At 41.5% G+C, this 72089-nt stretch overlaps 1 protein-coding gene across 7 annotated transcripts; it reads right to left on the bottom strand.

The window, feature by feature from the left end:
- Positions 1-41099: 41099 nt before the first annotated feature.
- On the bottom strand, positions 41100-68899 carry esrp2 (epithelial splicing regulatory protein 2). 7 transcript variants are annotated; one of them, XM_048546825.2, is made up of 17 exons: positions 68705-68899; positions 67836-67979; positions 67437-67565; positions 62897-63010; positions 58708-58816; positions 57549-57647; positions 57410-57464; positions 57077-57187; positions 55333-55465; positions 55191-55233; positions 53304-53605; positions 51349-51567; positions 47559-47757; positions 46708-46897; positions 46311-46491; positions 43271-43387; positions 41100-41952 (listed from the first exon to the last, which is right to left on the bottom strand). In XM_048546825.2, the coding sequence occupies exons 2-16, from the start codon at positions 67965-67967 to the stop codon at positions 43298-43300; spliced, it is 2106 nt and encodes a 701-aa protein (XP_048402782.1). In that variant the 5' UTR covers positions 67968-67979; positions 68705-68899; the 3' UTR covers positions 41100-41952; positions 43271-43297. The 7 variants fall into 7 exon arrangements, with proteins under 7 accessions (XP_048402782.1, XP_048402778.1, XP_048402779.1 ...); XM_048546821.2 differs by lacking the exon at positions 68705-68899 and adding an exon at positions 68273-68348; XM_048546822.2 differs by lacking the exon at positions 68705-68899 and adding an exon at positions 68273-68348 and having other exon boundaries at positions 47571-47757.
- Positions 68900-72089: the final 3190 nt, after the last annotated feature.

Below are 72089 nucleotides of genomic sequence, written 5' to 3'. Positions count from 1 at the left end.
ATTCCTGACATGCCTGGATATTGTACGGGTCTTTCTGCACTGGGACACGGACTGCTTCAGTATCTGTACACTGTGGCTTTAATATCTATATGAAAATGACTTGTTTTACTAGAGACTCTGTGCTGGGCTGTTTGAGCAGTCTTTGGCTTGAAGTTTGTTGTTGTCTTCTTTTGGGGAAAATGCCTATGAGGAAGAGGCTGCCCAGAGAATCTCACCTATTTCTGAAGAAATAAAAAAAAATTCTTGTGAGTTTAGGGCAAAATCTATTCACTCCTGTGGAAGAGTGTCTGAATAGACTTCTTAATATCTTATTTCTTGAGGAAGCTGTGTCTGTCAAGACTTCAGAGACAACAGTACATGTTTGATAATCTGTTTACAATTACTAGACTGCTGGATTAGAAGATGGCATGAACTTTCCATATCTTAACATTGCCTGCTTTGAAGATGAAAATCTATTGGTCAGACATATTCCTCTAAATATCAGAAAGCCAGTCTCTAGAGAGAAATCTGTTTGTTGTTCTTTACCTGGTGGGTTGCATTTGTATGTATCTGTCTTGGATTAAGAGAACCTTGCAAATTACAGACCGTGGTTTAGTCAGTTTTGCATCTTCATTCAATAAGTTTGATCATTATTAACCCTGCAGGTTGCTTTTGCTTTTGTTTTATTTTTTATCCTGATAGAGAAAACATGTTTAATCTGTCACCTCGGCAAAAGGGAAACTTTTATTACTTTCTATTATAACCTGTGGATTTGTGGGACTAGGCCAACAATGCACCCCTCCAGCCTCAGTCATATCCTTGGTCATTGCAATACTTATAGCTCTAGCTTCCAGCATATTCTGTATTTCCTTTTCATTGAGGCAACAAGCCAGCTTAATCTGTCAAGCACAGTGAGCATCAATAGTAAGAATCACGTAAGGCCATACACAATGACTGAATACCAGAGTGCAGATATACCATTTGTCTCTGGCTCTCAAAGACACAGAGGGAATATAATATCTAGAGTCGATTCTCCTCCAACTAATTTCTAGTGAAAGTGTAATGTATACATCGGCTAGAATGAAATGGAATGTGACTAGCACTGAATTTCGAAGATAATTTTCATACCCTATCACTCAACAGTGATTACACTTTAAAAGGGTCTTCTCATTACTCTAAGTCACCTCCTCCTGAATATGTAGCACTCCATTCTCCCAGATCCACTCTTGACATTTGTCATTAAACCAGTTGACGAGGTCAGAATTATTCAACAAACACAGAGGGAAGCTAATATTTTGACATCCCCTCCTGGACAATGACCTCACCAAACATCAAGCCGTCATTTTGCAAACTGTCACTGATCTTGTCTCCAATGTCCTAATCCCCAAGCACTCACAGTCTGCTGAAGTTACTGAAAGACATGGAAAAACCTGTGGCTGCTGGAGATCTGAAACATACAAAAACATAAGTTGCTGGAGAGTCTCAGCAAGTCTGGCAGCATCTGTGGAGAGAGAAACAGGGTTAATATCATGAGACCAGTGACCCTTCTTGAGAACTGTTCTTACTGTTTTTCCTTATTGTTTCATGGGATATGGGCATCATCAGCACGACAAGCGGTTGTTGTCCAGACCAAATTGCCCTTGAACTGAGTGTCTCAGCAGTTCAGATCAGAGGGCAGCTCAGGGTCAAACACATTGCTGTATCAGTAATTATATGTGAGCCAGTCAAGGACAGCAGATTTCCTTCCATAAAGAGCATTAGTGAGCCATTAGTTTTGTTCTCTAGATTTATTAACTCAATTCAAATTCCACTAGTTGCTGGAGCTCAAAAGACATTAGCCTGGACCTCTGAATCACTAGACAAGTGACATTACCCCAATGCCCCCAACCTCCTGATTGCATTCAATGATAATTTAATTTGAGTAACTTGCATATGTAGAGAACTCATTGGCTTGAGGGTGAACAAATCCTGACTGAAATAAATGAGTATTTTATCCCAATTAATCTTCATGAAAAAATCTAAACTGTGTTGAAACTGTGTCAGCTGTGGAAAAAAAATCTGTTTCTCTCTGTGAATCAGAATCTGTTGACAGATCCTGTGTCTGTCAGTAAGTTCAAGGTTTGAGTACTAGATTCAAGGTGAGCGCCAGAAAAGCATATGGATGAATAATTTGGGTCCAGAGTTATTTGACACTTACACGGTGTATGGATGGCTGCTCATATTATTTTCAGCTGATGACATTGCCTGGGGTGTGACTGCGTAATTCCAGCTAATTGGAAAAGTTACCAATCACAGTTTGACAGTTTAATATGTGGGGAGTGGGTGTGGGATATTGCGGCTCCGACACTAACACATGCTGGCAGCTTTTCGGCCCTAATTCTCCACATAACAACTTCCAGCTCTCCGCCATATCACTGTCTTTGAAAGGCTAGTACTTTCCCATTGGGAAGGATGAAAATGCCTGTCTGAGGGGAATGCCAGGCTATTCTTGTATCCCTTGCAGCAGCTAGTTTGGGGCCAATGCTGTTGAAAACCCAGGGGTAGATCATCTGGGTGTTCTCTTGGTCAGTTCTGAGAGAAAACAAGACAGGACATCACACAATATGGACAAAGCCTGGTACTGTATACGAAGAACACAAGCTGACATACCATTCACTGTTCATATAAATCAAGCAGAAACAAGTGTTCTACTTTTCAGTGTAGTGAGCTCCCTAATATTGAAGAGCTAAATATTGATAGTAATGCAAATATCAATATTTATGTAAAACAATTAAAGGTGCGTAAGATTAACCTTAGGGCTGGAAAGGCAACATTTGTCATTCTACTCTTCCTCAGTCCCTAATATTGCATATGAATGGGTGCTGAGGCTTATTGAGCACCTAATGTTTGATACTAGAGAAATGTTTGCACTTGTGCAAGTGGCACAACTGGGCGGCACGGTGGCTCAGTGGTTAGCACTGCAGTCTCACAGCACCGGGGACCCAGGTTCGATTCCAGCCTCAGACGACTGTCTGTGAGGAGTTTGCACATTCTCCCCGTGTCTGCGTGGGTTTCCTCTGGGTGCTCCGGTTTCCTCCCACAGTCCAAAGATGCTCAGGCTACGTGGATTGGCCATGCTAAATTGCCCATAGTGTTCAGGGGTGTGTGGGTTATAAGGGGATGGGTCTGGGTTGGATTCTCCAAGGGGCAGTGTGGACTTGTTGGGGTGAAGGGCCTGTTTCCACACTGTAGGGAATCTAATCTTGTGTATTGAGCTCCTACAGTCCTGAAAACAATTTAAGTTAGGACTGAGCCACATTGCACAACCCACAATGAGTGGTTATGCAATTAACACAGATACTACCACAGAGTCTCCTGACATGAAATTGGGCCTCTGCTTTAAAAGTGATCGGTCATTAGTATCTACTGGGTGTGTCAACCTCGTCTTTTTAGCTTTGCTGCTTTGCACACATGAATTTATTAGTGCTGTCTGTTTCTCCAGAGAAGTTTCATAGTTTGCTGCCTGCACAAATATCTTTCTGGATTCACAGGTTTTTGAGAAAGAGGTTTGGGGTTAGAAAGGCTTGTGTGAGCCACAGATACTCAGCTTGCACAGGATCAGATGGTTGTATGTGAATATGTACAAAATCACCAGGGGCAGGAGACTGGGATCTAATATTGACAGGCTTGTGTTTTCTGAGTTTGGAAGAGCATAGGGAGGCATACAGCTTTGGTGGTGATCTGGAGTGTTAAATATTTTATATGTTTCCTAACCTAATAGATAAATATGTTTCCCAGTTTTGCTGTGTATCCCAGTTTCAGAATTGTCTCGTCTCCTTAACAACGCTGCTGGAGTCTATTGTCGTTTTTATGGAAAAGCTTTTTTAATAATGGCAAGATTTTTCTATTTGTTCCCTTCACACTTGTTGGAGTTTTTGCTCCTTTTCATATTACTCTACCATCTCATGTGACTCTACCATCATCACTCCATCATCCTGCTTGCTTCTGGTGTTAACCCCATTACTCTGTCACTCCCCCTCAAGCCTTTGTTCCTATCATGTTTGCATTCTATACATATCCTTCAAAGGATCAGAGTGCTTTGACCAATCTCCCATTGAACCCAAGAATATTCTAGAATGTCTGTTTGTGTGAATGTTCTTCTCCTGGCTGGTTGTAGACCTTTTATCTTCTTCTTCTGAATGGTTAACCCAAGTTTCTATTCGCATTTTATTCAATGGTATTAATGCTTTGCAGTGTCTTCCTATACTACAGTGGTCTGGCTCAAATAATGCAATCTTGTTTGTGTAATTGGTGTAATTATTTTTTCTAATAATTATGTCTTCTGTCTGTTGGTCCCTATCTCAGACTTTCTCCTCAGCCTGCAGCTCTGGTAATTCTTGTGCTCTGTGTCAATGATTGGAGTTTCTAGCCAGTTTGTCTCTTCCTCTTAAAGTTTCTTTCTCTTACAGTTGTTCTTTGCAATATTAAGTTTTAAAGAGTATACCATATACAGGAGATGGGGGAGATACTAAACAAGTACTTTGCAGCCCTGTTTACTACAGAGAGGGATATGGAAGACAGACAACATGGGGAAATAAATAGCAACATCTCGAAAAATGTCCATATTACAGTGGAGGAGCTGCTGAACATCTTTAAATGCATAACAGTGGATAAATCCCTAGGACCTGATTGGGCGTAGCCGAGAACTCAGTGGGAAGCGAGGTGAATGATTGTTGGGCTTTGCTGAGATATTTGTATCGTTGATAGGCACAGGTGCGATGCTAGAAGACTGGAGGTTGGATAACGTTGTACTGCTATTTAAGAAAGGTGGTGAGGAAAAGCCAGGGAACTGTAGGCGGTGAGCCCGAAATCGGTGTTGGGCAAGTTGTTGGAGGGAATACTGAGGGACAGGACTTACATGTATTTGGGAAGGCAAGGACTGATTAGGAATAGTCAACATGGCATTGTGCGTGGGAAATCGTGTCTCATTAACTTGATTGAGTTTTTGAAGAAGTAACAAAGGCAATTGATGAGGGCAGAGCGGTGGGTGTGATCTATATGGACTTCAGTAAGGCATTCAACAAGGTTCTTCATGGTAGGCTGGTTAGCAAGGTTAGATCACAGAGAATACAGGCAGAACTAACCATTTGGATATGGAACTGGTTCAAAGACAGAGGGTAGTGGTGGAGGGTTGCTTTTCAGACTGTGGGTTTATGCCACAAGGATCGATGCTGGTCCCCCTCCTTTTTGTCTTTTATATAAATTATTGAATGTGAACATGTGAGGTATGGTTAGTAAGTTTGGAAATGACACTAAAATTGGAGATGTAGTGGATAGCACAGAAGGTTACCTCAGAATACAACGGGATCATGATCAGATGGGCGAATGGGCCGAGGAATGGCAGATGGAGTTTAATTTAGATAATTATGAGGTGCTGCATTTTGGAAAGGGAAATCAGGAAAAGACCTATATATTTAACGGTAATGTCCTGGGGAGTGTTACTGAACAAAGAGACCTTGAAGTGCAGATTCATAGTTCCTTGAAAGTGGAGTCACAGGTAAATATGATAGTGATGAAGATGTTTAAGTATGCTTGCCTTTATTGGTAAGTGCATTGAGTATAGGAGTTGGAAGGTCATGGTGTGGGTAATATTGATTTGGCCACTTTTGGAGTTTTGCGTGTAATTCTGGTCTCCTTCCTATTGGAAGGATGTTGTGAAACTAGAAAGGATTCAGAAAAGATTTAGGAGGACGTTGCTAGAGTCAGAGGATTTGAGCTATAGGGAGACACTGAATAGGCTAGGGCTATTTTCCCTGAAGTGTTGGAAGGGAAGGGGTGACCTTATAGCGATTTATAAAATCATGTGGGATATGGATAAGATAAATAAGCGAGTGCTAATAAACCCCCACAGCCTCTTGCCACAGTGAGGGGGTCCAAAACTACATGGAATAGGTTTAAGATGAGAGGGGAAAGCTATAAAAGGGACCTCAGGGGCAACATTTTCACACAGAGGGTAGTGCGTGTATGGAATGAGCTGCCAGAGAAAGTGGTGGAGGTGGGTACAATGACAACATTTAAAAGGCATCTGGATAGATATATGAATAAGAAGGTTCTAGAGAGTTGTGAGTCAAATGCTGGCAAATGGGATTAGATTTATATAAGATATCTGGTTGGCATGGACTGAAGGGTCTGTTTCTGTGTTGTATTTCTCTATGACTGTAAATGGAAAATGTGGTTTCAGTTTCCTACCCATCAGTATCTCACCATAAGAGTGACGAGCATCAATAACCCAATAGACCAAGATTGACGTTATTGATTTTCTTCAATAAAGATTTAATTGGATGTACCCCCTCTCTCAACTTCAATATTTGTTTGAGGATGATGAGATGTACTAATAAAATAAATGGAGTGAGTCTGCTATTGTCTCATATTTTCATTGCACTTGTTCAAGTATTTCAGTCATGCCTCACAAAAAAATGAATTTGAATCATGTTCAGAATAGTGGTCAGTAATGTAAAATCAGTTGTGATTGTGAACGTTAATCCAATTACATAATCTTGATTTTTTTTCACATTGTAAAGATTGCATCTTTTTATTTTTCTGTAGTTTTGAACACAGACTGGAAGGGAAAGATGATTGTTTAAAAATCAGGTATTGTGGAAGGGATTGCTGCAATTTTTAAAAGCCAGCTACCAGCACTCATTCTTGGTACTGTTTACATTGTTGTTTGTTCAAGTTTAATTGCAGACAGCCTGGTGCCCCCATTTGGTTGTGAACAAAACAGAATTTGGCTGGTAACAAGTAGCTCATTAGTCTGTGGAGTAATGGGAAGTTGTTAATGAGACCGGCCTTCTGCCTGCCAATTACCTAATGATTGGCTCCTAGGATGTGAACTAGACCATCAGAAGCCTTTGTACCTCCAGAAGGCAAGGTGGTTTTAGTCTTTCCACTGTAAAATGAGTACTTAAAGCCTGAAAAAAGCAGTTTGTTTTCCCTCACCATTTGTTATAGATTGTGGCTTTTAACCAATAAGGTAATGATTTCATGAGTAGTGAACTAATCGCTTTCTGAAAGTGAAAGTATATGGCAAAGGAAGATCAAAGAACAGCAAGTTTTAATAAGCCAAAAGGACCATGTCAGTGAAACCAGTGGATATGAACCATTTAATTACCTTCCTAGCATTTCCCTGCAACATTAACACCAATGTTTTATGTGTAATTCTGCATGTTTATGTAGGGGCAGTTTTATAAGGGAGATTATAGGCTATTAATTAATAGTTATGTGTCAATGTTTCACAGTGGTTTACCTATAGCTACAGTCTATTTATTTGTAATAACCTGGCCCATGCTTTCTGTCAACCTGAGTCTAAAAAAAAGTAAAATTGAGGAATTTTGCTTACTTTGATTGCATTATGTGAAGTCTGCTCTACCATAGTGGCCACAGTTTGAATCTCATAAATTGTCACAATACAGAGATTTGTACATGCTGGTAGCCCTTCCATTGCTGGATCATTGGTATCGAGTAGGTAGAAGATTCAGGAATCCCAATGAGCTGGCACATTGATATTGCACTATAATTGTGTCAATGTTTGTCTGCTATAGGCTGTACCATGGTGCACTGCTTGTTAAAGAATATGTCTTTCAGGGTATGTAATGGTCATATGTCGGCACTAGCTCCTTATGTTGATTTTAATTGTCAAGGGATGTTGACCTGCTTTTTCGAGACAAGTGATGTTAACAGTTATAAAGGGTTTTCTTCAGTGGCGGATGGGGGTATGCTGTGTTGTATCTCACAGCTAGTATGCAGTATACCGAATGGTAGAAAGGTCTCTGTCTCCATCTTAACTGGAAGCATTTGACATGCTCATGGAAGTGTGCAAATATTTGCAATTGAATAGCTAAGTATTAGCCCAGTCACTGATGGGCCTGTGATCATAATACAGGTATGTACTATGTTAAGTCTTTCAGTATTGCATTACTCAGATTTGGTTCTTATGCTACAGGATCTAACATTAATATTGCCTCATCAGGTAAAAATAGCCAGCATGGAGACTAAAATCAACATCATGGTGGCACATCAGAGTATACTGCAGAGCAGGTAGGGAGCCTGTGAACGGATAAGTGTCCAATTCCTGACCCAGAGATTGGAGATCTGGTCCTCAGCATCATCTCCAGATACAGATAAATCCAATGGCATTATAGTAGCAAACTTTGAAGTCTTTGTGGAAGGTGCCCTGCTTCGTCGGACCTACCAACAGTGCTGCAAGATCTTCACCTTGTCCCTGACACCCTCATGCTGCTGTATTTCCTTGAGGCCTATGTTAAACTTATAAAACAAGTGAGCTGGAAGTTGTCAGCCTCATTTTTAAATGGACAAGCCCCTTGCTCTAAATCCCACATCGCTGCTTGAGGATGGGTAGCTATGGGTTTGAAATTTTAAATTTTGTTACATCTTACCTGACCTGGGCATAAGTTTGTGTGTACTGAAAATTCTCACCAATAGTTTCCATGAAACAATGCTGAAACATCCCTGCAGCCAACACCAATGCAGAAAAAAAATCTGATAGTGGCTATGAAGACAATAACTGCACTGAATTTTTATATTGTTACATTATTTGTCACATCGCCGTACCTGGAATGCAAATTTGCAACATGTACCTCAAGACTTGTTTGGGTAGGCCAGACTATGTAAGTAAGTTAGACTCAGCAACATAAGACAGTCCCACAGTTTTATCATTGGCTCCATTTTCCAAAGAACAGGCATTTTGACGGCAAGTGAGCCCTACTCCTGAAGCTTACCTTTTATAGAGAAAGGCTTGCATTCATGATTTACGGATGTCCCAATGCATTTTACAGTCAGTGACCTACTTTGAAATTGTAGTGCCCCTAATATAGCATATTTGTGCACAGCTAGCTCCCTCATACAATAATGTCGTGAGGACCAAATAATCTGTTCTAGTGACACTGGTTGAAAGATAAAAATTAGCCAGCTCTTCTTCCAAGTATTCAATTGAAAAGGCATCAGTTAACATTTTAAATCCATAGTGCAGCATTCGTTGTGCACCCTGGAGGAGTTATATTGTGTTATGTCTCATGGTTAGTATGATCTTAAGAGACACAGTATGCCGGTATATCTTTGACAGACATGCTCATGACATTATAGCATGTGACCTGAGGGTCTAAAGATCTTAGGTGCCATCTTACTTGGTGAGTGGTTTGGAGGGAAACTTGCAGGTAATGGTGTTGCCATGTATCTGCTGCCCTGATGAAAAGGCAAGAAATAATTTGGAGGGTTTTACAAGGTCGTTATTTACCACCATGTGTATGTACTTTCATAATATTTTCCCTCTGTTAGAATGCTGAAATAGCAAATGCATTCCCCATATATAAACAGTAGCTCAGCTACCTTAATTATTAAGACCGGCTGGTTTAATGAGGTGAGAGTCTCCACCCCTTGTTTGTTGTAAAGATTTTATGCGAAATCTGATTCAGCAGCTTCTTATATATATATTACATATACTGTGTAAGACCATAAGACAGAGGAGTGGAAGTAAGGCCATTTGGCCCATTGCATCCAGTCTGCCATTTAAATCATGCCTGATGGCCATTTTCAGCTCCACTTCCCTGCACTCTCCCCGTAGCCCTTGATTCCTTCTGAGATCAAGAATTTGTCGATCTCTGCCTTGAAGACATCTAACGTCCCGGCCTCCACTGCACTCTGCGGCAATGAATTCCACAGGCCCACCCCTTCTGGCTGAAGAAATGTCGTCTCATTTCAGTTTTAAACGTATCCCCTCTAATTTTAAGGCTGTGCCCACGGGTCCTGGTCTCCCCACCTAACGGAAACAACTTCCTGGTGTCCACCCCTTCTAAGCCATACATTATCTTGTAAGTTTCTATTAGATCTCCCCTCAACCTTCTAAACTCTAATTAATACATGCCAGGATCCTCAGCAGTTCATCGTATGTTAAACCTACCATTCCAGGGATCATCCGTGTGAATCTCCGCTGGACATGCTCCAGCACCAGTATGTCCTTCCTGAGGCGTGGGGCCCATAATCGGACACAGTATTCTAAATGGGGCCTAACTAGAGCCTAATAAAGCCTCGATAGTAGTAACAAATGTAGTAACATTTAGGCAGCCAGCTCATCTCACCGACAAATTCTTCTCTTTGCTGCTTCTTGTGTCTGCCCAAACTTGATCTTCTAACCAAGACCGTTTCTCACTATTGTGCTGATAGCATCTTTATGAGCAGGGTACATCGCCTCCATTTCCTCTCCTTCTGACCTTTCAAAATGTCACAGACCCTTTGAATATTCAAGTACTAATCACGGTCACTTTGCAATGAAGTCTCTGTAAGGGCTCTCATAGCGTACTCATTTATTTCTATTTGTGCCGACAATTCACCCATCTTGTTACCAAAGCCGCAAATTTTTGGACTGAGGCTTTGGTTTGGTCTTTTCTAAAAATATTTTTTGTCTACTGTGACCTTATTTGCTGATGTTCTTTAATGTTTCTATGCTGTATGCCTTCCTGTTACTCTGGTTTCTTTACCTGTATTATTACCCTGCACTATTGCTTTGTCCTTTCTCTTTAAGTTTTCTCATCACCTTGCACATAAGACCCTAAAACATAAGAGTAGACATAGGCCATTTGGCCCATTAAGTCTGCTGCAAACTCAATGAGGTCATGGATGATCTGAGAATCCTCAACTCCACTTCCCTGCCTTATCCCGATGAACAATAATTCTTTGAAAGATTAGAAATCTGTCTATCTCAGCCTGAAATGTACTTAATGGCCTGACTTCAACAACCCTCTGCTGTAAAGAATTCTACAGAGTAACTACTCTCTGAAAGAAAATGTTCCTTCTTGAGTCTCTGTCATAAATGCTTGACTCCTTACTCTGAGATTATGCCCTCTGGTCCTAGACACTGCTACAAAGGGAACTAACCTGTCTATATCTACCCTGTCCAAGGCCTCTTATGTTTTAATAAGGTTTCCCCTCATTCTTCTAAATTCCAATCAGTACAGGTCCAATTTATCAATCTCTCTTTATTAGAAAATCCCTTCGTCCCACTGTTTAGTTAAAGTTCTCTTTCTGTAACCCTAATTATAAATTTTGACAGGACCTTGTGAATCACCTACATGTAGCCCACTCTTTCCCTAATGGCAGTGCCCCCATCAGTCGAAACCTATTTCTCTCCATATCAATCAGAGCCATATATTCAGCTCTCTAATCCTATCTGCCCAGTGTCACTTTGCTCATGGTGTAGGCAGTAATCCAGAGATTATTCCCTTTGAGATTTTGCTTTTTAATGTATCTTTTAGCTGTTTATACTCCCTCAGGTGAACTTTGTTTTTAAATCTTTGTGAAAATCACGGCTGGGTAATTCCCCTCACACTCCTGCAGGAAGATGATATTCTTAAGGCAAGCACTGAGCATGTCATACACTATTAGCACTCACTTTCACCTGCACAGAACTTTATTGTTCCTATATTGCCCCCAATCCAATTATATTCTTGTTAATCCTTATGACTTCAGTCTTTTTTTCCAGTCCTTGGGAGTCAGTTAGCTCAGCTGGTTACAAAATACAAACCAAAAGAACTGCGGATGCTGTAAATCAGGAACAAAAACAAAGTTGCTGGAAAAGCTCAGCAAGTCTGGCAGCATCTGTGAAGAAGAAAACAGAGTTAACATTTCAGGTCCGGTGACCCTTCCTCAGACTGCTAGTGGCTGTGAAAACGTCAGTTTATATACAGAGAATAGGGAGGTGGGTGGGGTAGGGAGTAAACGATAGGATAGAGCCCAAAGAGAGAGAAAGACAGTTGGACAGACAAAGGAGTTGCTAACGATCAGGCTGGGAGGGTGAATAGTTGCTAATTGGGACTATTAGTGACCATCAACAGGGGGTGTGTAATGGCAGGGTATGTGTTAACAAGGCCTGGTGTGTGGGGTGGGGGGCTGGGACATGGGAGAGTTTAGGCCCTAAAGTTATTGATCTCAATATTGAGTCCAGAGGGCTGTAGGGTCCCCAAGTGGAAAATGAAGTGTTGTTCCTCCAGCTTGCGTTGGGCTTCGCTAGAACACTGTGGCAGGCCAGAGACAGAGATGTTGGGCAGGGAGCAGGGTGGTCCGTTGAAGTGGCAGGCAATGGGTAGTTCAGGGTCTTTTTTTTAAGCGAGTAGAATGTAGATGTTCTGCAAAGCAGTTGCCAAGTCAACGCTTCATTTCCCCAATGTAGTGGAGACCACATTGTGAGCGGCGAATGCAGTAGACCAGATTCTGGGAAGCGCAGGTGAAGTGTTGCTTCATCTGGAGGGTATGTTTGGACCCTTGGATACTGGGGAGGGAGGAGGTAAATGGGCAGGTTTTGCACCTTCACTGGTTACAGGGGAAGGTGCCGCAGGGCTGTATGAGGGAGGTGTTGGGGGTGAAGGAAGTGTGGACCAGGGTGTCCCGGAGGGAATGGTCCCTGCGGAACTCCCCCTTTCCCTGCCTAGTCTCAAAGCTGTTGCACGTTGAAGTACTCCTGGTTCTGAGGAAAACTCGGATCTCAAACGTGAGTTGATTCTCTATTCACTAAAGCTACCAGGCCAGCTGAGCACTCCAGCATTTTCAGGTTTTCTTGGTTGTGAGAAGTGTGAAAATTAATCCTGAGACTGTGGGCAATACCGGGATACAGGATGGGAGCAAGTTTTGCCATGTAACTGGCTGGATGATACATGACTGGGATTGTATGCTCAATGTAGCATTGCAACCCCTTCTGACACAAATGAAAATGCAATCTCTCAAGCTGCTGCTGTGAGCATAAACATCACCTGGACATTTTAAACCATGGTTTGTTTTTATATTTGCACTCAACGCATTTGTTTATGAGTAAAATGGAGGAGCTGAAGGAAAGCTTTCTTGTTTGACTGGATTAGCTGGTTGGATACGGGGCGGCCTTGTGAGGAAATCTCCAGAAATATGTCAAACAAAAGCTGGGACCTCTGACACAACACAAACTCAATGGAAATACATCTCCCTGCTGTAGATATCCTTAACGTAGTTCTTTTCAACAATTGCCAGTCATGGTTTTATTTGAGGTTGATCTACTTTCTGTCAGGTGCTGTCTGGAGAAACTTGTTTTGCAGACTGACCTACGGAAGGAGGGGCACTTTGAGGAGAAAAAAGGTGAAGCAGGAAACAAATGTGAAAAGATTCACAAATATTCAATGTTAACCTAATCTACCACAGAATGAGGTGCACATTAATACTCCTGTAGCAATCCCTGCTGGTTACAATCACTATTACAGCTTCCAGCGATGACTTAAACAGAACAAATAAAAGAAAGATAATAAAATGTGAGGCTGGATGAACACAGCAGGCCAAGCAGCATCTCAGGACTGAGATGCTGCTTGGCCTGCTGTGTTCATCCAGCCTCACATTTTATTATCTTGGAATTCTCCAGCATCTGCAGTTCCCATTATCTCAAATAAAAGAAAGACCTGCATTTATTTTACACCCATAATAGTTGTCTCAGGGCATTAGAACCGCTAATAACGTGTAGACACTATTCTAACACAGGAAGCATAGCAGCCAACATGAGCTCAGAAAACTCTCACAAACAGTAACACAATATTGTCTAGACAATCTGCTTTTCTGTGACTGAGGGATAAATGTTGGCCAGGATACCAGGCATAACCTCCCTATTCTTCTTCACTCTTTCTCTCTTCTTCACTTATTCTTCTTTGGGTAGGCAACGGCCTGGTGCTATTATTTGCTAGACTGTTACTTCAGAAACTCCACGGACCTGGGTTCCAATCTTATCATTTCAATTTGAATTCAATAAAGAATCCAGAATTAATGATGACTGTGAAGCCATAGGGGATCTCTACCTGGTTTACTGATGTCCTTTAGGGAAGGGAATTTATCATCCTTACCTGGTCAACATGTGACTCCAGGCCCACAGCAATATGTTTGACTCTGGGCAATTATGTATGGCCTGTCCAGAGAGTGAATTTTTAAAAAATCACAATAGTGCCTTGGGATCCTCTACGTCTACCCAAGTAGGCAAATGGGGTCTTGGGGTTTAGCAGCTTATTTGAACAACAGTATCTCTGACAGCGCAGCACTTCTTCAGCACTGCGTCGGGGTGTCAGTTGATATTGTTAGGCTCATGCTCTGGAATTTATTAATTCCAATTTATTGATTTTCACAATTTTCTCCTGATAATAATCTTCACCAAATAATAGCGACCCACCAAGCCTAACTTTGAGTTTCCCGATGCCTCTCTGCAGATGCCTCTCCCAGCCAAGTGGACACATTGCTGATCTGTTTCAAATCCCTTCAATAACACTGTTTTAAAAAGTCCTAAACATTGGAATTGCTGTAGATGACTGTATCATGATATTTTATAATTTATTACTTATTACTGAACTTGAATAGACAACTTGCCCTTCTCAATAACAAACGAAGAATATTGTGAGCTGGTGATGTTAGAAACTCAGGGGGACAACGATTGTGTCATTCCATGAACCAAGCTCCTGGAGTATAATAGCTTAGCAGCACTTGAAACTTCAGAAGAAAAATGTTGTGATACAAATATATTGCGGACAGTCTACTGCAGCCATTGCATCAAAGTGGTTCACTTCAAGAGGAATATATATACATATTTCTCTCACCAATAGGAAGTGAGAGACTTCTTATAACTGCTGGGTGACACCAGCATCCTTGCACCGCTGGATTAATTCACAAAGTTGATAAAGTCACAGATTGTACATTTTCAAATGTGAACGCTCTGGGATGTTTCTGGGTCACGTGCAAATCAAATTTGGTATTGAGCAATCACCAGGATGAAAGGTCGCTGTGAACAATTCATATCTGCCTTTTCAGAGAATGGCAGGTGGAGAGGAGAGAAAGTAGCTCACTGTGAACATTGTACCATATAGGGCACATTTTTACGATTATTTTTCTTTTATATTCGTTGGTGGAATGTGATGTCACTGCCTAGGCCAACATTTATTGGCCGTTACTAGCTGCCTTTAAGAAGATGGTGTGAGCTGCCTTCTAGAATCAATGAATCCATGTGCTATAAGTGGACCCATAATGCCATCAAAGAGGGAACTCCAGGATTTTGACCCAGTGACAGCGAAGGAACAGTGATATATTTACTCGTCAGGATGGTGAGTGGCTTGAAGAGAAACTTGCAGGTCGTGGTTTTTCCATGTACCTGATGCCCCTGTCCTTCTGGATGGAAATGGTCATGGGCTTGGAAGGTGCTGTCTGAGGATCTTTAGCAAAATTCTCAAGTGTATTTTGTCGATCGTACACACTGCTGCTACTGAGAGTCGGTGGTGAAAGGAGGGGATGTTTGTGGATGTAGTGCCAATCAGGTGGGCTGCTTCGTCCTGGATGGTGTCAAGCTTCTTGACTGGAGGAATGGAGCTTCTTGGATCTGCATCAATCCAGGAAAATGTGGAGTATTCCATCACACTCCTGACTTGTGCCTTGTAGATGCTGGACAATCTTTGGGGAGTCAGGAGCTGAGTTACTCATTACAGTATTCCTAGCTTCTGACTTGCTCTTTTATTTGATTCATTCGTGGGATGAGGGCATCTCTGGCTAGGCAGCATTTATTGCGCTTCCCTAATTGCCCAGAGGGCAGTTAAGTGTCAACTATCTTGTTGTAGGTCTGGAGTCACACATAAGCCAGACTTGGCAGTTTCTTTTCCTAAAGGATATTAGTGAACCAGGTGGGGATTTTTTCCTGACAATTGACAATGGTTTCATGATCAGCATAAGATTCCTAATTCCAGGTATTTATTGAATTCAAATTCCACCATCTACCATGGCAGGATTTGAAACTGGGTCCGCAGAACATTAGCTAAATCTCTGGATTAACAAACCAGCAATAGTGCCACTAGAGCATCACCTCCCCCTCTTATAGCAACTGTATTTAAATAAATCCAGTTGAGTTTCTGGTAAATGGTAACCCCATGATTTAGACAAAGGGGGATTCAGTGATGGTAACACAATTGAATGTCAAGGAGCAGCATTAGATTGTCTGTTATTGGTCACGGTCATGACATTTGTGTGGCGCGAATGTTACTTGCCTCGTCTCAGCCCAAGCCTGGTTGTTGTCCTGATCTTGTTATATCTGAACATGGACTACTTCAGTACCTGAGGAGTCATGAATGGTGCTGAATATTGTGCAATCATTGATGAACATCCCCACTTCTGATGTTATGATGGAGGGAAGGTCATTAATGAAGCAGTTGGAGATGGTTGGGCCTAGGACACTACACTGAGGAACTCCTGCAGAGATCTCCTGGAGCTGAGATGCATGACGTCCAATAAGCATCTTGTTAAGTCGCCAATCAGTGGAGAATTTGTCTCGATTCCCATTGATTCCAGTTTTGCTAAGACTCCTTGATGCCGCACTCAATCGAATGCAGCCTTGATATCAAATGTTGTCTCTCTCACCTCACCTCTGTCATTCAGCACTTTTGTCCATACTTTTTGAACCAAAGCTGTAATGAGGTCAGGAGCAAAGTGGCCCTGGCAGAACCCAACTGGGCATCTGAGCAGGATATTATTGTGTAGGTGCTGCTTGATAGCACTGTTGATGGCCTTTTCCAGCACTTTACTGATGATCAATGGGGAAGTACTTGCCTGTTTGACATTATTGTGAAGGAGTCTCTAAGTTACAGTGCTGCTACTTGAGTGATGTAAATCCATGATCCCAACACGACCGGGCCCCAGAGCAAAGTGAGATGAAATTTTATCGAAGTTGATTTTGGCTTATTATTGCCACATGTGCATAGGTACAGTGAAAAGTTTTGTTCTGCGTGCAGTCCAGGAAGATCATGCCCAACAAAGCGATTGTAAGAAATGTGAGAATAGGATGTGTTGTAGCGAGCTTACAAAGAGGAACACCATGTCAGCGCTATCTTGAATCCAAGAGTGATTGCAGCACAGTGTCAAGCCAGGTTTGAAGTCACCCCAGGATAGCCTTAATGCTTTCTCAAACTTCTGGCATTATTTTAAATGTTGAGAGAATGCTTTTTGCCACCTGTCCAAGTTTTCGCATTTTAATATGAGGAACACATTTGCATGTGCACATGTAATAACTTACATGGCCTTTTCTCTCCCAAGTAACAGAATGCCAGTTTCAAGATACACCTTCAAGCCAGTTGGTCGTCAAAAAAGGAATTAACCCTTTAGTAAAAGAAACATAATGGATACTTACTGGGCTCCAATCTCTGGGTAGAGAACAAACAGAAAAGTGAAAAATATAAGAATCATTCCTCCGCAAGCTAAGCCGCAAATAAATTTCTGATCAAAGTTGAGATGCAGATGATAAAATGAAGTTCAGTTTCCTAGTTCAACACGTGATTTGGAACACCAGAGGGATCCTGCACCTCCATTTATCAAAAATATTATTGACATTATCCCAGCAGTTAATGAATAAACATATAGGCCAATAAATTCAGTAATAGTTAATCAACAGCTTCTGATGGTGGATAAATAAGTGGAGCTTTCATTGTGTCTATAAAGTGAACCACTAAATATGCTGTGAAGCTGGATGAACACAGCAGGCCAAGCAGCATCTCAGGAGCACAAAAGCTGACGTTTCGGGCCTAGACCCTGCATCAGAGAGGGGGATGGGGTGAGGGTTCTGGAGAGGGAAATAGGGAGAGAGGGGGAGGTGGACCGAAAATGGAGAGAAAAGAAGGTAGGTGGAGAGGAGAGTATAGGTGGGGAGGTGGGGAGGGAATAGGTCAGTCCAGGGAAGACGGACAGGACAAGGAGGTGGGATGAGATTAGTAGGTAGGAGATGGAGGTGCGGCCTGGGGTGGGAGGAAGGGATGGGTGAGAGGAAGAATAGGTTAGGGAGGCAGAGGCAGGCTGGACTGGTTTTGGAATGCAGTGGGTGGAGGGGAAGAGCTGGGCTGGTTGTGTGGTGCAGTGGGGGGAGGGGACGAACTGGGCTGGTTTTGGGATGCAGTTGGGGAAGGGGAGATTTTGAAGCTGGTGAAGTCCACATTGATACCATTGAGCTGCAGGGTTCCCAAGCGGAATATGAGTTGCTGTTCCTGCAACCTTCGGGTGGCATCATTGTGGCACTGCAGGAGGCTCATGATGGACGTCATCTAAAGAATGGGAAGGGGAGTGGAAATGGTTTGCGACTGGGAGGTGCAGTTGTTTACTGCGAACTGAGCGGAGGTGTTCTGCAAAGCGGTCCCCGAGCCTCCGCTTGGTTCGCAATAAACAACTGCACCTCCCAGTCGCAAACCATTTCAACTCCCCCTCCCATTCTTTAGATGACATGTCCATCATGGGCCTCCTGCAGTGCCACAATGATGCCACCCGAAGGTTGCAGGAACAGCAACTCATATTCCGCTTGGGAACCCTGCAGCCCAATGATATCAATGTGGACTTCACCAGCTTCAAAATCTCCCCTTCCCCCAGCGCATCCCAAAACCAGCCCAGTTCATCCCCTCCCCCCACTGCACCATACAACCAGCCCAGCTCTTCCCCTCCACCCACTGCATCCCAAAACCAGTCCAGCCTGCCTCTGCCTCCCTAACCTGTTCTTCCTCTCACCCATTCCTTCCTCCCACCCCAGGCCGCACCTCCATCTCCTACCTACTAATCTCATCCCACCTCCTTGACCTGTCCGTCTTCCCTGGACTGACCTATCCCCTCCCCACATCCCCACCTATACTCTCCTCTCCACCTATCTTCTTTTCTCTCCATCTTCGGCCCGCCTCCCCCTCTCTCCCTATTTCCCTCTCCAGAACCCTCACCCCATCCCCCTCTCTGATGCAGGGTCTAGGCCCGAAACGTCAGCTTTTGTGCTCCTGAGATGCTGCTTGGCCTGCTGTGTTCATCCAGCTTCACACTTTATTATCTTGGATTCTCCAGCATCTGCAGTTCCCATTATCTCTCTCACTAAATATGCTGGTTCGAGAAACACAAATGTTTTCATGTAGAATCAAGAACTCTTCTCCTGAGTTGCTGCTGACTAACTCAGGAGAACCCATTGTCAATATGTGGCTGTTTTTTGGTGGAAGGGAGGTGGTTCAGTATGTGATCAGTTGACTGTTTGCAGACAGAACTTTTCAGTTGTGAGGTGTTTGGATGAAGACCCTCTACAACATGATACTACACAGGCACAAGATCTTTTAAAATAAAATAAAACCAGAGATTGTTGAAAAAGCTCAGCACGTCAGGCAGCACCTGTAGGGAGAAATCAGGGTTAACATTTCAGGTTGAGTGACCCTGTGTCAGAATTGACTCTGATTTCTCTCCCCAGACGCTGCCAGACTGGCTGAGCTGTTCTGGCAATCTCAGTTTTTGTTTCTGATTTACAGCATCTGAAGTTATTTCTGTTTGTACAAGATTTTTAAATCACAGTTAGTACAGGTATTCAGTCAGTTTTATTCAATTCTCTGTTCCCTTTGGTTTGTGATATCCAGTTATATTTGAACTTGTAGTTTACAGACTTGTTCACTTATTACTATTTAAACATTTAAAGCATTTGTGGATACATAAATGTTCATAGAACATCCATTACAGTATTATATTTGTCTCACTGCAATATTAAAAGCATGAATAAATAAGATGCTGCTTTAAATATTCATTTTATTGTATATTGTTATAGACTTGTAACCTGTCTAGATTAAGCCATTATCTTGTCCTGTTGCTCAGAGTCCAATGCAGACTGTGGACGTTTGATCTGTTTTACAGCAGGAACAGGAAGAATTACAATCTGCAAGGCAGAGGGAACAAATACAAGGTTTTCATTGTAGTCAAAGGCAGGCCAAACCCAGAATAGATCCGTTAATTCAATTTACTCATTAACTAGGTAACCAATAGCTCTTGTTCACACAGGTACCATTCTTTGTGTATAGCTGTCTAAATAAAGAGGCATGGGGGAAAATGTGCTTTTGCTTGTGTTATGAAAAGAAGCAAAATTATCAGGAGTGTGCAGCATTTCTACTGTGACAACAACATATACTTTCTTCAGTGCACAGACTTAAAGTAACTTCCTTTCTTAAAATCACATATTGGTGAAAGCACTACCATTTCCACAAGCAAGCCAGCTGGTCCCACTGCCCAGCCTCTTCCCTATAACATTGCAAATCTTTTCTCTTGCAACATTTAGCCAAATTTCTCTTGAACGCCCCAACTGAATGTGCCTCTGCCACACTTTCAGGCTGTGCATTCCTGATCCTGACCACATGCTACATAGGAAAGCTCTATTCCTTCTTCAATCAGCATCCTCTGGCTCTCAATCTTTCTGTCAAGGAAACACTTTCTCCCTGTCTCCCTTACCCAGATCCCTCTTGATTTTAAACACCTCTGTCAAACCTCTGCTCAACTTCTCTTCGCTAAAGCAAACAGCGCAGCGTCACAACCATTCTCATGTCTCTTTTTTGCATTCTCTCCCATGCCTTCGTATCCTTCCTAAAGTGAACCGCCCAGAATTGGGCACAATGCTCCAATTACACCTGATCCACAGATTTATAAAGGTTCATCATAACTTCCTTGTCTTGTACTCTATGCCTCTTTTTCTGAAGTCTTGTGTCTCAACCTGATCATTGTCACTTTCAATGACTTGTGCATCAAGTCTTCCAGATCCAGGGAGGATAAGGCACAGTGCTAGTATCCCTACTTCTGGATCAGAAGGTCTGGGTTCCTGTCTCACCTACCATGGAGTTGTGTCCAAATGTGTAAAGCACATCAATTAAAAATAATTTGTAGACACAGGGCACAGAGGGACCATGATCAGATGGGCCAATGAGCAGAGGAGTGGCAGATGGAGTTTAATTTAGACAAATGTGAGGTGCTGCACTTTGGAAAGACAAACCAGTGTAGCGCTTATACATTTAATGATAAGGTCCTGGGAAGTGTTGCAAAACCAAGAGACCTTGGAGTGCAGGTTCATAGTTCTTTGAAAGTGGATTCCCCACGTAGATGGGATTGTATGGTATGCTTGCCTTTATCGGTCCGTGCATTGAGTATAGGAGCTGAGAGGTCATGTTGCAACTGCACAGGACATTAGTTCGGCCACTTTTGGAATTTTGCATGCAATTCCGGTCTCCCTGCTCTAGGAAGGATGTTGTGAGACTTGAAAGGGTTCAGAAAAGATTTACAAAGATGTTGCCAGGGTTGGAGGGTTTGTGCTATAGGGAGAGGCTGAATAGGCTGGGGCTATTTTCCCTGGAGCATCGAAAGCTGAGGGGTGACCTTTATAAAATTATGAGGAACACGGATGGGGTGGGTAGACAAGGTCTTTTCCCTGGGGTGGGGGAGTCTAAAACTGGAGGGCACAGGTTCAAGGTGAGAGGGGAAAGATCTAAAGGGACCTAAAGGGCAATTTTTTAATATAGAGGGCGGTGTGTGTATGGAATGAGCTACTCGAGAAAGTGGTGGAGGCTGGTTCAATTATGATATTTAAAAGGCATCTAGATGGGCGTATGAATAGGAAGGGTTGAGAGGTATACGGGCCAAATATTGGCAATTGAGACCAGCTTTGTGTGGGATATCTGGTCAGCATGGACAAGTTGGACCAAAGGGTCTGTTTCCATGCTGTGTATCTCTATGTTTCTATGTCCCTATGACCTCCAAGTCCTGTGAACTAAGGGGTTAGCTATTTACTCTAATCATATTACTGAGCATGTGCAAGAGGAGCTATGTTGTGATGACTTCCAATCACATGGAACTTGGACCTGAGACGGTGAAGTTCCAGAAATGTCCTCTCTTACCATCTCTTGCATATAGTTAATGCTTAGCGTACCCCGTCCGTTAAACCAAAAACAAACATTCATTGATTGTCTCGGTTTCCTGTCACTCAGAGAACATCATATCCTTCTGTTGTTCATTTTATTCCAAAGGGTTCAACTTTGCAGACAAACCTATTAAATGGCATTAAATCAATAAGTTGCACTGCAGTAATTTCATCCAACCTGTTTGTGATTTCATCAAAATCTCAGCCAAATTAATTCAACACTATTTGCCCTTAAATGTCTATGCTAGATTTGTTTATTAATTTCATATCTGGTCAAACTTTTCTGAAAGTCTGTAAATCTAGCTGCAGGACACACCTCTCTTTCCGCTCACACTGTTAATTCACAGTGGCTCAGTGGTCAGCACAGCTGCCTCACAGCAGCAGGAACCTGGGTTCCCTCAGGTGTTGTCAGTGTGGAGTTTGCACATTCTCCCTATGTTTGCGTGAGTCTCCTCCAGGTGCTCCTGTTTCCTCCCACAATCCAGAGATATGCAGGTTAGGTAGATTAGCCATGTTACATCGCCCATAGTATTCATGGATGTGCTGGTTAGGTGGATTAGCCATGGGAAATGCAAGGTTAGAAGAATGTTCTTCGCAGGGTCAGTGTGGACTGAATGGGCCAAATGGCCTGCCCTCACATTGTAGGGATTCTATGATTCTAATACCATTACAAATGGACCATGACCTCTGGCTGTTCGTCCTCCCTACTCCAAATGCCCTGCTTTCACTCAGATGTAACATTGACCCTGTCATAAAGGAAGCAATACAGCAGTCTGCATTCCCGTCTGCGGAAGTAGGAATATTTACCTGCTCCCCAAACTGTAGTTTCCACTTTTATTATTGTTTTCCCAATCTTACTCTTGACCCCTTGCCTGGAGCTCATCATGTGCTGTGGATTTGGCTCTGCATACTCACCAGGGAGACAGGATAGTTGGAAATTGAGATTCACTCTGGAGACTCCTGCAGTACCTGCCTGCACTTCTTTGACAAACTGGCTGTAACCCATTCCCTCTTTGCCCGTACAACCTTAATCAACACATTCCAGAAGCATGCACCACCCTGATGCCAACTGCCACTCAATGTCCAAGTTGAATTCTGGGTGTTCAGGTCACAAGCAGTACCCTACAGGGGGGAAGGCTCACCACTTGTGTTGGGTGTCGCTACTCAGTTTGATGCTGTTTCCCTTCAACATCCTCCCTGGCATTCCCCACCACATTGTCCCCGTGTCTGCCTGGGTTTCCTCCGGGTGCTCTGGTTTCCTCCCACAGTCCAAAGATGTGCAGGTTATACACGTTGGGCATGTAAATTGCCGATAGTGCCCAGGGATGTGCAGACTAGGTGGATTAGCCATGGGAAATTGATGGTTACAGGAATAGGGTAGGGGTATGGATCTGGCTGTGATGCTCTTTGGAAGGTCGGTGTGGACTTGATGGGCCAAATGGCATTCTTCACACTGTAGGAACTCTGTGATCTTTTTGCATGCAGAATTCAACATAGGATCAACAACTTCACAAGAAGCAAAAGGAAGAGCAGACAATCAGTTAAAAAAAAGGATGGGGTTGAGACAGAGGAAGGAAGAGACAGGTTCTCAAGATCTTAAAACATATTAGCAGTAAGTTGCTTTTAATTGGTAAGTGTAAGTATTGCAAACACTGATGACACTGTGGTATTAAGTTGCATCAAACCCAGTGCTTCTAATTCTATGGTAAACTAATATAGTTTTCAAATGGCATTCTATGCTCTATTTATCGTCAATGGGGGGACAGGTCACACCAGTTTAAAAATGTAAGAAATAGGAGTAAGGTCGTACAATTCAGTAAGCTTGCTCTACCATTCAATAAGATCATGGAGGAGTGTTCAACTGCACTTTGCCACTTTGGCTGCTTAAGAAACCATGATCACTAATCTCCCAACTGGCTATGATGAAAATACTTCAATCCACACAGATTTCATGTGGTGATGTGTTCCCATCTTGCTCTTTCGAATGCTGCATTGTTAATGATCTCTTCAATATGGTTGTAAATAAATTCAGGGCAGAAGTGTCTTGTGTGTGACCTGTTGTGGACTGAATTAGCTTTAGACGAGGGCCTAGCAAGGGTAGGGAGAAATGTCCAAGTGGGCCATGTACTGAATGGAGCAACATCAGTCAGGTGACCCTCGTAGAATATGAGTTCCCTGACTGAAGCTGTTAATCTGGTCCAGTCAGGTAGCCCAGGCTGATAGGTATTAGTGGAAGCGTCAGAGATCCTGTTCACACTAAGAGCTGGTTCTGAGGGAGTGGGATCAGTGTCAAGGACTCTCTGTGTGTAAATAAAGGGTGACTTGGTGACAGGATACCAGCCTCTGTGGAGTTGATTCACAACAGACTGAGCAGGCCTTAAAGTTCCAGTTTGCCATGTAAATTAGGTATCCACTTCATTGTGGAAAAGAAAATCAAGTATTAAAACAGAATAAAGAGTTTCACAATTCTACCATATTCCTTATGTGACTAATTCACTAATGTTTCAGGGTACCTGATTATATCAATTTCAGAGTGTTGGACACATAGTTCAAAACCAGAAACAAATTTCAGAAAAAAAACCAGACAACATGCTAAAGGCTAAACTCCAACAGTGGATACCTGGAAATTTTAATGCCCTTTAATCTGGGAAATAATATTATGGTGTCAATGTTAAATTTATAATCAAGCTTTAGAGACCACTTCTTGGGTTAATTTGACCTTAACTTCAGATTTCAGAATGATACCTATTTCAAGTTCAAATGGATACAGTGGACATTTTCCAGAATGCTTCCAGTTTTTGAGGAATTTGACTATTCTGTTAGCTTGAAGATGTTGGCATTGCCCTCGCTAGTGTAAAGGAGGTTGACGGGAGATTTGATAGAAGTGTCCAAGACAATGGCAGGCTTGGATAAGGTAGGCAGAGAAACTCTGTTCCCAGTAGCCAATGGTGTAAAACTAGTGGGTGCAGATTTAAAGTTTTGAATAAATCTTGTGTGGGATGTGTAAGGAAGAGCTTTTTTGTACAGGAAGTGATGAAACCCTGGAACGTTTTGCCTGCAAGAGTGGTAGAAGTGCAGATGCTCAATAATTTCCAACAGGAATTAGGCCAACACTTGAGGGAAGTTAGCTTGCAGGGATATGGGGATGCAGTGACATAATGAGACTGATAAGATTGCATCATTGGCAGAATGGCCTCCTTCTACAGCGTAAAGACTATGGGTTACATCTTTTATTTTGGCTAAATCCAAGTTGTGTTGAGTTTTCTGAAGTGATTTCCACTATCTAGTCCAAAGAGGTTCCTTGCTGTATCATGCTGAAACCACGTTATTATTAACCAACTACCCTGACATTCTGGTGTCCTCTCCTCTGCTTTCCACCCCAGCTCACCAAACGCCATTCCCAGAGCAACTTGGCCCTTAGCTGATATCCCAGAATTCAGTGGCGTTCCTGGAATGAGTGCCACCTTTAATGCCTCTTATGCACCGAGACAAACCCTACCAGTGCAGAGGTGCCCTAACTGACTTCTGACACAGTTTATAGACGTTTTCGAGATCCTGCTGAAGGTGGTGATGCAAAAGTGGGACATCCACCTCCGCCAGCTCCCATAGTAAAGGCCACACCACCACACCATTCCCAACAGGTTTGAGTTTGCCACCCGGGTTAAAATAATCTCAGCTGCCTGGGGGACTGCCCATCACCAGAGGAAGATCGTCACTGTTCTGCTTCACTCTGCCAATGCGAGTGCCACCATCTTCTCCCCGGTATCTTGCAATCACTCCATCGCTGATATGGCACCGTCCTCCACGGACGACTCATTCTCCAGCAGCCCGGAAAATCCTCCCCACTCATGCTCACCCACCCCAATCCCCAACATAACTGACCCTGCGTGCCCTCTGTGCTCCCTGGTCACTCACTGGGACACTTCCACACTTGCACCGACAGTAATAAATGTGCCAGCCACTTTCATCTCCTGTAATACCATCCTCTCTCTCAACATATCAGAGAGGAAAACAAACCCCCAATAGGGGCAGAGAGTCAGGACTGGGTGGGAGGCTCCTCATCCCTGATATGGGGCGCACTCTGATTGGGTCACCCGAGTGCCTAGCTCACCTTGAACAAGCCCCTGTACTAGAATCAGAGCTTGCTCTTAACCTACTGTGCTGGGGATAACAAGTCGAAAGTTAGCTATCTTGATTAGACTGAGGCCCATTGACAACAGTGACGAGCCTCCTTATTTTATATCTGCACTAAACGTCACGGCAGGACGGAATTAATATGAGCCTCTCATCTTTCGCTGAGAGAGTGATGTGCAAAAAGGCAAGACACATCAAGGCATGGCAGGGATGCTTTGAGCACCCACATTTGACTAAGTGTGAGTGAATGTTATGACCATGTTATGGACCAGATCAACCCCCTCAAAAGATTTTAAGAAGGTAGTCTAGACTGTAAATGTTTGCTTATTTCAAACACAAATGTAAAGTACTGTGTTCCAGATGCAATGTGACTGATCAGACTACTCAATGCTAAGCAAAACACAATTTATTCAAACACTATAGTTAAAATGAAATAAAAGAAAGAAAAATTTCGATTAACTTAACTCTGTTGGAAAACTTTACAGAATAATAGATATAGCAACTATTATTAATTAACTGTTCCAACAGTATAACATCCCATAAACAACCCTTTGGCAAAAAGGCAAATTCAGAAAAATAGATTTGTCTCACAGGTGACCCAGCAGCAGAGAGAAACCCCAACTTCTGGCTGTAATCGGGAGAGGGAGAAGATAGCTCCTACTTCTTCAAAACTCCAGCAGCTTCTGCCCTGTTGAGACTCCAACAGTAACTGCTTAAAGTTAACCCCAAAACTAAAACAAAACTAGTAATCCTAGTCTGTGAGAGATGTCCACAAACATTCAGGCTGCTTCTATTTTTCCAACCTTAAAAAAATTACAAGTCCTCACAAGGTGCTTACTTTATTGACTTTCCAAGTAGACAGCTCAGAATCTCTGTCTAAAACCTCTCTTTAAAAATAAAGCAGGACAAAATATACCTCTTAAAGCCACAGCATCATCACAACAGTGAGTGAGGATCTCTGCGATACAGTCTAGTTCAGTCCACGATCTGGGTGTGTGTCCCTGAATACAGTGTCCTTGCTGCAGCATCGCAATGAGAGTTGTTGGAACAGACCAACATGCAGCATTGAAGTCCAGATTTTCTTGTAAGAGGCTGTAATGAGGGTTCCTAGAAACTGGCACATAGTGGATGTCAGTATCCATTGATGCAGGCTGCATGTGGCTGGTGCCCATGGAGTGTGCCCTGAGATGTTTAACAAATTTGGTAAGATAGAAAATAATATAATAATGGGGTGAGTTGAGCTGTCAGTAACAAAAATGTCCTTCAATTAGCAACTTGCATTTCTGCGTGAGCAGTTCGCTGCGCCAGTGGTCAAAAGCTTATAAAATGGATGCTCTGATATCTAGATAGGACTTGCCAGAATCCTCATCCGATTCTCCCACAAATCTCTCCATAGTCCAAATCGCCCAGATGATTCTGTCCTACAACTGACTCCACGACAGAATAAAAGTGAAATTACAACGTAAAAAGAGAAATCATGTTATTCAGCTTTTGTCCACATGGTGGAGACAGGTGCACATATAATGGCACTTACCGACAATTTAATGTGTAACCGCGTCTGTACTCAGGGGCCGTGCAGTCTTCCTTAACTTGAAGATGGATTTTATTCAATTATTTACTTATGATTATGTTCTTCTTTGGGGAAAACGTCTCAAAATAAAAACCATGGTCCCTGAATTCAATTTACATTTTACAAGTATTCAAATTATTGTAAATGTCAGCATTTGAGGATGATTATGGACTATTGTATTAAGAAGCCAATATACATGCACTGAACACACATGACCCTTTGATAACTACATACAGCTTATACCATCATATGTGTGTTTTTGCATGTTTCTCCTATGGGACCAATGAGAGTAACAAGTGTAGAACAAAAACAAAAATTGCAGGTGAAACTCAAAAAGCTAGGCAGCATCTGTGGAGAGAAGGCAAAGAAAACATTTCAGGTCCAAAGGGTGATCTCTTGAAGGGGTCACCGGACCTGAAACGTTAACTATGTTTTGTCTTCACAGATGTTGCCAGGACCTGCTGAGCTTCTCCAGCGATTTCTGTTCCTGTTTCTCATTTCCAGCAACTGCAGTTCTTTGCCTGATATTAACAAATATAAATATCCTTTTGCTTCATCACTCAAGTAAAAAAAACACAGCATTTTAGTTACTTACAGTGAAGCAGCTCTGTAGAAAATCCAATTGTTGAATGCCCCACAATAGTCGGACGGGGTGGGGGTGAATAAGTGGAGACTATGGAAGAGGGCGCTGGAGACTTGGTGTGGTGATGAGGTGATGGGGTGATGCGATGATAATTCTATGATGTTAGTGCATTTCCAAATTAGACTGGATGGGCTGGAGTTTTTGGCAGGTGCAGTAATTTAATGATCTGTTCCTGCACACTTTTAACTCCTAAACTGAAATAGTATGTGCACACTGACAGAACCAGATCACTTTAAATTGTCGATCATCAAATCTAGAGAGTAGATGCAGAATAGCTGGGGAAGTATGGTGTCCTCTTTAAAAAGTAACAGAGTCTTCCAATCCACATGAAAATCAGAATTTGCGGGTATCTAAGTATTTGCTTGAATAAAGCTACCCGACATGGCTACACTAGGTTTAAGGATGCCTATGCATGCAATGGTGAGTTTTTTTTTGCCGTGTTGTCAACTTGCATTTTAATAGTACCTTTAACATCCTAAATCATGGCAAGGCACTTCGCTGAAGAGACATGGAGAGAAAAATTGCTGAAACGGTTGCACAAAGAGGTAGGGAGACATGGGCAGTGACACAGGATGAGGGTGAGGTCTGAGGTGGGACATATCATGGTGGTGGAAGCTGAATGCGAAACACACAATCCAGATGATAATTCGTTTATGACATGATGTGTCACAGATCACGCACCACTCCCACCCACATATAGGGGAGGTGGTGGCCTCACTTCTTGTTCTCTTTGTAAGGGGCAAAAGAGTATGAAGACTCCCTTTAGTTTTTGTATCCTTGAGAACCTTGCTCCCAGAAACAATCAGCCGAGTGGTATTATCGCTGGACTGTTAATTCAGAGACGCAGGCAATGTTCTTGGAACCCCAATTTGAATCCTGCCTTGGCAGAGGATAGAATTTGAATTCAATACAAAGAAATCTGGAATTAAGACTGCAATGATGACCACAAATCCTGCCTGGTTCACCAATATCATTTAGGGAAAGAAATCGCCCGTCCTTGCCTGGTCTGCCCTACTTGTGACTCCAAACCCACAGCAATGTGATTGACTCTGAACTGTCCTCTGGGCAATTAGGGATGGGCAATAAATGCTACCTGGCCCGTGAAGCCCTTATCCTAGGAATGAATTTTTAAAAACAAACAATTCAAAAATAAGGATTCCCTAAAAAATTCTGCCCTAATCATTGCTATGCCTTTCTGATATGGTCTCTTTATTTCTTTTTACATCCTTCGCCCTACGGTATGGTTACTTTTATGAGACCTGTACGCCACTACCACAATTGAGTTCTTGCTTCATTTCCATTTCTACCCAAACTATTTCCATTTAATGTTTCCTACACATATCTCTTTCTATTGTATGAATACTATCATTAATTAACAGGGCCACCCCCTTCATTTTTCCCCTCAGTTCATGTCCTTCATATGTCCCGGCCTACTACAAGATTCAGGGGCCCATTGTGTCACTCTGCAGCCATGTCTCTATGATAACTGGACAAAATGCTGGGCGAGTCCAACCCAGATAATTACAGTGTTTCAGTGATAGCAGGAGCTACAGATGCTGGAAGATTTAAACAAAGTGTTCTGAAGTGCCCTTGTTCAAACCAAGTTTACAACCTTAACAACAACTTTTATTACATGATAAAACTCCATAGCTTTACTCACTAAAGCTTGCTGGTGGTTTAAAAAGTGGTAAGTAACAAAAGAGGGGAACTCGGGATCACTTCTACAAAATACAACAAAACCTGCATTTGTGTCAAGAATCAGTAGTGTTCCATAAGTTGTGATGAAAACTAATTGCTTGGTTGGAATGAGGGGACCTGAACCGAAACGTCAGCTTTCCTGCTCCCCTGATCTCCTGATGCTGCCTGGCCTGCTGTGTTCCTTCAGCTCCACACTGTGTTATCTCTGACTCCAGTGTCTGAGGTTCTTACTATCTCTGCTTGATTGGAATATTTAAGTTTAAATTTTATCATTTCTTGTTCTCTTTGTAAGGGAAATAAAAAAAAGACTATGAAGATCTTCTTTAGTTTTTATGTCCTTAAAAACTGTGCTCACAAAAACTGATACAGCTCAGCTGATTTCTTATGTCAATGGATTCATCAAACCCCTTTGAGAAGCTTTCACAGTCTTGTGGGTCCCGCCAGAAGATAGTAAACATGAAATGATGCTTCACTGCAGGCCTTATCTTCTTCTGGTTCAAGAGAACATGATTGTTGATCTTGCAGAACATTCTTAATTTGAAGTAAGGGAAAGCTGTCCTTGAAGATCATGGCCTGATGTCATTACAAATTCCCCTTTTTGCTTATTGATATAATTTGTGACATGTTAGAAGGTTAGGGACTGATCTTGAATTCTTCAAGACATTGTGGTGGAATTTGAATTCAATAAATATCTGGAATTAAGGATCTAACAACGACCATGAATCCATTGTCAATTGTCAGAAAAACCCATCTGGTTCACTAATGCCCTTTAGGGAAGGAAACTGCCATCGTTACCTGGTCTGGCCGACATGTGACTCCAGACCCACAGCAATGTGGTTGACTCTTAATTACCCTCTGGGAAACTAGGGATGGGCAATAAATGCTGTCTAGCCAACAACACCCTCATCCTGTGAATGAATAGAGAAAAAAAAATTAACAGGAAAAGACTGGGCAGATAAAGGTAAACTATTTCCACTGGTTGAGGATTCTAGAACTAGGGAGAATAGTCTGAGAATTGGGGGCAGACTGTTTAGGAGAGATATTAGGAAGCCCTTCTGTACACAAAAGGTCATAGATGTTTGAAACTCTCTTCCTCAAATAGCAATTGAAGGTAGATCAGTTGTTAAATTTAAACTTAAGACAGATAAATTTTTGTTAAGCAAATGGTATTAAAGGGATATGAGCCAAAGGCAGTTCCATAGATTCAACCATGATCTCATTGAACGGTAGAACAGATTTGAGGGGCTGAATGGCCTACTCTTATGTTCCTATAATAAGGCAAAACACTTTTTCCTAAAAAAAGTGTGAATAGAAATTAGTTTTCCCATTCTGTGCAGAATTTGTGCATTTTTTAATTTCCTTTCCCCTTAGGTGGTCTAGGTTCATCAGTCATCATTATTGCTTCACCTTGTAGATCATGCTGTTACTCTGCTGCTGGTCACATTGCAGGTAAGCCTCTGGATCGTCCAGAATATTGCTGACCGTTTTCAAACTTGGAGGCATAGGTGGTCATGCCCTCAATCACCATTTGCTCCAGGGCCTCTGGTTGGCTTGTTATGTTTGAATGTTGGATGTCGGGCAGTGCAGCATTCCCCACAATTCTCCTTCGTCCTGCATGGGCCTGTCAGATAAGTAGCTGAAGCAAAGAAAAAGTCTGCAGCTCTAAAGAGAATGGGCAGAGAGGTGCTAGCTAAGCTGCTTTTGCACAGAGTCCACAAAGATATGATTGGGGCCTCACATCTCAGTTCCAAGTATATTTCTGATTAATTTGTTCGCATTGCCACCACAAAATGTACTTTACCCTGACTTGATGCTCCATCTAAATGAAACTGAAACTTGCAGGCAAAGCCTGTTGCAGGTGACATACTTTTCCTTAGCTCAAAGCAGATGCCATGCAGCAACATGATGATTGGTGTGCCTGCAGCAAGGGAGCATGGGTAGGCAGTGAGATTGACTCTGAGACTCTGCGATTGCCCAATCACCACGCATCTGTTGGAGACCACAACTGTACAAGATCGAAGTAACATCACAGAAGCAACCGGAAACCGGGAACTCAGCAAAACAGATCACCAGAGAAGTGGTTCTGAGGGAATGGTTGGAGCTTGAGGCTGACAAGTGCTGGTTCTGATGGTTTTAGACAAATAGCTGGTGAGATACTCGACCCATTGGTTTTAGTTTTTCCAAAACATTCATGATTCAGGGATGATCCCATTGGATTGGAATATAGCAAAGATAACCTTTATTTGACAAAGCAGGAAGACAGAAAGCAGGGAACTATAGGCCTGTTGGCTTAACATCTGTCATGGGGAAAATGTTAAAAGCTATGCAGAAGTTATAACAGGTAGTTGATGTGGCTTTGTGAAAGACAAATAATGTTGACCAAACTATTGGATTTCTTTGAGAAATTAACACGTTGTAGATAAAGGGGACACCGTGTACCCATGTTTCAGGTATACAGGTCACTAGTGAGACCATATTTAGGAGTACCAAACTTAGACAGTCAGAAAGCAAATCTCATATCAAAGGATTTTTTTTGTGGAAAATAGAAACTCAGGGCATCAGGTTTGACATTTTTGCACAAACAGAAGATCAAGTGGCTAACAGAAAGCAAGGGGTAGGCATTACAGGGACTTCTTTGATATCGTCAAGATGTAACAAGTGGTGTGCCACTGGCATTGTGCTGGGAACTCACCTATTTACATCATATCAAAGACTTGGCACAAGGTGTGGAGGTACCGTTAACCAGTTTGCTGATGTATAAAGATAGGTAGGAAAGTAAGTTCTGAAGTGGACATTGACAGGTTAATTGAAAGGACAAAGATGTAGTAAATGGACTATAATGTGGCAGAGTCTAAAATCAGCCTTTTGACAGGAAGAATAAAAAGAAACATTATCTAAATGGTGAGAGATTGCTGAGCTCTGCATCTCAGAACTATCTAGGTGTCCTCATGCATGAATCAAAGTATGTGGGTGCGGTAAGTAATTAGGAAGGTCAATAGAATATCATCATTTATCGCACAGGGAAATGAACACGAGGTTTTGTTTCAGGTATACAACTCACTGGCGAGGTCACATCTAGAGTACAGTACACAGCACTGGGCACTTTATTTAGGGAAGGATGTAAATACATTAAAAGCAATTCAGAGAAGATTAACCAAACAAATACTTGGAATGAGAGATGAACACAGCAGGCCAAACAGCATCAGAAGAGCAGGAAGGCTGATATTTCGGGGACACACCCTGCTTGTGTTCATCCAGCTCTACACCTTGTTAGCTCAGATTCTCCAGCATCTGCAGTTCATACAATCCCCAAATACCTGGAATGAGTTGGTTGGCTGATGAGGAAATGTTGGACAGGCTTTACTTCTATCTCCTGTTTGATTGAAACATCTAATGATCCTGAGCGGTCTTGACAGGATAGGTTTCAGGGCGACAGTTTCTGTTATTGGAGAATTAGAATGAGAGTTCACCATTTACCAGGAAAGGGATCACCCATTTAAGACAAGCTGAGGAGTTTTTTTTTCCCCCTGGGGGACATTGGTCCTTGTTTCCACTGCTTTTTGGAAAAAAAAGTTGTAGAGTCCTTCAATTTTATTTTATATGGCAGAGGCAGATAGATTCTTGATGAGCAAGGGTTCAACAGAGGTAGATGCGAATTGGTAGGCAGGAGAAGCTAGAGGCTGAATAGCCTCTCCCTGACAAATGAACAAGGAGCAGTTTGGGTCAACAGTTCTGAGCAAGTTAGGAGGAGTGAATAAATTTCTCTTTCACTCCTCTGTGTGGCTATACCAGAGCATTTCAACTTGTAACAAAACCTCTGCATTTTTCCATTCAATTTACATTAAACTTCCTAGCTTTATACACAGTCTAAAGCATAAGGAGAGGCAATGGCTCAGCAGTGCTATCATTGAACTGTTAACTCAGAGACACAGATAACGTTTTGGGGACCAGGGTTCACATCCCTCCATGGCACATGGTGGAACTTGAATTCAATAGATATCTGAAATTAAGAAACTAGTGATGACCATGAATCCATTGTCGATTGTCAGGGGTAAGAACCCACCTGTTTCATTATTATCCTTTAGGGAAGGAAACTGCCATCTTTATCTGGTCTGGCCTCAAATGTGACTCCAGACCCACAGCAATGTGGTTGACTCTTAACTGCCCTTTGGGCAATTAGGGATGGGCAATAAATGCTGACCAGCCAGTGACACCCTCATCCTGTGAATGAGTAAAAGAAGAAAAAAAAAATGAAGAAACAAGCCAGCTAGATAGCAAGAACTGCAGGTGCTGGAAGTCAGTCAGACAGAATACAGCTGGAGGAACACAGCAGGTCAGGCAGCATTAGAGGAGCAGGAACGTCGATGTTTTGGTTTGGGAAACCTTCATTCCTGCTCCTCCTCTACCATAATACTTGACGTTCCTATGCTTGTTTCAAAAAGTCCATCTGTGACCTGCTCAGAGATGTCTCTTGGTAATCCATGTCAGAGATTTTCAAAACTTGGCCTCTCGAGTAGGTCGATTGACCTCTGCAGTCAATATAAAACTGTTTCCTGCCTTTTTTAAAAGTCATTTTCTTTGAAATGGAAGTTTCAATATTAGATCAGTCAATTGAATGAGAAATTGATAGTGCCCATATTATAACTTCATGACTCAGCATTCTGAGGGCATACACTGATGAAAAACTGAACTGGACCAGCCAAATAGATGCTGTGGCTGCAGAAGCAGGCGAATGGCTGAGATTTTTTTGCCAAGAAACTCACCTCCTGACTTCCCAAAGCCTGTCCACCATCTACAAAACACAAGTCAGGAATCTGATAGAACACACTCTCTATTTACCTGCATTTCCAAAAACACGCAAGCAAGATGACACCATACAAGGGAGAGCTGTGTACTTGAGAGTGGAATGGCATTCAATCTCAAACATTCCCTCCCTCCACCAACACATACCGTCAATATTGATCTCCTTCTACAAGACGGACTACAGCAACTTGCCAACCCCAATCTGACAGCACCTTCCAAATGTCCTATCTTTACTACCTAGAAGGGGAATGGGAACACTATAACCTGCAACACACCCTCCAAACCACACATTATCCAGACTTAGAATGCCATCATTGTTCCTTCACGGTTACTGGATTAAAATCCAGGAAATTGCTTCCTAACAGCACTTTGCGTATATCTTATCTGATGGACTCCAAAGGTTCAAGGACCCAGCTCATTAAAGGGAAAAAGCATACCATACAAAGAAGGAACAAGTTGAGGTCATTCGGCATCTGCTCTGCTGTTTGATGAAATCATGGTAAATATGACTGGTAATCTCATACCTGATTCTGCCTCAACATTTCACCCTCTGCTTCCTGTTGTCTCACCAGTCTTTTGTAGAGAACAGTATACTATCCCTACTCCATGACCTGTTGTTTAACACAAAACCTTTGATGCAGTATATTCTCAACTGCCCTCTGGAAATCCAAATATATACGTCTGTTGGTTCTCCTTTATCCTCAAAAGAATTTCAATAGAGTTAAAAGGAAAATAAATGCTTAACTACAAATCACATTGATTGTCTGATTACCCTGAACTTATCCAAGTGCGTGGCTATTAACACTATCCAAATGACAGATGTTAAGCTAACTGATTTGTCGTTTATTATTCTCCCTCTCTCTTGCTCTCTTCTTCCAACACCTCCCCACCCCAACTTGCTGAAAAAAGGAGATACAGTTACTTTGTTTCAATTAATTCCATTCTAATCAAGGAGACCTAGCAAAACTCAATTCAGTTAGAACTGGGGGAAGTCTCTCTCTTGGTGTGGTACCATGTCTTTATTCAATTAAGTCCTTGTGGGGTAAACAGAAGATCCTGGGTTCAAAGCCCAGTTGTACCTACACTTCACTTCAAAAAGGATGGCTCAGTGGCTAGCACTGCCGCCTTACAATGTTAGAGACCTGGGTTCGATTCCAGTCTCAGGTGACTGTCTGTGTGGAGTTTGCATGGTCTCTCTTAAAAAAAAGGGTACTTTTGTGGTGCAGTAGTGTCCCTACCCCTAGACCAGGAGATCTAGGTTCAAGTCACACCTGCACCAACTTGTCTAACAGGCTGATTAGAAAATAGGTTAAATTAGAAAAAAAAACTCTGCTGGTTGGAGTCATACCTGGCACATAGGAAGATGGGTGTAGTTTTTGGAAGTCAGTCATCTTAGCTCCAGAACATCTCTGCAGGAGTTCCTCAGGGCATTGTCCTAAGCCCAACCATCTTCAGCTACTTCAATGACCTTCCCTCCATAAAGATCAGAGGTGGGGATGTTCATCGATTTTTGTAATGTCCAACATCTTACATGAAATGTCAGATATAGAAGGGGTCCATATTCAAATACAACACGACCCGGACAATATCCAGGCTTGGGCTGACAAGTGACAAGTGGCAGTAACATTCACACCACACAAATGTCAGGCCATCTCCAATAAGAGTCAATCCAACCACCTGCCGTTGACATTCAATGACGTTACTATCCTGAATTATCCAATGCCTTGGGGATGACCAAAAACTCATCTGGACTTGCCACATAAACAGTGGCTACAAGAGAAGGTCAGAGGCTAGAAATACTGCAGGCAAGTAAATTCGCTTTCCGACACCCCAAACCCTGCCCTCTTCCGAGGTCAGAGATCACACAACAACAGGTTACAGTCAAAAACACCAGCTTTTGGAGCCTCAGTCCTCCTTCAGGGGTTAGTGAGAAAGGATTGAATCAGACACAACATTTATAAGAAAGAGATCAAAGGGTAACACCATTGATCATGAACAAAATAAACCTAAGGTGCTGTTAAATCTTTCATTAAAGATCTTTGACTAAAGATTTAACAGCATCTTAGGTTTATTTAATACATCCTCAATGGTGTGACCCTTTGATCTTTTACTTATAAATTCTATATCTGATACTATCCTCTCTCACTAACCCCTGAAGGAGAAACGATGCTCTAAAAGCTTGTGTTTTCAACTAAACCTTCTTGGACTACAACCTGGTGTGGTGTAATTTCTGACCTTGTCCACCCCAGTCCAACGCCAGCACCTCCACAACATGGCCATCATCTACAAGGCACAAATTGGGAGTGTGATGGAATACACCCCAGTTGCATGGATGGGTGCAGCTTAAACAATACAAGCAGCTTGACACCATCTAGTATAAAGCAACCCACTTGATTCACACCACATCCACAAACTCCACTACTGACACTCAGATAGTAGCCACAGCAGTGTGTACTACAATACGTGCTGCAGAAATTCACCAAGGATCCTGAGACAGTACCTTCCAAACTCACAACCACTTCCATCTAGAAGGACAGGGGCAGCAGACACATGGGAATACCGCCACCTGCGGGTTCCTCGCCAAGTCACTCACCATCCTGACTTGGAATTATATCACCATTCGTTCACTGTCGCTAGGTCAAAATATTGAAATCCCCTCCCCCAGGGTACTGTGGGACTATCTGCAGCAGATGGCAAGAAGGCAGTGTGCCTCCACCACCTTCAAGATGCAAAAGGGACAGGCTGTACATGCCTGGCCAGCCAGTGATGTCCATATTCCACAACAGTAAAAAAAACAAGGGGCTGCCTCCAAATGAAAAGATCCTTTGAAAATTAAAAACAATGCAATTATCATACTAGACACTATACAAACCTCGCTTCCAAGTTTATCCTTGTCTATCTGATTGGACAATCAATATGCATTCAATATAAATTCACCCAAGAACTGTCAAAGGTCAACAGCACAGAAGAAGACCTTTCAGTCGCTCTGCAGTCAAAAACAACTACTTAACTATACGAATCCAATTTTCCAGCACTTGGCCCACAGCCTTGTAATCGCAACATTTAAGTATTTAGACATGCAGTTATGAAGATTTTTGTCTCTACTACTATTACAGGCAGCAAGTTCCAGATTCTCAACAACCTTTGGGTGAGAGGTTTTCCTCACATCTCCTCTAAACTTTATATCCCTGACCTTAAATCTATGTTTTTTATCTATGGGGAAAGGTTTCTTCCTGTCTATATTATGCATGCTCCTCAATTTTATGTAACTGACATGCCCCCTCTCAATCTCTTCTGCTTTAAGGAAACCAATGCCAGTCTGTCCAATTTCTTTGGAACTCAAACTCATGTGCATAGGGACATCCTGCTAAACCACGTCTGCACCTTCTGCAATGCTATTATTTTCCCATGATGTGGATTCCAGAACATCTCACAGTACTGTGACTGTAGCCTAATCACCGCTTTATCAAGTTCCAACATAACTTCCCTGTTCTTCAAGTTTATGCCTGTGCTAATAAAAGGCAAGTATCCCATCTCTTTAAACACTTTAACCAAGTATCCCTATAACTTAAGAGACCATGATCCTTCTGATCGTCAGAGATTCCCAAGGTTCTACCATTGTCATGCCCTTTTCACATACCTCCATTATTTCCTGATTTGTCCGGCAGAGAGGCAACTGTTCAAGGGCCTATGTAGACATCTCCCATCCAAAACATCTTTCCCTGGCAATTCCTTATTTCTATCCAAAGTCATACCACACCACAACAGCATCTATATCACATCTCACCAGTGCACTAATACTTTCCTTAATATAAAGCTATCCTACCTCCTTTTCCTCTTTGGCTATCCGTCTGGAATATTAAATACCCTTAAACATTGAGCTTGCAGTCTTGATCACCATGCAACCACATCTTCTGCAGCTGCTACCAAGTAATACTCATTTACTTTATTTATGCTGTTAACACACTTCTTGTTATCTGAATGCATGCAGCATTTGTAGAGAACTATTAGCTTTGACACTAGACTCAACCTGGTTCTGCAATTATCAACCAGGTATTGGGTTTTTAAATGAATTATTTGTCTTCAATTTATCATTGGCATTCAAAGCTTTCAAAATGACAGATGTCATCTATTTGTGTCTAGTTATTAACCAGACTGCACTATTGATATGCATGGAGGGAGAGAAAGCAGTGAACACCAAGTCATGAGTTCTAAAGACTGGTCACCAGACCTGAAACATTGACTCTATAGGTCTGACAGCATCTTTTGAGAGAAAAGAAACATTTTTGTTGCACTATTATTAATGTGCTGTACAAGCTTTTGTTTACAATCCTCATCAAGACCTATTGTTCAATTTATTTTGCATTACAAGGATCATGGATATAGTTCAGAGATAGTAGGAACTGCAGATGCTGGAGAATCCGAGATAACAAGGTGTAGAGCTGGATTGAAGATGGATAGAGGAGAAGATAGGTGGAGAGGAAACAGACAAGTCAAAGAGGTGGGGATGGGGCCAGAAAAGCTGAGTGTAGGTGGGAGAAGGAGTTGAAATGGTTTGGGACTGGGAGGTGCAGTTGTTTATTGCGAACTGAGCATAGGTGTTCTGCAAAGTGGTCCCCAAGCTTCCGCTTGGCTCCCCCGATGTAGAGGAGGCCTCAGCGGGTACAGCGGATGCGGTATACCATGTTAGCAGATGTGCAGGTGAACATCTGCTTGATATGCAAAGTCTTCTTGGGGCCTGGGATGGGGGTGAGGGGGGTGGTGTGGGGGCAGGTGTAGCACATCCTGTGGTTGCAGGGAAAAGTGCCGGGTGTGGTGGGGCTGGAGGGGAGTGTGGAGCAGACAAGGGAGTCAGTTGCCCTAAAACTTCTGACATCTGTATAGCAGAGGCAACAGAAACAGTCATTCCCTTGCTGTACTGTTGCTGAACACATCACAATGATTTTCAATTTCCCACAATGTGAAATTTGAGGAAGATGGACAAACATTTTCTGCTGAGCAAATAGAAACTGCTTTTTCTCTCCCCATTTTATTTACCTTCAGCCATTTATACAACTGCAGTACACCGCACATTTTCACACGAGTCCTGATGAAGGGTGTAAGCTCCAAAAGTCAACTTTCCTGCTCCTCTGATGCTGTGTTCCTCTAGCTCCACACTGCATCGATCCATATTTTCATATGGGTTTAGGTTAAGAAGCTGAGATTCAACATGTTACCAACAGATTTAGATGAAGCCTGTAATTATCACAGAATTTAAGTATGAACATGTGCACAACATCATGATTTTCAGGTTAACACCAAACTGTTACTTGATATCCTAAATAAAACCCGAGAGAGAGAGAGAGAGAGAGAGAGAGAGAAGTTGCCGGATAAGCTCGGCAGGTCTGGCAGCATCTGTGAAGAGAAATCAGAGTTAAATGTTTCAGGTCCAGTGACCCTTGCTCAGAATAATATCCTCTCTGCTTACTCAGGCACTAGGACAACCAGGATACTAAATCTAAGGGAGGTAGTAGGAACTGCCAATGCTGGAGAATGAGATAGCAGGCCTGCTGTGTTCATCCAGCTTCGCATCGTGTTATTACTAAATCTTAGGGATTTGGTAGGTTCTGTGTTTTTGTTTTAAAGAATGCAGAGGCTTCGTCTGAATGTAAATAAAGTTGGGGGGAAAAAAAGAGCGAGGTTGGATACAGTTTGGCAAGAAATCACACTTATTAGCAACAAGATATGTTACATTACACTCCAGCAAACATTTATTCTCACAGCCACTGCCCTCAAGCAAAATTCCAAAGGCATGCAACAGTAAATACAGTCCTTTAAACAAGGAATATCAAGTTCAAGACTGACCAATATTTCACTCCATGTCATTAGTTTCCGTGAGTCCTTGCTCTTGACAATTATTTACAGAGTTACAAGGGACCAAGTTGTTTTAAACGAATTGGCTGAAAATTTTCTACTTCTTGAAACAAGTCAGTCTTGAGCTCACGGTTCAATCCCTCAAAAAGACGGAAGGAGGGATCTAGAAGCAAGGACTACATTTCCTTTTCATATACAGTTCTACTCCTGAAGGTAATAACTTGATGAGATCAACGTTACATAAGCATCAGGCACATTCTGCTAACCTAGTCCTTTCTCCTCTAATGGTTGTAAATACCTCCTCACTCTGCCACATTAGTTGGCTGGGTATCCCCAACAGAACAATTCCTGATGGTTTCAGAGTTTTCCATTGAATTAAAAATCTAAATTTCACTTAAAATGCTATTAAGTAAGAAGCAGAAAAGGCATGTGTTAATTCTACACAAAATCACTCCATCTGAATATACAATTTGCCTTTGTAGCTTTTTATTGCAAGTGGAGAATACAAAAAAAAGGAGAATTTTAATTTGCTTACTGAAATCCACACTGTTTTTAAATCAAGATTGAACGCCGACTTTGGCTTCAATAACCTCTTTCTATCCCTGTGGCACTTCCCCACACACCCCACCCCCCCCAAAAAAAACTATAAACACTCATCCATGCATCTTTAAACTTTTATTGTTTGGCTATACAAAGCATACAATTTTATACTGTAGCAAGTTTCAAACTTGCTCTATAACTAAGTACATACAACTCATTTAGCCTCACAGGAGGCCTTTTCAAAACTTTTTTCTGCTGATATTGCACTTTGCATTAAGGCACAGGGAAAATAAATCATGGATAACAAGTTTTAGTGCTCCAACAGCAGATAGTTCATCACTTAGCCATTTAAGAATAAAAAAAATCCTCATAGCTTATAGGCATATACAAAAAAACTTCTATTGCATGCATTAAAGGCATTACCTATAAGCAGCATTCTTGTATCATACAAATAGTTTAACATAAACACTGCATGCATGTTAGGAATGGCAAGTCTACATGTGGCTCTGAAGCTACTAGGTTTAAATAAAATATATAACTTAACTACAATTAGCATCGTCAAGTTTTGCAAGTCATTTCCACATCAGTATAAAGTCAAAATCAGAAATGCTAGTTGGCAGTTTAAAAAGAGGTTGATGCAGAATATTGCAGTCTATTATGGCTTTTGTGTTAGTGCACAACCCTTTGGCAATAAGGGGGTGTCCGACAGTTTCCTCTTTTTGTCACGCTCTGTACAAGGCCACACTCCTTTTTATAAAGGAATAATCATCTCTTTCCCATGGGTTGGGTGAAGGCTGGTGAGTCAATGTGCAAGTCTTGCACCAATCGGAGGTTTACACACTCATGACCAATAAGTTGCCCATTCTTTTCTGACACTGCTCGTGTAGCCATCTCAATGGTTGGGAAAGTCACCAAAGCTTCTCCACTGGGCTGGCCAGCAAAGTTATACAGAACTAAGATCGCATCTGCAGGAAGCTGAGGGTGAAAGGAAACAAAGAATGGTTAGAAATGTGTTGATGTAAAGTTAAGTGTCTTTCGTGTACCTTCTGCATTTTGGATGGAACAACATACTTTGGTCAACGACCTCCATGTCAGCATATTGGTCTGTTCCGTTCGGCTTGTAAACCGCAAAATCCTTCACTAAATATAAATTGCATTGTCGCAGCTTAACTGTGAGCCAAAGACAAAATTCAGTGTTCTTCAACAAAAAGCAGCCATTTATCAAGTTTCCAATAAAACCAATTACTAGGGATCTCCACTTTTTAGACCCACATGATCAACTACCGTACTGATCCAATCAATCAGGTGTGGACAGAAGTTAGATCAAAACTGGAGAAAGCACCTGAATGCAGGGAAGTACAATAAAGAAAGGTTGCTCCTCAACTCATCAAAACAGAATTGTTGAGCAGATAAAGGCAGAGAACAAGGGATAACACTAGCAAATGAAACCATATTTAGCTATTTTTTCTAAAAAATCAAGACCATTCGCTAGACATTGAACTTGAGCTGTTCAGCTCTAACAGATTAGAATCGCCAAATCTTTAGCATCTGGGTGCATGGGAAAGTTGGAAACTGGTGAAAACAAAAGGAAATGATTTGTTCTGGATTATTTTGAAGACTTAAAATTTCAGTGCAACTTCTCCATTTGATGGAAAACATGGATTGAGAATGTTATTCCTTAAGGATAGTTTATTGATTCCTCACAGTTCTATTTCTTAAATTCTGTGGAAAAGTTAATTTTTTTAATGCCTTCATTATAAAGTATTTACACATCTTCCATTATTCAACCCAGTCTTGTTGCCTTTCACAGCTTCATCTGCTTTGCCTTCTAAAACTGAAAAAGGAACCATCATGATCAGAGGATTGTGTCATTTTGTACATATTCTGGATACTTCCAATCCAGTCACGACAATTACCCAGCTGCTCGAAGGAAAGAAATTTGTGCAAGGAAGATTAAAAACTTACGTGAAAAGAACATTAAATTTGTTATTAATTGATTGCACTACTGCAGTGAGTGAAGAACCAGCATTACCATAGCCATGCAAAGAAAAGGTTAACATGTTCTCCCCCACCTCGTGAAAGACACTGCAACCACTGCTACTCAAAAAAGATGGGTGTAACCACCTCACCCGTGTGTTTGTAGCTCATCATTGGAAGGGGGTCAAGAAAGATGACAGTAGTCCCAGAGAGGAGGTATAGAGAGAGAAATAAAAATCCCAGTTCTGAAACACCACTTGATGTCACTCGAGAGTGAAGCCTGGCCGTAAAGCCAGCTGGGAGGTTTCTCTCTTACCTTGTTGAAATTTGTAAAGACGGTCATCTACAAACAGACCCACTCTTTGGGTGCCTGAAACATACTCCTTGCTTGTTCGTTCATCTGAATAAGGCCGCTGTAGTCATCAGGAGCATACTACAGTACAAGTTTGAATACATACATCAGTCAAAAGGAACATTGCTAGGTGAATTTATGCTTCACCACAAATGCCACACCTAGACAGTTCTTAAACGGGGTATTGGCAACTTGGCAAGAGAGAACTTTTAACTTTTACAAGCCATGAATCAATTAACAGCCCTGTGACTGCAAGACTAAAGGTGCCAAGAATTTAAAAACCAAAACTATAAAAACAAACAATGGACAAACAAAATCATATCTAACACTGCACTTATGCACAGCTTCATTCAGCTTATATATTGCAAACGCATGACCAATGCCAATCATGGAATAACTGGTTGCAATAAAAGTTACTATTTAACTAGTACATCACTGTGGAACTAGTTTAAGTATTTATCCACAAGTAGTAAGTTGAAGTTAGGATAATTTCATTATAAATGGGATCAAGGAATATAAACAGGGCAGTGAATAAAATGCTTATTAGTTTATTCTGGCTAACCATTAAAAATGGCACTGTACAGAGAATTCCACTATCCATTAGTGTTCAAACATGGATACCTGATCAGAGATCCAGCATCAATTCCTATTTTTAAATATATTGGAAAATCTTTATAGACAAGATGTGACGACTTTGAACATTACTATGTAAATAGTAAACTATTGAGAGAACAAAAAAAAAATCTATGCCCTGCATCTCAAGAGGGGGAAAAAAAATGTGGGACTATAAACAGATGGGATTAGAAAGCACCAGTTAGTCTTTTCCCGTTTCCAAGATTACACAAACTACTTTCAGAGATGTAAAAGTAAATACTCTCCTGCCAGTTTCCAAAGATTCACATTTCAGGAAAAAACTGCTTCAGGCATCTGAAGCAAAAAAAGTCAAAATTACAATAAAAGCAGATGTGTACCTTCACAAACACTCACAATGCAGTCACAATCTGTTGTTGAATCAGTAATTTTGGCTTAGACCCATCCACCATTTTATAATAAACCATTATCTCGTGACTAATCCTGCCCAGCAAAGTACTCTAGATTGGATTGGCTAGGCTGTGCAAATATTTGCATATTACCAGACCTGCTCGCATAGAATGCAATTGTAAAGTTTTTTTTGTGGGAGAGGATGGAGATAGAAGGAAGAAAGGCGATGCAGAAAAGGTTAGGCAGGAGTGTAAAAACTGTCAGCTAGGAGCCTCCCAGATAAAGGCGACCAAAGACAACAATTCACATTTTAAAAAATATTTGACTGCCTTAAATGACTCATTTCTGCTGCATGTTTAATGCAATGCAATCTCACTTTGTGCAGAGTCCAGAGGCATATAGTATGGGGAAGAAAAACCTCTGCACCATTTCAGGATTTTCATCTGAACTGCAAAGATTGACTAGTTAGCTTGCCTTTCCTGTAAACAATCTGGTTGGTTTATTGCAGTTCTGTAAAGATCTAACCCAAACCATTGTGTTCCACCAACTGTCTGAACCAGTGACTTTAATAGACTAAATGGAAAATATATTGCAATGTTAAATAATGAAAACAGCTCCGTTCCAAACAGGATCCAGAAAAGACATACAAACCCACACAGCCCAAGTTCAAAAGAATCCAAGATGCATAATTTACTGGTTTTATAAAACAAAAATCCTCACATACGGAGAGGTACACATTGCAGTTTTCCAGACAGACAATGAATTCACTAAAAAGGAAAAGCAAGGTGTTTGTAATCCATTTTAGATACAGAGGCTGGGGAGCAGGAGCAAAGAAAATACTACACACTCCCAGGAGGACGATGGAGCATTAATTTGAAAACAAAATTCCCTTGGATACCCACAAGATAATCTTAAATAGAGGATTCTTGGTAATGGTGCACTTAGGAGAAAAAAAAACACATCTGGGTATACAATAAGCACAAACTGGGTCAATCTACACCATGGTTCCTTAAAAAAAGCATGCTTGGGACTAACTGCACAAATCTATCAACAAAATGGCTTCTGTATTGACCTTGCTCTCTTTAATACAATACATTTAGCATGCTTAGATTTGTAGAAGCTATACACCAGGTAGACCGACCAAGATTAGCAGTATTCCGCTTGGTGATTTGACCGAAATGTTTGTCTCAAGTGATAAGATTGGCAAAAATAAGCAGATTATCATAACCAAAGTGGCCAGCAAGATAAAGAAAAGGCAGTAAAAGCAGTCAGGAATAGTAAATTACACAGTCCAGAAAGAAAGCAGAATGGGTTCCAACATATTTTAAAGAAGAACCCATCTTCAATCTGTTTTTCTTTGAAAGAAGACTCTTGCACATTTACTATTGGGAAAGTACATTTCACTGCCATATTAAAATGGTTATTTATACTATTGCAGGTCTGGTATTACTGCGACTGCTCAGTAAAGTGCTCACACATGCAGTACAAAAGCCCCACGAAACCAGACAGGATTCTATAACGGGGAGCAGGGAAAAGGAGGTGGGGGGGGGTGGGAGAGGGAAGAGGGGGCTGGGTTGGGGTGGACAAGGAGCCCAAAAGACCACCACCATCTCATTTCTCCCAGGAGATGGCAGAGACCAAACTCCCACTAAAATTATATCACCATCGACACCTGTCAAAAAAATCAAATCCCCACAGACAGTGTAATGTAAACAGTACTCCCATTGTCACACGGCCATACCAAGCTAGAGACGGTCCAAAATGTATTCACGTTAAGATCAGCACGTCATTCAATATATCCAGGAGAGCAAGAGAAATGGAACGCATGAGGAAAAAAATTGCTCAGTTAGAAATCCTTGGGCCTTAGTGAACCACAATACACACACACACACACACAGAGATACAATACAGAGTTTTACAGCGAAGCTGATAAAGGAGGCATATATGCGGAATATCCTCAAATCAAAATATGCTGCAGTGGGCAGGACAAAGGTGTCAAGCAATATAAAGTGTTGAGCTTTACCTGATATCCTTGGAAGAAGCTAAGGATGTCTTTTGTTGCAATGTTATAAGGCAGACCCTGCATGCGGACAAGTGCTCCGGGCTGCGGTAACACAGCGTGGGTTGTAGAATTGGCCGCAGCCGCCGCCATAGCCGCCTGAGGAGCTGCAAAGTATCCTACTGTTGTTGGAGACACGGGGGGGCTAGGAGGAAAGTTGGGAGGGGTGTGGGGGGGGGGGGGGGGGGGATAAAATATCAGTTCGAGTTCTCACAAAACTAAAACCTTGACAAAAGTTCTCCAAAGGTCTTAGCTACATTGCTAAGTATACTTGCACACTAAAAAGAGACATCAAAACATTTTCAAGCAAAGCACAAGCACTGGAATGATCCATAATAGGAAATGGCCCCAAAACATTTACCTTGGATAGTAGGTTGTGTAGTTCATATAAAGCTGAGTGGCTGTTGCTTGAGCAGGATAATAGGCAACTGCAGGCGGTGGGTGTGCTGTCCGCGTTGGAGCCAGAAGAGCTTGGGGTTGATAAAGCGCTGCTTCGGCCGGTATTACAGCAGTACCAGGTGAGAACGTCGGGTACGTGGGTGGGGACAGGCCTACAAAATGACAGAGAAAGGGATAAATAAGAACAGCAATGTGTTTATTCACCTGATGTGTAAGCATCCCAAACACCCGAATGCATAATTAGCATTCAAAGGTGCTCATGGTCCCTGAAGGCTATAGGCAGCCAATTTGCACTGCTGCCAATAAACACCTTCACTCTGCCTTCATGCATTTTCTTCAAATTGACTCGGCACATTTCTTATCAGTTTTAAAAACCGTGCAAGTTCATAACTGCACAAGTGCCATCTGAATGTGTACGACATCTTGGATGTTAAGCAGAGACACCCCATTGAATGGCCACGTAGTCTTCAACCTCCACTGGCATCTCCATGAAAACCATTTCCAAAGTTGGAAAATCCGATTACCAGACAGACCTAATGCAGAGCTCCAGAAAGTACGCAAAAAAGCAAAAACAAAATGCCCAGTGCAAATGTCCAATTTTGCCGTTTGGTGAAGGGGGAAGAACGGGCAGTGGAGAGAAAAAGAAATAATAATAAAAAAAAAATCAAAACCCTCATTCAATCTCAAGCCTTGATTAATGAATTACTGATCACAGCAAACCAAGTAAAGGATGAAGAGATATCAAAGCCCCAGCCTCCACCTACCACAATTTCAGCCTTTAGCAGCAAGAGAGCGTCAGAAGTCAAAACTTACATGGTAACTTACATGGTGGCGGAGACAAGCCACTACGATTTAAAGTGCCACCCATTAAAACATAGCTCATTTCATCTCCAGAACACTGAAACACTTCCACATATCTGTCCTTCATCGTCTTCTTGTGACATTTCTGTGCAACCAAGAAAGCACGGTCTGCAGACTTCATCTGAATAAAGGCATCACCAGAAGGCCGGCCCTGGCAGGGGGGGGGGGGCGCGGTTCATGGACAAAAAGGAAGACAGCGTGGGCAGAAAAAAACATTATTGCAAATTCAAAATATTTTAAAGAAAGCAAATGCACTTAATTAGGGACAAACTTTCAAGTCTTAGAACCTTTTCTAAAAGGACTAAACATGCAATACCATACTCAATTGGTTGGAAACTACAGGAGGTTGTGTGCACAATCCAGACCGTCACAGAAGTCAACTTCCCATCCATGGATTTCTCATTCACACCTCGAGTTGCCGCAGAAAGGCTGCCAACAAAGACCCATCCCATCCCAGAAATGCTCTCCTACCACCTTTTCTGTCAAGCAGAAGTTTGAACACATGCACCAGCAGGTTTCAGAACAGCTTCTTCTTTGCCATTATTAGACTGATGAACGGGGCTCATGTTGATCTTGATAATTTTGTTCTTGCCTCACGCATGTCTTGCATGGTATAACCTGTATATGCCTCACTCTGTCCAAAGACTTTTTCAGCCTTTGGTCTGTGTATCCTTGCTTGCTACGATCTGCCTGCACTCCTTGCAAACAAATCTTTTCACTGTACTTGGGTACACATGACAAATCAAATCAATCGGCTTAGTTTTAAGCCACATTTAATACTGACCAACTTGAAGGCAGGGCAAACAAAAACAGTTGCCCATCTACAAGTCACAGTTAAAAAACAAATTCAGCAAAATTAAAAACTTATTGCCAAATCACTGGGAATTTATATTTGAAGATGACTTTCATCTCCCTTTATTGAGAAGCTGCACCTCAAGGCACATGCAAGGGGAAAAAAGTCACAAGACAATATCATTTGTTCAGGTGCTTGTGGCTTCTTCTTATCCCCACTTACTGACTGCAAAATGCTTGGTCAGATTTATCAAACACTAGTTAAACCAATTCATATCTAAATTGTTGATTCAAAACTTGTTATACGACAGACACAAAGTTGATTCAAAAAAAGACATCTGAAATCTTGAGTATTAACCAAGCTTAATTCCCTCCATTTGACGAAACAAAATGCTTATAACGTACAGACTAACAAAGTGTAGAGCTGGATGAACACAGCAGGCCAAGCAGCATCTCAGGAGCACAAAAGCTGACATTTCGGGCCTAGACCCTTCATCAGAGAGGGGGATGGGGTGAGGGTTCTGGAATAAATAGGGAGAGAGGGGGAGGCGGACCAAAGATGGAGAAAAACAAGATAGGTAGAGAGGAGAGTATAGGTGGGGAGGTAGGGAGGGGATAGGTCAGTCCAGGGAAGACAGACAGGTCAAGGAGGCGGATTGAGGTTAGTAGGTAGGAAATGGAGGTGCGGCTTGAGGTGGGAGGAAGGGATGGGTGAGAGGAAGAACAGGTTAGGGAAGCAGAGACAGGCTGGGCTGGTTATATGTGGTATATTGTATCCACTGCACACTGTGTGGCTTCCTCTACATTGGGGAAACCAAGCGGAGGCTTGGGGACTGCTTTGCAGAACTCCTCCGCTCGGTTCGCAACAAACAACTGCACCTCCCATTCGTGAACCATTTCAACTCCCCCTCCCATTCCTCAGACGACATGTCCATCACGGGCCTCCTGCAGTGCCACAATGATGCCACCCAAAGGTTGCAGGAACAGCAACTCATATTCCGCTTGGGAACCTTGTAGCCCAATGGTATCAACGTGGACTTCACAAGCTTCAAAATCTCCCCTTCCCCTACTGCATCCCAAAACCAGCCCAGCCTGTCTCTACTTCCCTAACTTGTTCTTCCTCTTACCCATCGCTTCCTCCCACCTCAAGCCGCACCTCCATTTCCTACCTACCACCTCAACCCACCTCCTTGACCTGTCCATCTTCCCTGGACTGACCTATCCCCTCCCCTCTACCTATCTTGCTTTCTCTCCATCTTCGGTCCGCCTCCCCCTTTCTCCCTATTTATTCCAGTTCCCTCTCCCCATCCCGCTCTCTGAAGAAGGGTCTAGGCCCGAAACGTCAGCTTTTGTGCTCCTGAGATGCTACTTGGCCTGCTGTGTTCATCCAGCTCCACACTTTGTTATCTTGGATTCTCCAGCATCTGCAGTTCCCATTATCATTGATATAATGTACAGGCTGTTGTTTCCTATGAAGTGCCCCCGGTTTGTTCCAATTATTTCTAAAATTGCAATTTGAACAATTATTTTGAAATCTTAAGCAGCTGCTAGCTTTAGCCATTTAACTAAAATCTGAGCTAATGACAGCACTCCTTAACACTTTTTGGTATCTGAGTTCATGCTATTGAGTGACTTGCCAACTTTATAATGGACTTAATGTGAACATGGGAGTTTGGATCCACTGAACAGCAAGCAGGGTGAGTGTAACAAGCTGTATGAAACCTCAAGTTCAAATCCTTGCTCCTGGCAAGAAGCAGTAAGGTGCCTACAGCTAAAGTAGGAATAGAAAACAAGAGACCAGCCTAATTTATTACTTGCCTAAACATGTTTGGGCTCAGGTTAGATCCTACAAACATAATTTGTTTTGCTCAGTGCCTAATTCATTAATCCTGAGACATATTTAAAAATGGAAATCTTAACACAAGAGATGGAAAAAAGTAATTTCATTGCAAAAGGATGTTTGTTCTGAAACCAGAACAGCAAAGTTTAAAACAGAGAGAAGTTTTTAAAAAGTTCCACGTTACTGAGTCATATATCTTCATGCTTGGTCTTAAGAAAGGAGGAGGTCTGACTGGGTTTTTAACATGACACATATTTCCACATAGAATGGTGAACATCAACAAAGCTCAGCCATGAGAAAGACAAGGTGGAAAACAGCCAGTGATGCCTTTCAAGTGCAGTTTCACCACATGATTGGCTCACTTCAGCTTCTGCAATAGTAATTAACAGCAATCCCAAGTGCACATTAATGCAAAAATATTAATTTGTAACAACTAAAAAAACCAAGAGGGTTGAAATCCAGATTGAATAATCTCACAATGCGAGCAGATATTACACAAAATATCATTCAGATCTGAATTACAGAAAACTGTAGAGCTTCAAAAGGAGACCCAGCACTAGAGGCTTCTCTCACACAGACACACACACACACAGGCACACACACACACAGGCACACACACACACAGGCACACACACACACAGGCACACACACACACAGGCACACACACACACAGGCACACACACCTTTCAAAATGCCAAAGCTAAGCTGAACAGGAATCACAACAGGGGTGTTTGTTGAAGATAGTAATATCACTGTCCCACCTTACTCCCTCCCAACCTCCTGCCCAAACAGCAGGCATTGTCCATAAACCAAACAAAAGCTAGCAATCTACATCATATTACAACTATAGTGAAGGTCAACTTGCCAAATAAACAAATTAAAATAGATTCAAACTTTTTGGTCATAACTCAGTTAGCACACCTGAAATGAGGGTCTGAATTACAGTTTGGTGTTTATATGCATGCTAATCATGCCAGAAGCCCCAAGAACTTAATAGCATTTGAACTGAATGGTAGCTTCACAAATGTCTTTTCCATCCGATTCTAACCAAAGGTTTGCATTCCCAAGAGGACAAGGACCTTGTATTAGAAGCAGCAGACTGCAAGTTACCTGCTGATTTAGCACCATGTGAACTCCATGAGGTTTTATATCAATCGTAAATTCTCCCATGAAGTCCAAAATATCTTCAATGGTTGCTGTGTAGGGAAGGCCCCTTAGACGTACACAGTCTCTTGTGTGTCCAGTGGCAATGAACGGCTGAGGTATCACTGGGATGATAGGAGCTGGGAGTGTTGATATTAGTGGGGTCGACATATATCTATTTAATACCTAGAGCATCGGAAGAAAACAGTAGAAGTATTAACGGATGCCAATTTCGCGAAGACATAGCATCATTGTAATTTGCTCCAACAGTCACTCACAGGGACATTAAAATCACATTTAGCAACTTCTACTATGAAACAAGCTAAGATGTTGCAGTGCAAGGAATAACAGACAACCTGGAATCAGTGACAGAGCCTCCCTTCAGGCTGTAACATCCACTTTGCTAAGTGCTCCCACTGAGTCTTTGTTCCAAACTTAACATCAACTTCCCAGTACCTCATCCTAATGTTACAACTGGGTTATAAATGCAGCCCCAGAGGGCTGGTTAATGAGTACAAGGAAGTACTTAGCTCTTATGATATCAGACAGATTAGCACTATGCAGATTTCATAATTCTGTTATATTAATAGCAGGCATCACATTTCTTACTTAAACCATTCATACCCCATAATTCAAGCAGGTATTGTCTTTGTATTAAATATTAAGGTGAAAGAAAAAATCCAATCCAGAGATCAAGATTGAAATATAAAAATCTACCACAGACAGAACAATCTGGCAGAATCAACAGACCACGCCTCAAGATATTGATTTTTGCTTTAAAAATCAGTCTAATTATTTGAAAACTTTTTAAATGTTTTCTCCACAAGAAACAAAAAAAGGTGACCCAGAATTGGTTAATCACTACTAGTAGGCTATAACTGGGTTTACAAGGTCTTGTGGCACAGTGGCAGTGTCCCTACCTCTGGGCCAGAAGGTTAAGTACTATCTTGGCATAAGATGAAAACAGAGGTTTCATAACACAGCTACAGTCTACTAAGAACAGCCATTATTACACGAATGAACAATTTGGCTGTTTTTACAGCATTAAGGTAATCCTATTTAAAAAGGCGGCTTGTTGGGATTCCCAGTTTAAAACTCTACATTAAAAGACAACTTTACAAATGCTTTTTCTGGAAGCGTTGAACCTGATTTGTACTGTTCAGCTGACATTAAACACTAAGCCTTCAAGTAACATTTTACAACAGATCAATTTCAAAAAAGGTTCATCGATTGTGGGACTAACTAGGTAATTCTTTGAAAGGAATGGCATAGAACATAGAACATTACAGCACAGTACAGGCCCTTCGGACCTCGATGTTGTGCCGACTTGTCATACCAATCCGAAGCCCATCTAACCTACACTATTCCATGTACATCCATATGCTTGTCCAATGATGACTTGAATGTACCTAAAGTTGGCAAATCTACTACCGTTGCAGGCAAAGCGTTCCATTCCCTTACTACACTCTGAGTAAAGAAACTACCTCTGACATCTGTCCTATATCTTTCACCCCTCAATTTAAAGCTATGCCCCCTCGTGCTCGCCGTCACCATCCTAGGAAAAAGGCTCTCCCTAGTCACCCTATCTAACCCTCTGATTATTTGATATGTTTCAATTAAGTCACCTCTCAACCTTCTTCTCACTAATGAAAACAGCCTCAAGTCCCTCAGCCTTTCCTCGTAAGGCCTTCAATCAGGCATAGGCATGATTAAGCAGCCTGTTGTGCCTGAAGATTCTCAGGACTTCAAACCAAGGAAAGTCAGTACCAGGACTGAAGAATTTGGAGCAAGAAAAGCAGGATGAACTGGGGAAAAGAAAAGAGCTATAAAATGACAATTACTCATTCAAATCAACAGCAGTACCCTGCACAAATGCCACATAATATTCAGTCAAGTGTACTACATGACATAGTAACACCAACCTGCTGTACTTCTGCTGCAGTACTCCTGAACAGTTCAATGTAACGCTTCCCCAATATCTCCTTGTGTTTTTTAAGTGCATTTTGTGCAAATTCTTCACAGGCAAACAACACAAACGCATCCCCAGTTGGTCTCCCATCAGGGTATTTAACAAAGAGGAGCCCTTCCTTGCCACCTGTAACAGGGCACTCATTTCCAAAGAAGCCCAGGACATCATCGACTGTAGCTGTGAAAGGTAGTCCACGCATTCGTATTATAACTTGGTTCTCCTTTGACAAGAATTGTGCCACTTCATTCGAAGTACCTGCATTTAAAAGTAATCTTTCAAAATAGTACATTGACTAAGCAACCATCCTCTCATTCTCTAAAACAGAAAATGTCAACAAACAAAGCAATGACCAGAGATCAGTTAAATACACGTGCATGAAGTTCAATAATGAATAACAAACCTGAAAGAACAAACCCTACAGCAGATTACAATGGTCATTTACATCTCAAACTAAATTTTATATTCCTTCACCTCAAAATGAGTTTACTGACAGGGATTTAATGAAGGTAGCTATCCAATGAGAATGGATTTAAATCATAATGAGTCACTTATCAGGAAAGTCAGGCAAAGCAGCGACTGCTAGAATTGTATTAAATTGGCTCCTGCTTCATAAATTTAGTCTCTTAGGAGTGTCTATTATGGCAAAAGATTGGAAAGGCCAAAAAAATTCTCAGACCAGGATATCTACCGAGTACTTGCAGGAATGAACAACTTGGGTGCTCTTACTGTATTAAGGATTGATTTTATTTGATCATTTCACCAAATCAGGAATTAACTATTCCTTCTCTCTTCCTACAATGCCTAGATCATTTTACAAACGAGGTGAGCAGCATATTCATTGCCAGTCACCTACTTCAGCTGAAAGCAGAGCATTAAAAACAAACCGATAGCTGCCATTTTGAGAACCCTTACGATAAATTTTGCAAAACTACAGATGATCTGGAACTAAGTCAATGTGCACAATTTTAAGCACTTTAGGACAGAAGGTACTGAATATCATTATGGCAGCAATACACACTCCATGATTATACTAGAGTGGAGAGGGGGTTCATTCTGCAAAAGCCCTTCAAGTTGTATTCTGGGCTGGCAAGCATGTTTTAAGACTTGGACTCTGTTATCCACACAGTGCAGAAATGCAATGGGTTTCCTCAGGAAGAGAGGTTAGATGTTTCTGATGCTTACCCAAATTGGCAGAGTCTTCAGGAGGCATGACTAATTGGCATGGCATTAGAATTCCATCCAGTTCTCTCTGCAAGTGACCTCTACACTTCCAGTTACCAGAACCACAGAAGTGAGGCACACAAGGTGTTGAATGGTGTTCTGCTTAGCAGAACCAGTCTCTATGGTCAGGTTCCACTAAAGGCAAGTGCCTACAATGGAGTTAAATACTTCATTTTTATTCAGATCTGGCTTCAGCTTCCCTCATGTGCTGCTCTCATTAACTCTTCACCCACCCCACCCTCACAAGTAGGTGACAAGTGATATCACCACTGCTGGCAGAAACAGAAACTCATTCAATGGAGATGCTCCTGATCCAAGAATTCAGGCAGGATAGGGACCTTTGCTCTGAAATTAGAAAGGACGCCTCACTCAGCCATGGTTTATAGTGATGTGGCACGGCTGCAGATTTCTAGGGTCATGGAATTCATGAAGCACAGTTGTAACAGGCCATTAATCATTAACAGCATGCACCAGCCTGTACAATCTTCAGAACAAATTCAGGGATGGTGGTAAGGGCAATGTGATCTAGATACCATTGATCTCCTGAGCTTGATTCTGTTTAACAGCATATTCTAAATTCTCCACTGGATACTTTTCTTTTAAAAAAAGACATACTTACCTCCAGCAATTTTTAAGAATTCTTCTCCAGTAGCCTTGTATACCTGAATGAAAATTAATTTTCACAGAATTACCTATTCATTTTCTTTAAGATTTGCCATTTTAAGTGAAACTTTAAGAAGGTGCTTCACATTTCTACCCACCTCAATGTATCTACTCCCCATGTGGTGTTTGTGCCTCTCAAGGGCGAGATCCCGATGTTCGGGATTGATGAACCTGACAAGTGCTTCGCCATTTCTTCTTCCTTGGGAATTGAGGCACAGTGCCACTCCTCCTCTACAATAAAACCAGGGAACTTCCATTATGAACACTCACTCGTGCATCCATTAGTACCAACCACAAATCTGAGCTCTCAATCCACTCAATATTTAAACCCTATTGACACCTTGCATCTTTAATAGGCAGTCTAAAAAAAACAAAATTCAGGGCTCTACTTTGATCCGCCTTTACAATATGCAACTCTTTCAGGGCATTCCTTGTTCTGAGAAACCTACATGTAACACTGGTGGGGGTAACTAAGTTTTACTGCTTCCCTTTAAAGGGTTGTTGACACAGAGTGTTAAAAATGGCATGCGTATTGTTTTTGACGGAGAACGAGAGAATCATGGCTGTTCAGACACGAGAGAATCGTTACACAAACAAGGTGGCAGGCCAATAGAACTGGGGGGAGAAGTATTCTTAGTTCACTGCTTGTATAGGCTGGCAGTAATGGCCTAGGGAGGTAACTCATGCCATTGCTCCACGCTCCCCCCCGCCCACCAAAAAAAAATTAAAGTAGGATGCAGCTTATTTATCTTGTGTGTTCTGTTATCAAACAAAAACTTCCTAGCAAAGAACACATTTCTACGTATTTTGCATATCAGGTCTGAAAGTATCAGCTTCTCCTCCACCTGAAGGAATGTTCCGTCTTGACCTAATCTCATAAGTAACAGCTGACCGTAACCTCTACATTTTGAGCACCTTCTGTACCTCTCTGTCCCACACAGAGATCCCAGATCACCCATCAAGTCAATCCTGCTGTTCAAGGCAGTAGTTCATCATGACTTTTCAAGGGACAGGCAATAAATGCTGATCCAGATAGTGGTGTCCACATCCCGGGAAGGAAACTTTAAAAACACAATAAAGAACTCTCTCAAAACCAGTACTGAAGACAGTTCTTGATTTTGCTTTGAATGCACTCTCTTCGAACCACAAAAAAAAGACCTGCACTCTCTTGCTTTTTGCCTCTTGGGCCATTTTCTATCGACACAATTCGGTCTATTTAATCCAATGGGCCTTACTTCTATCCTATCCTGAAAAATTTTGAAGTCTTGGGATGTCTGACAGTACCCTTTCTACAACAGTCAATAAACTGAGAAAACAGCAACCCGTCCATGGCCGGGAGTAAACAGCAGGCATCACAAAAGGCAAATGTGCATCCAGGTACAACTGCTGTCTCTGAGGAAACACACCCGAAGAGTTTGTATCTGTGTTACAGTGGAATTTCACCCCTTTTTAGTTTAGGTAAAGATGTTCCTGTCATTAATAAGCCTTTGTTTTGTTTTATCATTCAAACAAACACCGCAATATAGTCTGCTTATGTTTTAATAAAAGATCACTTTGCTTACCAAAATAAATTATCTACATTGGCAAGGATTCAACTTGTCCAGCACTAACTTCAACTGGATATTTCCTCCATAACAAGTGGGACCACCAGATCATGATATTATGACCCACTTAACAGTTTCACTTGTATTCAAGGTGGAGAACAGTATAATTGGAGGGAAATCTTATTAAGGGTATTTGATGATAATTACATTTGGCAAACTGAGCTGAGTGATGCACTCATTTTAATTTAAATCCACAATGCATTCACAGGCCTAGGTTCTTATTCTAAAGAACACTTACTTGGCTATGTTTAGTCCTTTAAAAAATCTCGCAATATCTTGGTCAGACGATTGCCACGGTAGACCTCTTGCTCTAATGACAGTTTCACCATTTACTCCTTCAGCCTTGCTACTGTAAGGGAATATTTAAGATTTTATCCATCACTTTTTTGTTAAAAGTGACCTGTGCAACAGTTCAAAAAGCCTAACTGCTTCATTGAAGGCCATTTTTTTATTTTACCCAGGCAGTACTAAACATAAGTTAAAAAACTTTATTACTCAATACATAGGTATTATTTTTCACTTATCATTCCTGAACAATACAATATTGTCTAAATACCAAAGGACCACTTACCAGGGACCCGTTTCAAATTTGTACTTGACAGTTTCAAAGTTTTTGAACACATGATCTAAAAGAGAAAATGAAGTTAACTATATGGCAAATGATTGCTGTTGAAAGACTTTGAATATTGAATTTTTAAAAAAAGTCTTACTGTAAGGTTCGCTTATTAATCTTAAAATAACTGCACCCATGTTAATAACTTCAAATACACCATATTCATTGGCTGTATTTTCTGTGCTTAATTCCAAGTCTGTACACAGCATTAAGGAAGTTATATTGTCAGAATCCTCCCAACTTCCCATAAACTTGCATCCTGTTTGATTTTCTTAAGTGAAATCAATCATCCATTGCTTGCGGTGAAGAATAGGATAAATGGGCTTCATCAGAGCATGCTACTATAAAACATTGGTCAAATATCCCTTTTAAGGGACAAAAGCACAAAGAACAATGAGAGATGTTGGTTACAAATCCTTGATCAGTACATCAATCAAGATCCCTAAACTGCTGCACTGAAACTTCCAACATCCTTTTGCATACAAGTTGTGAACATTGATTTTACTTCTTGTATTATTTTGGTCTTCAGTCATGCCCGTAGGATTTAGCTGCATCATATATGCAAAACCAGACAAAAGATATTCAGTTGCTAAAGCCTGGGATCTGGATGCTTAAAACTCTCCGCTTCCCTCTCTTCCTTTAAGGCTCTGTATAAAACAACTTCTGGTCAAGCTAGTATCATCTTCCCCAACTTTACACATATCTCAGGGTCAAATCTTATTTGATAAATGCTGCCTGCAAGTGCCTTGCAATTGTCTATGACAATAGAAGTGCTTTTCTTTGGTGCCTTTGTGGGATGAGGGCATAACAGGCTAGGCCAACATTTACCGTCCATCCCCTTACTGCACACGATCTGGAGTCACATGTAGGCCAGACCAGCTAAGGATGACAGTTTCCTTCTCTACATGACCTTTGTGAACCGGAGGTATTTTTCCAACTATCAACCAACGGATTCATGGTCAGCATTAGACTCTCAATTCCAGATTTTTTTTTCCACTGATCTCAAACTCCACCACCTGCCTTGGCAGGTTTCAAAACCAGGTCCATGGAGCATGACTTTGGTCTCTGGATTAACAGACAATAATACCACTCGGCCAGCATCGCTCCTATATTGAAGTGTGTTATTTTGGAGCACAGTAAACGTGCATCCACTGCTAGATCAGTGATCTAGAATCAGAACTGCAAACACCGAGGCAGATACATTTCTCGACAAGTGCCCAGGCACAGGACAAATGGTTAGCAGGGAGGAAGGATACATTCGGCCATTGAACTGATGGAGTTTATGGAGGCTGAGTTTGGACAGCATTTGTGAAATTCCTTCTGCAGGTCATAAAACGAGTAGAAACAGTCAGGAAGCACCAAATTCTATAAAAGATAAAATGAAAACTGACTAAGTTTAAGGCACACAAAAATTTATGGCTAAGGATTTCAAAAATAATGCAGTTTATATTTCAAAACATCGAAGATAGATGGTTGAAATCAGATGCACAGTTTTTTTGCAAAATCAGCACTAAAGTAACACTAAATACTAACTCAGCTCAAGAGTAACAAGACTGCAGCAAGTCACAACTGAAAGCATGGGGTAGCAATCCTAGATGTTACAGTTGTAATTAAGTACCAGGAATATTAAACTATCACAGTTGACTCAATAATTTAGCAAGTAACAAGTATAGACAAAACTCCAGTACACTCAACTAAAACCCAAAAATACACAAATTATTGCCTACAAACAAAGGATTGAGATAACAAATGGATTATAGAATTCACCAATTACAATGTGAAGTTAATGAATTGTATTTTTGTCCTCCTTTAGGACAAATAATAATAAATTCTGAGGACTACAGAAACAATAACTAATTATTCATTTACTAAACAATCAGTTCCAGGCATTCTAAAGAGTCAGTCTGGACTCAAAATGTTAACCATTTCTCTCAACAGATGCTGCTAGAACTGCTGTTTCTCCAGCACTTCCTATTTTGAACCACCCCAGATTTCCAGAAAGTCCCCACAGAACATTGAGTTAATATAACCCTTCAATCTGGGATGCCTGAAGATTACAGAAGGCAATGTATAATATATAGTTTCACTTTTCTTGATGTATTCATATTCCTTTATCAAATGGCAGGGTTGGACATGACCACATTGCAGTAAAAACTCTTAATAAATTGAGATAAAGGTAACTCAGGTAATTACAAGAGTCACCTTAATCAAAAAATATACCAAAACTATAGGGAATAGGGTATTATCCTAGGCAGAGCTGAAGGAAATCAATAGGGCTGGAACGGAGAGGTCCCATGCGTAAAATGTTCCACACTGTTAAAGAGAATAATCATGTAATAACTGTATTATTGTTTGGACTTCCAGAAAAGCCTTCAATGATTTACTAAGTCTAGTCAAAAACCAGGAATGATAAGGAGACCCTTTATCTTGCTTTTCTGCATGCTCTTCTGTAGACCATAACATTAATCCCAAGAGCCCACTCTTTTCTAACAACCCTACAAAAATTGCTTTCCATTCAAATAAGTATCCAAGTTCCTTTTGCAAGTTATCACCAAATCTGCTTCCACAACCTTTTTAGTCAAAGCATCTGAGATTACAATAATTGTTATTTTAAAAATCATGCTGGCACTTGCACTTTTGAAAAGCATCCGAAATCCATTACTGGTCCTTCTGTCATGGCAATAGTTTCTGCTTTTTCACTCCAAAAACATTCCAGCAAATTGAACACCTTTTAGCAAATTTCTGCTCAAGCTCCTCATTTCTAAGGAGAGCAAACCTAGTACCCTCAATCTCAACCTATAACTGAAGCGTCATCTGTGGTATATCTCTTCTCTATCTATTCCACAAACTTAGCATCCTTCTTACAAAGTGTGGTTCCAAGAACGGTGGAATGTTTAAATTTACAATTTAAAAAAAAGTACAAAACATTGCTTTTAAAAAAAAAGAGGCAAAGTCAAAAAGAAACTTTTCTTCTTGGATCAGAACTGGGACAGAAGAAACCCAAACTGTGAAAGGAAACACCCAATTTATGCAGCACTGAAACAGGGTGCTGATTTGTACAACCAGGATTGGCATGGAGATGCAGCAGGATCTGATAACAGTCAGTCAATCATAATTACCCGATTAACCTCAGGCCTGGCCATAAGACCGATTGATTGTCTGCCTATCTCTACCTTTTACACCATGGCAACACCATCACCAGTCTCCACGACCCTTTCTCAACAAGAAAGGATTTTGTGTACATATTGCCCTCAAGAGAGAGGACTACTGCTGCAACCCTTGTGCAGTTACAGGCTTCTAACCCAGTGGCAATAACAGAATCGCAATCTAGTGAATTGGAGGAGAACTTGCAGGTGACCCATCTACTGCTCTTCTTCTATGTACAGATGTTCAGAGGTTTGAAAAGGTCAGTAGAATGGTCCTTGACAAGTTATTGCACTATTGCCATTTGTGCACAAAGGCAGTGAACGGGATGTCAATAAAGCAGGCTGCTGTATCCTGAATGGTATCAAGCTTTGTTAGAGCTGTCCTCATTCAGGTAATTCCATCACAATAGTGGACAGATCTGAGAGTCAAAGGGAGAGAGTTGCCTGCCTCAGAACTCCAAGCCCATGAAGGATCATTGAAGACTCCCAGGAATATTAGGGTCAGGGATTCAGCAACGGCAATGCCGTGAAATGTTATGAAGAAATGGTCAGCTTCTTGATTTGAAGATGTCCATTGCCTGACACTAATGCTGCACGAATGCTGGTTGCCACTTATCAGCCCGAACCCAGAACGCTGTCCAGGTCTTGCTACATGTGACAGAGAGTATTTCATTATCTTAAGCGTTACCAATAGAACAGAACACTGCAATCAGAACATCTCAGTTTCTCCATATAATGCTTCCTTTTAAAATGCATTGGTTAGACTAGTCTTAATATCAAAAGCAAGATTAGGAAGGAATTATATGAAATACAAGAACAATCCTGGAAGTAAATATGAGCAAAGTTCACATTCTACCAAACACAAAGTCAGCTGAGGTTCAAGAACTTTACTGATACCCGGCCCTTCTGTAGCTCTAATCTCCTCAGGTCCTAAATTCCTCTCAAGAAATCAGCACTCCAATTCCAGCATTATGAGCATTACCAATTTTAGGTGCTTCACCATTTACGGTCATGCCATCAGCCGCCGAAACAAGCTTCTGAATTCCCTTCAGCATCTCTGCTGCTGCTTGTTTTCCTCCTTTAAAGTTACTTCTTATTATTTCAGAAAGCTGGTGCAAATGCAGGCCAAAGAGCCTTCTTCTGGGCTGTCACAATTCTGTAAAAAACCTACCTCTTGAGAGAAACAGCTTATGGACATTTGCCCTGATATTGCACAAGGCTTGGCATCATTTTATAATGTAACATTCCTGCGAAATGCCTGGGCACCTCTTTATTACATAAAAAAAGGTGCTAAAAAGTGCTATTTAACATATTTCTACAAAGTGAGCCAAGAGTATTATAGCACAGTAATTAACCCAGGAATTGAGGAGGTAAATAAATTAAGAAAGCAAAAAATCTTTGCTAAGGCTGGAAAAACGTTTGGTATTTTCTACCAGCTATGATGAGAGATGTCAAACATATTGAGGTCATCAGCTACTGAGCTTGATCAGAATACTGGAACTATGAGCACTACTGAATGACTGACCCTAATTTTATCCATGATCTCAGAGGTTTAGGCATTGCAGGTTAACTAAGTTTACTCCGAAAGGATACAAGCGTACGAACAGGATTTACTTTTCTTAAAGAAACCATAACCTGCCAGGCACAATCCAATGCTATGACCAATCAAAACACACTAAATCCAATTCTTGGAGCAGCAAGTCAACTGACTTCCAGGTGATATGCTCTCTCATTAGTTTTTAAGGAACCCTGTACTCCAGAATATCACGTCAGAGTAAAAACAATAGTGATATTAGGCAATTCAAGGAATGGAAGCTTGGATCTATGGATTTAATAAATATGGGCACTGTCAAAACTGGACAAAAGCTGCAATGGTTCAAAACAAATAAAAAAGGTATAAAAATAAATCCGGCATTTATTTTCTATTTTGAAATATTAAAATGACCTTACCCAGAAATTTGGCTAAATGCTGCACAGCACAGGACTGACATGTCTCGCCATTTGTGCATCTGTCTGCTCAAACTTCAAGTGACTCTCAATCCACCAAAACTGTGTCAGCCCAACCTGCCCAAAGTGGCTGACCCAAAATGCAGCACAACCACAGTTTTGACACTGTACCTTCTATCAGGCTAATTGCATTACTTTAGTTTCTGGATGAGTGCAATTTATGAGACATCCAAACTGAAAACTTCACATTTGGTTCAGTAGAGATTACGTTCACGCCAATTTCTTACCTAAAGATTTTGTAGTTTGATTAATGATAATCATGTACAACATTACAGCTGTCAAATTTCTTTACCTTTTTGGATGCTTCTGGGTGTAGGACCTGGCGAATGAGTAATTGGCCATCAGTACAAAGACAATAAGAACTCCTCCCAAGTGCTTTCAATTCACTCGATAAAACCTGGTTGAACTGAAAAGAAAGAAATGATTCATGTATTTATTTCGTACATTTGCAATCATTTGTTCACACCTTTTTGAACAACGTGGGAGGAGTCCTGATAGCTTGACAACATTTAAACCATAAAAAGTTGCACTGGCCAACATTCAAATTTTCACTTCCTAAATCTCAAATATTCAACTGCAGTACTTTAATGGTATATTGGGAATTTGTTCACTGTAGGCAGGTGAGACATCTAGAATACCCACAGAAATTCAATTTTGAAATAAAGTGGAACAAAATTTTCAACAGCTAAGAGGCATCACCTGTAGTTAAATTCAGTTTAACACTTTAAATCTGGTACTCTGCAGTGATTTTATCTGGATAGGCATATGACTAGGAAGGGTTTAGAGGGACATGGGCCAAATGCTGGCAAATGGAACTAGATTTATTTAGGAAACCTGGACAGCATGGTCGAGTTGGATCGAAGGGTCTTTTCCATGCTCTTTATCTCTATGACTCAGTCTAAATCACCTGCCTACTCAGCTTTGCACAGTAGTATTACACAAAACTGTTAGTCTTGAAATCGAAGACTGAGATTTCATCACTGAAGGATACTAAACTCCTAATATTAAAAAAGAATCAATACCTTTAAATGCACCTCAAGATTTATCAAGTTTTCAATTTTGAATTTGCTCTAACATCCGCAAAAGTCATGTCATCCCTTTCATTACATCTTTGCCAACAAAAGCACTGAACCCGAAGTGCCCTCCCCTAACAATTACGAGTGGCTCCATCAAGTCTGCAAACGTCAAGTGGTTTGCACTGATGGCAGCATCAAAATGACAGTCACCTGCATCAGGAACACCACACCTTAAATGTCACTGATTTCAGCAAATGAAACTCTTCACAAAACAATTAAACTCAGATTTGTTTTAAAAGAAACACGTTCTCAACCATTTCAAGTCTACTGTTTATAGGTTTTTAAGTTTGTAACGGGAGCTTTGTACAGGCAATCTGGGTGGGGAAGGGTTAAAAGGAAACGCAAGGCTTTCCAGGTGGAAATACTAGTTCGGCAACTTTGTCATTACTTGGACCACAAAGCAGACTAACACGTTCGACCGCTTAAAGACAACTAATCTCCCATCAACAATTCACATCACAATCCAACATCACAAATGCTGCAATTACTTCCAGTTCAAAACACTTCTGTACGAACAAAGTCTTGTTACAAACAAGCAGAATGTTAGAAAATAGCATCATTAATTGAAAATACTCAGCACAGTTGAACATTCAAATACACTTCAATATTTTAATGCATCTTAACAAACCATCTGGTTAAAACGCATTCTCAATATATCATCCACTTCAATATATACCCCTAGCAACAGCAACCTTCGTTCTAGCTCAAGTCCGGTTGATTGAACTAGCCTCCGAATCAAGAAATAGTGTGTTTAAGGCTCATTCCAGGATTTGAACACAAAAATCCGGGGCAATATTCCATTGGAGAACCGAGAGTGCACTGCAGAGTTGCCACCTTTTGGATTGGATATTAAGCCACTATTTTCCATGCTAGTTGTAAAAGATCACGTAACATCAAAAAAAAAGTGCAGAGGCGTTACCCCAAGTGTCCTGGCTAATATCTGTCACTCACACAACATCACTGAAGCAGATTATCCAGTTATGATGAGTGCTGTTTGTCAGTTTGGCACAGACAAATTTATTTCTATTTCCTCCCCTACAAAAGTGACTGCTTCAAAGTTTTTTTTAATTGACTGTATAGCACTGTGACCTTGAGATCACCCAAAGTCATAAAGAGTGCTGTATAAATTTAATTCTTTGTTTTAGGCATGAAACAGGATCTTGTCTATTTCTAGGTTAGGGGCTGAAAACTACAATAAAACTACAATAAAATAAAATATTAAGTTCACTAAATGGATATGCAGTGGTCAAACTTGTAAAGAAAGAACTAAACATTAATCTCTTGTTGATTTCAACAGAACCATGGTGAGGAAGAGGGGAAACAAAGAAAGTCTCCAACACTTGTTTAAAATGAATTAGCTGAGATTACAGGGAAACTAAACTAACATAGGTAAAACGCTTCAATTTTCCCTTATTTCTTACATAATAAAAATGTGAGAAATGTCTATGGACAAGGGAATAATTCCACTAAATAACTTGTCAATAGGTTGAAAAAATTCCAAGGTTAATCATTCAATAGATTCTGTTGAAAACTCTACAATTGCTGCAAATGATTTTGTCCAACAATAGCCATTTAGAGGGCAGTCAGGAAACAAGGGAAAAAGAATCCTGTCGGAACTAAAATATTATGATGAAGATTCGCAAAAAAGGTAAAGAGCGGGCAATTAGACCCATGAGGTGATTACTTGTTTGCCACTTGCATGTGGCTAATGCCACTGAGTTGCTTTGTTACACAGCAAAAACAAGAACCACAAACAGGTGGAAGAGGAGAATCAAAAAATGTTGGAACAATCAGGGACAGGGGTGATTTGATCAAGAAAAGGTAACTGGGTTTCAGAAAATATAAAACTAGGCTAGTGTTTGGACTGCAAGGCTTTCACAACAGACCTCAACTCGTGACATCAAAACCATTCATTTCAATACAGCTGCTGCCAAATCTGATGGGCATTGCCTACAGGGAAGTGAGGCGACCATTCCATCCTTTACCACAAGTTAATTTAGCCACACTTCAAAAATGCTATTTTTGAAGGTCTTTAATTGAAGACCAGTTCGGATGGATGAAAACGTACCGAAGCTTGAACCTATTTCTAAAATCTCTCATCCATTCTTTGATAGGTTACTCATCCCAGACTTCCACACAAGGATCCCAGAGGCTGTGTAAGGGAAGAGATTTCTTTCCGAAACTAAACCCTCCAGACTGCAAGAATTGTCAACATGCCTGGTTGTTTCAGTGGACACTATGACATTATCATTCCTTAAACTAGCCAACACTTACTTTCAGACATTCAGCTGAGGACACCTCAGTGTCTTGATCATAGGGGCAGACTTTCCTAATCTTCAGCCTTAAAAAATTGGCAAGCCACAACAGCATCACAGTACTACATAAATATGTGAGTTCATTTTAGCTCATTCGATAAACTTGAACTCATCACTCCCATTCTGTCAAGTATCAGTTTGTTTGTTGCATTACAAGAAAGGGAACACTTTTTTTGGGTGTAGAGGTGGTTCGGAGGGAAGAAGAGAAGGGAATTAATAGCAATTAATTAAAGAGAGATTAACAGCAGATCTATTTATTGAAAGCAGCATAATTCATGACCACTGAATGACACATTGGCATCCACAAACACATGCAGTCTGTACATATAACGAGAGAGCAAAACCTGGTACTCGCATTACAGAATGAGCTGTACTCTGTGCTAATTAAACATTTCAATTTTAAATCTGAAAATGGGGGGGGGGGGGGGTTTGTTATGAGTTCAAAGATTATGGGCTGTTTACAATCCTTTCTAACAACTTCACACAGAAACTGGCCGATGGCTCACCAGCCGAGACATGAATGAGAAGGACTTTTTGTTAGATTCGTTACATTTACAGATTAACTTTGAGGGCCACACCACCATCTCATCTCCCACCTCCATGACTGCAAAGTTTTCATCCATATATAAAAATTATTTTTAAAAAATTTATAAACATGATTTTCAAAAACTAACATTATGGTAAACAAATTCTCAAAGATGGGAACTATTTAATTCTGTCTCCTATTATGCAAAATACAAAAGTACTGTTAAGCTGGAAAGAGCCCTTATTTTCCAGGCAGCTGGGTTCTGATTAGATCAGGCTCGGGCAAACACAGTTCAGCCATTAGGCAATGCAGTTTTCCCTCTAGAAGGGGCTTTTGTGGTGCAGTGGTCGGTCATGTCCCTACCTCTGAAGCATGAGACCAGAGTTCAAGTCCCGCCTGCTCTGGAGCTGTCATAGCATCTCTGATCAGGTGGATTCGAAAACATTTGCAACTTAAAATTCTCGGTCTGTCACAGAGTTGAACCATGTTCAGAGAGGAGAGGTCTCCAGTTTGATCCAAATAGTTTAGGGTCTTAAAAATCAAAGTTCTGATACAAACTATTGAAGCTTCCCGGCAAAACACCATAAACACTCAAGTCCACACTTACGATCCACTTCAGCTGGAGTCTGATTTTAAAAGACCCTGTATTGCTGTATTAAGGCTCGACGGTAAAAGGAGACAAGGTTCCGGAAGGATTCAGGTGAGTGGCTGCCGGGAGCGGCGCCTCTTCCTGGGTTTGGGTAACTGCGCCTTTGCGATGGTGATCCGACATTTATCCTTCCCCTTCCCCCTTAACAGACCTCACACTACGTCCTTGCACTCGAAACTCCCCCCCACCAAAAAACTCACTTGTTTTCCCAACTCTCTCTCTCTGCCACCAGCCCCCTCCCCTGCCTCCTGCCCACGGGAACTCACCTGTTCCAGGACCTGATCGAGCCGCTCCGCCTTGGCGATCTCCTCCAGGCTAATGCTGACCTCTCCTTTACACTGCTCGCTTAACTCTAGGCTGTCGGCTTTCACCAGCACTTTATGGACTTCTCCCACCTGTTAGAGCCGGGGAGGTTTGTGTGGGGGGTTGGGAGAGGAGGGATAACAAACAGGGGCAGCAAGATTCCGTGAAACAAGCCGTTCACAAGCAACACTTCCACAAGGAGCAAAGTATGTGCGGACAGGTCTGTGTACAAATAGAAAGGCAGAAGACACACAGAGAGAGAGAGAGAGAGAGAGAGAGGGGGGGGGGGGGGGGAGAAGAGAGAGAGAGAGGGGACGGGAGGAGGGAGGGAGGCGTTTGGAAAAAACAGGTCGATTGCATACCTTCTTGTTGTGTAGATCCACAACTTGCCACACCAAGAGAACTAGTTCCCTTTCATCCGAACCAAGTTTAGCCCCATTTGCACCAGCTGTTGCCCCAAACAAAACCACCAGAGAATCGTGCGAAGCCGTCATGACGGAGAACGACTACAAGCAAAAGGTTCAAACACAGGAGAAAAAAAACAAAAAAAAAGTGTTCACCTTTCCAGTGATCACCTCTACCGGACTTAAAGGAAGAATTTTTTTAAAAAAGGAAAGGAAGATAAGAAAGTCTTTTTTTTCCCTCTCTCTCTCTCACAAACAGCCAAAGTGTCTCCTCTAAGTCTACCTGGTCCTCGGGTGTTGGTGGATTTGCTCATTCACGAGGCGAAACTGACAAAGCTTGATCTCTTTCACTGTGACATAGGGAAAAGCGATGGCTGCTTTCTGTCCTCATTTACCTGCCTACAGATCAGACCATGTGACAAGCAAAGCAGCAATCGCCAGGCAGATTCCATTGGCTTATTGCAAACAAAAAAAACTGGAACGTGGCATTGCATGCAATGGAACAGCCCAATCCGGCGTTTCACCTTTTACTGGCTGTGCAATCAAAAGATAGCTAAACACATCACCTTAATCACTGGGAACGTCTTATAGGCAGGGTGTGCCTAGAAGAGCAGGCCATTTTTCCTTTATATTTAAAATGGTAGCATACATGCTAGACACCTTGTTGCTCAAAGTATCTAAGAGATAGTTGTCTCGTTTTTTTGCAGCATCCTCAAGCTCATTTTTATAGTGTCACATATTTTAGAATCTCTAAAGTCAACAAACTTTAGAAGTTTCACGGCTGAGTTCCATGTGTTTATTTCAAATGCTAGAAGGTACTAACATACCAAACTGTTGTTTAAATCACAGGCCGAGTGTTGGCACTGACTCAGGGCTGTGGGTTTAAATGATACCGTAGGCTGACTCTCCACTGTCCAAAGCGTCCACCTTTCTAACAAAACAGTAAGCTAACAGATTCCAAGTTTCGTAAAGTCGGCTCACGATTCCGGGGTGGTGTTGTAAGGACAGGAAATGTTCATGGAGTTCTCTTTAACATTTTCGCACCCATCAGCAGATTCACTGGAACTAGACTCAAAAGTAATACATTGACCCACACTTTCTACACGTTCCTGTGCCAAGGGAAGTGCTTATCCACCAATGGGAAAGCAGTATTTCGGTCATTAACCTGTTTAACTATCAGTATTCTGTTACAAACATTGTACTTTTTTTGGCCTAATTTCGAACCGGTTTCTTCGGAAATTCCCGACGTTTTAATTAATTTGGGTAACTTTCGTTTGGTGGATATTGTGAATTTGCTGTGCTGAAAATGAAATTAGGCCGCAACTCTCTAAATTCAAAGCAGGCAGTTTTACTGATTGAATTCTTTGACGGCCCCGAGATTAAAACCGGTTGCATCCCAGCGTGACCAATCCAGCCACACTGCAGGTCCCAGTCTGAGGTGGGATCCGTGAAGCAATGCACCTTTTGCCTCAAGACCAGTTATTTTCAAGCTTACGCCTCCCTGATTGTCAAACACACACGTGTTCAGTTTAATCCCAGGATCCACTATCCCTAACGAAAAAACGGAGCAAGTAGTCGTAAAGATGTGTTTGTCATAAAGACAGCTGCAAGTCAGCATTTTTGCAAAATTAGCTTTGGGTCTCAACACATTTAACAAGAAATACTTTATAAATATTATAGAGTTGTATTTTGGAAATGTTATCGAAACTGAGAAAGTAGTTCCTAATATTATATCTTCAAAATTCTACACGTGCATTTGCACCTAATGCATTTATATTAGTATAGAACTTAACCATTTAACACAGACGACACATTTCCCTAAATGAAGTGTCTGATGATCTCTCCAACCATAACGCTCGGTTTATCGAACTTTTTTGTTGTGTTTTCGTTACAATATATTTATATGGGCGTTTTGCATTAATGGTTTTGAGGTTGAATTGGAGAACGAAGTTTGGTCATTGTTGTCCTGATTCTAACTGCACGAAGCTGGCGTTCTTTTGCAATGGAATCAGTCAGAAGGACTTACTTCCGCATAGTGAGTGCTGAACACGTGCTCCGGCCCCTGGCTGGTTCAGTTAAACAATAACCAGGTCTATTTGCGATTCCCCACAGACAAACACACTACGGACTTGCTACTGTAAACACGGATGGGAGGGCAGTAGTACAACCTCCCAGTAGAAACTCACTTCGAGGCTCGTTAGAAACTAGCAAAAGCAAGACTCCTCCAGCGACTATCTTGTTAGAGAGGTGCCTGCACCTGTGAACCTTAAATTAGCAGCTTTCAAGCACTCGGCAGGTTTGTTTGTTTTAAAGAATTTGATTGCAACCGCCCAGGTCACCATGGGATTCCCATAGAAACGGTGCCACGCCTTCAGAGCAATCCTGTGTACAGTAGCAGTTTTTGCAAAAGAGCTCATTTGTATGACCCTTACAGTATGAACTCCAGTAACACCTTCAGTAAAACTGGCTTGAAATATCTATTACATTGGTTTATTGCTATTTTACCAAGTCTAACTCCTGGTAAGAACTGAACGTGTGTTTGCTGGGGATTCCTAATCCATTCTTTTGAGCTCAAGGGCGGTTGGTACAAATAATGATTAATCAGTCTAAACTTGACGATTCTTTAGTTAAAAACAAGCTTCTGTTTGAAGCCATTTCAAATTCACGTAAGCTGGACGGTGTCTGGGACAACAACTGGGACCAGCACAGTGGGCAAACTTTAGTTAGAGAGTAACTGATGTGATAATGTAAATACAACGGTTGTTCTCCGTTTCTGGGTACATCTTTCAATTGATTCCGCCATTTCAGAGTGTATAATGGCAACAGAACAACACTTGGTTTTCTGATAAACCTTGTTACTAACAGAATTGTGATGCAGGCAGGACACATGGAAGCTCTGCAGGGAAACCTACGACTTGTCCATGAGACTGTCGCTATGTTTATAACTCCACCTTTTGTGCGTCTCTGTTGAAAATTAATCACAGGGGCTAAGTCCTCTAGTCGAAAGTGAAAGTCGCGATGTCGAATGTCTTTTCAGTGAAAAAAAACCTTCAAAAAGTTGCCGCCGTTCCAGTAAACTTTTACAGTCCCAGAGCCAAGGACCGATGATTGTTCGTTTTGTATTTTACGATCGATTTAATTCCGTACATTTCCTCCTCTCAGAGGCAGACACTGGTTTGAAGTTCGCGTTATTTTAAATGGACAAAATCAATTTTTCTCGCCTCATACAAAATGCAAACTTGTTTCCCTGTCTCTGGTAGGTTGCAATCTATAAGGCAATAAAGGATATTGAGGAAGTGAAGTATAATCATGACCATTAATATAATGTTGTCCAATGAACATTTAGAATATCCTTAACGTGTAAAAGTAACTACCCCGGGTTGCTGACCTAGATATGAATGGGGGATTAAAAATTTATTTTTCTTAATTTGTATCATTTTCTTCATTCCAGTTAACACAACACCAGAACACTGCAAAGTCACAACTAATCAACAACTTTCTAACTTTTAACTGGTTTTCTGCAAAAAAAAGTGACATTTTATGCATGAACTCTCCTTTTCTGTATGTATGGAAGTTGGTTAGGCTACAGTATGAGGCAGAATGATAACAAAGGCCCCGGTTGAATCCTGCAATATCTATGGTACTTCATGGAGATCTCTCTCTTTGTCTTATCTCATCCCTGCAGAGTGGGGCCTCTCAAACCTTAGATAACCCATTGTCTCTCTCCAATGGGGAGGGATATCTTTTCACCCGTTGGACTATAACTAATTGAGACCTAATTACAATATCTGTGTATTAATTGCTGATTCTTCAGGTAGCACATTTCAAAGTATCAAAGTATTAAAATGAGATACTTATTCAAAACTTGTTTTCCTGACTTGGAGAAAAAAATCCTTTATTTGTGATCCAGCATCTAGTAGGAAGTGATAGTATCAAGGCCCTGTTTTGCTTCTGCTCTGGTAAAGACTTAATCAGTGTCTCTGTCTCTACTTCATTTTCCCGTTGATAATACAGTTCAGCTTCACAGAACAATAGTGGGAAATCATATTACATTTTGCAGTCGGTCTCAGCCATTCTTCTGGCAGTAACATGATTTACAACACATTGTCTGTGAAGAATTCTTGATTTCCAAACTTTGTTTATAGGCAACCATCTTCTGCCGTCCCAATAGGATCCAAGCCTGTCAATGAAACAGAACCCAAGTCACCTTTC

Source organism: Stegostoma tigrinum, chromosome 16 (genome assembly GCF_030684315.1).
Source record: "Stegostoma tigrinum isolate sSteTig4 chromosome 16, sSteTig4.hap1, whole genome shotgun sequence".
Lineage (NCBI taxonomy): Eukaryota > Metazoa > Chordata > Chondrichthyes > Orectolobiformes > Stegostomatidae > Stegostoma > Stegostoma tigrinum.
The sequence above is the reverse complement of the archived record's forward strand: the minus strand, read 5'-3'. Positions and strand labels throughout refer to the sequence as shown.

Coding starts and splice junctions, on each gene's coding strand:
- esrp2 (XM_048546821.2), bottom strand. CDS start 68,329: ATGGAATCTGCCTGGCGATTGCTGCTTTGCTTGTCACATGGTCTGATC. Junction 67,566..67,835: donor TGGATCTACACAACAAGAAG/GTATGCAATCGA, acceptor CGGCTCTAACAG/GTGGGAGAAGTCCATAAAGT. Junction 58,817..62,896: donor ACCCAGAAGCATCCAAAAAG/GTAAAGAAATTT, acceptor TATCTTTTATAG/AATTTGGTGCTTCCTGACTG.